Genomic DNA, 71,512 nt, shown 5'->3' on the forward strand with positions numbered 1-71,512 from the left:
GTAATGTTTAACACGTAAATATAAAAGATCTTATTGAAAATTTGAAATTAATTAAACAAAATTGATAGATATGCAGTGTTCTAAGCTACATATTCCTTCATTTTTTTTTTTTTTTTTTTTTTAACTTTCCCATTTTCAAATTCTCTTTATAAATGCAAGGGATAATTTGGTTAAACAATCCAAAGGCCCAATCACGAGGATCTTTAATCAAACTAAATGAGTTATATCGAGTTCAACAATACATTAGATTATTTACGATGGTCAAATCATGACCCTCGTGATAATCTGACGATGATCCATGAATCATGTTGAATCCTACGCAACAAAATAACTGTAAGGAAATTTGACCTTTTTTTACAATGGTAGCATTTGGGTGCGATTCCAAACCTAAAAAAGGTCAATGACATCCGATAAAAGATTTGTTCTCAATCATGACTAAATTTCTCTCTCTTCTAAAATTTTTACCGACTTAAACGTAAAAGTCTTTACACGTACGTACACTATCCCTCATGGAGCACAACGATGTCCTTTGCCATATACAAACAACTCCATTGTTGTCTTCATGTCAACTCCCTAACATAATCCATATCACAATGTAATGACAAATTTCTATGTGGACAAATTTGTCAAGAGTTAAAATTGATAGTGGCTCATGTTGTTCCCCATTTGCATATTGTCCACGAGTGTGAGCGCACAAATCAAAATGAAATGAGGGACCCTAATTCCCGATTTTGTGATATATGTAATTGCAAATGGACAATATATTTTTGTTACGAATTATTAAGCACTGATGATTTTTTTTATATTATTTTAAAAGAAAAAGAGGGCCATTTTGTTCATGTACGAGTACAAATTAAGTCGAAGTTTCTCTGTTAAAGCAAAATGTCACTCGTATACAAAATAATCGAGAAAAACATATGGGCCATCGTCTCCAAAGACCAATGCATGATGCATCAATCATTAATTAAAAAAGTAACTAATCATGCATTTCACGATATTCATAAAAAATCTCAAATTAATTGATTAATCAATTAAACTTACTGGTGCCATGTTTGACTTCCAATTAAGAGATGTTGCTCTCACTTTTCTGACAGGTTGGCAAGCTAATGTCAATCCTTTAAATTGACATTTCTATCGGATTAATTTTTTAATGTATTTTTTTGAATTGGTCTTTAATTTATGTTATACTCCATCCGTCCCATATTACTTGACCTAGTTGACTCCGTCACGTATGCCAATGCACAATTTTAAACTTAAATTTCTTTAATAATCTAGTAGAAAAAATTACGAAAATTTGATATTTTGAAAATATTAATCGAGACGAATCTAACAACATCTTATATGCATATTTTGTTTTTATATATTAGTAGAAAAATAGAGTCAAAACATGTTACATGAATAGTGCAAATATTTTAAATAGGTCAAGTAATATGGGACGGAGGGAGTATATATTTTTGTTAAAATTATTGTATGTTATATTTAGTTTGCTATGTAAACTTTCTAATAAAGAACTTTAGAAGTTAGGCAAACATTGAGTCAAAAATTAGTTAGGCAAAAGACAAATGAATCATACAAATACATAATCCAAATGAAATCCACTTAAGTAGAAAATGTCAACGGTTGGAAAAATTGAAGAGAAAAGTCAAACTAGTCCTCTTATTCAAGATAAATACTCCATCCGTTCCTTTTTAAGTGTCTCTTTTGGAGAAAACATTTGTTCCTATTTAACTGTCACTTTCAAAGTTCAATGCAACATTAAATGTTGTTTTACCAATATTATCATTAGTTATTTATTGCGGAGAGAGAAATACATGAAATGAGATGTTAAATGAATAAGATCATTATAGTAAAAATATAACTTATTGTATCAAAAGTAGTACAGTAACAATTATTGATTGTCTTGGTTTATGTAAAATGTTGAAAAATGACAATTAAAAAGGAACGGAGGTAGTACTTGTCAAAGAGTGGTTGGTCATTATAAATAAAAGTATTTAGCAAAATTCAATTTGTATACAATGTGAATAAAGTAAATTACCAAATTATTTAAAATTTAACATCATAACTGTTTTAAAAATTACATATAAAATAATACTCCCTCCGGTCCTTATTATAAGAAAAAGTTGACTTTTTAGGTTCATAAAATAATTAATGTATCTTATTGAAAATACAGGCTAGATACATCATTTACACAATGAACCAAAAAATTTAATTGTTTCTTATAATAAGGACCGGAGGGAGTATTTAATTAGATAATAATGTGTGGAATTTTTACTTTTATTAATTAGACATTTATTGTGGGTAAAACTAATATTTTCCTCTTAAATGATATAAATACACATATTTCTAAAATTAATTAGACGTTTCTGGATAAAAACTATAATAATTAAGATGTCCATTTACTTCACGAAATGGAGAAGTCCTCTACTCATTTTATTCAGATACATTTTTGAATAATTTTTAGTAAATAAAAAATAAACTATTTAACAATCAATAACAAAATAAATAATTTAGAGGCAGGATGCAATTAACTAATATGTTATCAAAAGAAAATGACAAGAAAAACAATTTGACTAACTAATATGTTGCCTAACTACTCCATATGAGAGGAGTCAGACAACAAAGTAAGAACTAAATTAGAAGGAGGAGAAATCCACGTCTTTAAGGTGGCCTCAAACTTAATTACTCAATCAGCACATTCATTGTTTTTACTCAAAATAGGAGTTATGGAAATCTTACAAGAAATAAAAGAGAGTTACCTAATGATGAGAGAAATAATAATCACATGAGAATGAAATTCAAAGTCATGAACGCACAATCAAATATATAGCCGTCTTGAAGTTATATTCCAAAATAATAGACATGTTGAGAGTTTGACTAACTAATTAGAAGCTCTTCCACATACTCCATACGAACTTAAAAATTGACTTTTTATATTCATTATGTAATTAATGTATTTGTCTATAATATAAATCAAATACATCATTTTTTCTCAAAAAAAAATCAAATACATCATTTATGCAATAAATAAAAAAAATCAAACATTTCTTATAAATAGGACCGGAGGGAGTATGTTGCACCATAAAAATTATGAATATGTATACCATTAATGTCTCTTAAGAGGCCACCAACACCCACATTTTTTGGGTTTTTAAAGGAGAAATCATCTACATTGACTTTAATACAGCAACCAACAAGGGGGCCACTGAACATGGCGAAAGACATGATAGTCACCGGAACAACCAAGAGTATGAACCATAGAATTTGACATTGTTTAAATGAGTGTTGTTATCACTGTCCATTTGAATTTGACATTAGTTTCTTTCAAATTGGTTTGTCCAGAGTCATTGAGTCTAAAAAAATCTTAAACCGAGTGTAAATAATTTTGATTTATATACTTTGATGAAACTTGTTTATTTATTTATTTTTTGTATGGTGAAATGTTGGATTTTTGTTGTTGTTGAAATGAGATATTGGATGTTGTTGATGATGATGGTGAGTGATGGGGATGGGAATAGGCCAGACCGGCCTATAGGGGCTTATAGCCTAGCCTACGACAGGCCAGGTCAGACTATACTTTTTTCTTAATTAGAGAAGGTCTATGCTTTTTTTAAGCCTACTTAGCTTAAAAGGCCAGGCCACAGGCCTCTCAAAAGCCTCTTAAACCTATTAGGCCGGCCTATTTAAGCAATATGAATAATATTATTTATTATTACATTATATTTTGAACTTTGAATTAAAATATAAATTTGTAAACTTTTTCAATAATTTAAGCTTTATTAGTATACAATAATTTTTTTCATATATAATTGTATTACTGTAAACTAGAATACAAATATGATACAATATATAGTCGAATTTCCAAAAACCTCGTGTTGATTATCAAAAGAGAGTTTAATATAATTGAACTATTAGTTCGTTAGTCCATTTAAACTTAAATCTCATTGCTTATTTAGATGTTCATAAGATATAGGCTTTTAAACAGGCTAGTAGGCCGTATCAGGCTTTCAGAAGGCCAGACTCAGACTTTAAAAAAAAGAATTTTGCTCTCCACCCTGTACATTTTGCTCGCGCCCTGCAGCCGTTCCAAATTTACCCTTGCGCAAGTTAACTAACGCAAGTGTAAAACTATGCGTTAGTTAAGTAACGCTGCGTCAATTAAGATGCGCAAGTGTAAAACACTGCGTGAGTTAACTAACGTATAGTCACATATAGTATAAAACACTACGTGAGTTAACTCACGCAATGTTTTACACTTGCGCGAGTTAACTCACGCACTACAATTTTGTAGAGTCTGTGCATCCATTTTGTATAGGCTAATACGCCTAATGTTGTCAACAATGACATTAAATTCATCAAACCTTCTCTATTAGCACACACAACATCTATAAGAACCTACGAGTCACTTAGAAACTTCACACGTAGCAATCCCATTTTTTGCACCCAATTCATGGCATTCAACAACGTAACAACTCCTCCCTCATGCACCAACATGTTATGTTGAGACCATCTTGTAAATGCATGAATAAACTGACCTTTTATGCCTCAAATACAACAACCAACGCATGTGCGATTATGTCCACGAAAAAAGCTTGCATCGACACACAGCGTGAGTTAACTTGCGCGGCGTCACTTAACTTGCGCAGCGTGAGTTAACGTACGATGTGTTACTTAACATGCGCAAGGGCAATTTTGGCATGGCTGCAGGGCGCGAGCAAAATGTGCTGGGTGGAGAGCAAAATTCTTAAAAAAAATATGGCAGGCCAGGCTTAGGCCTTGCAAAGCCTAGCTCGGCCTAGCCTATTCCCATCCCTAGTGAGTGATGGTGTTGATGATAGAGTGAGTTCATAATTTTTTTTATTTCTTTTAATAATAATAATTATTAATTAATCCGCTTGGGTTAGCATGATAACATTGACCTGAGACCTGTTAGTGTGTTTCTTCTCAAGGTCAGGTTCGATTCTTCCCGATACTAATTTGGATGAGATAATTTAGCTTCTTAAAAAAATAACAATTATTAACTTATTTATTTAAAATTGTAAGTTATAAAAAATAAATTATTCATATATTTAATTCAAATGATGTGATTTCTATATGAACAATCTACATCATATTAAAAAAATTCACGTTTAATTATTTATACAAAAGGGTATACAAACTTTTGGTGCGACTTTTTCCTTTTCAATCTTATTCTTTATGTAAACTATTTTTTAGGAGATATAAAACTATTTTATTTATATTTTTTTTATTATTTAGTTAAATAATCAGTTATAAACACACTTTTTTCTTTCAGTTTTACCCGTCATTTCTTTTTTGTTTTTCAATTCAATTCTAGTTTACAAATCAAATAACTTAATTTTTAAAAAATTAGATAAATTTATAACTTTTATTAATTTTATTGATAAAAGCAGAAAGACATACTAGATGCTACCAATAAAAATTAAAAATAATAATAGATTATATCAGAATTTAACTTTGTAAGAGAGAAATCATTGATGAAAAAAGTTAATATAACGTTTTCTTATAAGTAAAATAATTCATTGGAAATAAATATAAAATTTAAGTACATGAAATACAATACCAATCAGTAGTAAATTTGACAAACCCCATACCCAATATATGGACAACATGTAAATGTATTGAATGTCTTGTCTATCCCAGACGAAAACCATAAGGTTGTAGGAAGTGCAATGGATACCATTTTTAATATTTTTTTATTCAATGAAACTAATAAGATGGTGGTATCTATATTGATTTTATCTGATAAAAGATTTACTGTTATGGTGAATGTTGAAAAAACAATGTTCCTAATTAACAAAAATCACAACTGATTAACAGATTGACTACTGGAGGAAATCTGATCAACACACTACAGTTCATTTGTATATATTTTAGTGATGGTTTTCTACTCAAGTAGTTACTGATAAATATTTTGAAGCTTAGATTAGATAGTCAGATTTGAAGGAAACAAATGCATCCTAATAGTGTAGACTAGCTGCAACATTATGATTCATGCAATATATTTTCGACAAATGTATTAGATATCTGAATTATGACGGATGATGTAAAAATAAGAATAAATTAAAAGGGGAGTTGTTAGAAAAATTAAAATAGAGATGTACCAACAAAAAAAGAAAATAAATTATAACATAAGAATTTGAGAAAAATTCTCTCTCTAAAAAAAAAAAATTTGAGAAAAATATTCATGGCTTCTGTCTACGTACGTGTAGACATTCAGGTGAAGATATATAGTATTGCTAGCTTCATTCATGTTGTTTATTACCAAAAAAAAAAATTAATTCAATTTGTTAATTTAGATTTGTTATGTGTGGAAGAGATATACTGTATTTAGGAATATGTGACATATGCTATTCATATACATATAAAGATAGAGTAGGCGTTGGTTGGTTGGTCAATATATATAGAAGAAATGAAAGAGTTAAGATCACTTGGAGCAGAGAAAATAATAAATATAGTAGATGAGATTCAGAAAGCGTGGTGGCTATGTATTCCCTCTGGTCATGGTCTAAGAAATAGGGGATGGTAAAATGACCAATTTCCAATCAATCACTCACCTCATTTTAAAACTATAGCTTTGTGTCACATATTTTTTTCCTTCTTTTACTTATCTAGCTTATCTAGGGTTATTGTTGGTGATAGATTATTAAATTAACAAAGAAACCATGATTTTTACTGCTTGATTTTTAACCTGTTTACATCAGTTTGATTAGGTTGGTAAAGGTTGGTTAATTTGCGACTTTGAAATATTTTGAAGCCAGCTAGCTACCTACCTACAGTACTACTTATGCAAGTTGCAACGGATGACCTAGTATTATATATAACGGCTCCTCCCTAACAAACATATGATCAAAGTAAGAGTAACAAACATATGATCAAAGTAAGAGGAAATTTTCCATGATCTAAAGTATTTGGAAACATAATTTGAAGGCACACATAAAATACAAAATAATAAATTATTTTAACATATATATTTTTTCAATATCTATTATAAATGATGTATCATGTCTCTAATTATATTATGAACTAAATACATCATTTATTAAATGAACTTAATTTTTTTTTCTCTTCCATAGAGACCGGAGGGAGGATATTCTTTCTACCTTTCCTAAGCCCCGTGTATAATACATGTGGTCAACCAAGTATTTTTCTCAAAGAAAGGAATAATAATAATCGCTATGTGTTATTTACATTTTCCAGCATTTTGCGGTATTGCAATTTAGAAGAGCATAGAGCTCTAAAAACATGACAACTAAAAAGAAATGGATAGAGTAATTCATGAGTAATTTAGTTGTGTTTGGAAGTTGTTTTATGATTGTTATTAAGTTTTTGAGTAATTAATTAAGTTTTTGAACAAATCAACAAATCAACAAAGTTTTTGAGTAATTAATTTATGATTATTTTTCAACAAATCAACAAAGATGAAAAATATTTTTGAGAAATTGATAAATTCATGAGTAATTTAGTTGTGTTTGGAAGTTGTTTTTCAACAAATCAACAAAGATGAAAATCAATTCATCTGTTAAATAAGCACAGTTTTTACTTTTGTTCTTCTGTTGACTTATTGACCATTCAAAATTGTTATTATTGATTTTTGGGTTAATTATGTTTCTAGTCCCTATAAAATAGCGACCTTGTAAGTTTAGTTCCTACTTAATTTTAATAGCATTTTTAGTCCCTAATTTTGTTTTTCTGCACTGAGTATTAGTCCCTACTCAATTCAAATTTGTTTAATTTATGCTTAAACTCTTAAATTTTTGAACAATTTTTTGCAGACATGTTTAGAACATTACTAAAAGTTCGTCCGCAAAAAATTATCGCAAAATTTGATTTCTACATCCAGATTTTATTACTTTTTATCTTTAACTTTTGTCGTTTTAAAAAATTCATATTTAATTCATTTCATGTTAGAAAATTCTAAATTTTAGTAAACGAACCTTTCATAGTGTTCTAATCTTGTCTCAAAAAAATCGTTCAAAAATTTAAGAGTTTAAGGATAATTAATCAAACTTTGTTTTAGCAGGGACTAAAATTATAAGTAAATTTTTTTTATAGGGACTAAAAATGCTATTAAAATTAAGTAGGGACTAAACTTACAAGATCGCTATTTTATAGGGACTAGAAACATAATTAACCCTTGATTTTTTGTGTTATGAAGATGATGAAACTCAGGTATTTCTCATAATTTTGATTATCAACATCATCATCACAATCATGTCTTTCCTAATCATTTGATGGAAGTAACAAAACAGAGTTGAAGAGGTTCACACACAAAAAATATAAATATTGAATTTAGGAATAAAAAAGTATACAAACATGGGAATTCAATTGCAGTTGCAGGGATGGTTATCTAATATGCAGATTCAAACAAAACAAAAAATGCACCAAGCAATGGTATGATAAAGGCATGCGGATGAGAGAGGGAAGAACATTAATTATTATTAATTAATTAAAAAGTTGTAGTTGGTGGCTCAACAAGGGACCATGCGTGAATTGCAAACTGAACAACAATTTTCTAGCGGTAGTTAACTGCCGCTGGAAGCCAACGGTTGTTAACTACCGGCGCTTTATCCAACGGTTGTTAACTGCCGCTGGGAGCATTTTAGTATTTTACTTGTGTCAATAGAAAGTATTCTATGTCAAAAAAGCAATTTTCCTTGTGAAAAAAGAGGGGAAAACACATCTTCCACCCAAAAAAAAAACGGGGGAAAACACATCCCATGTGATTTTTTATTTTATTTTTTTACTTAAAATTCCACGTGAATTTAGAGTTATATGTATATATCACAAAAAAAATAAAAAAAAGTTTGAAATTTTTGTTTCAATATTATTTAATCAACTTTGCTATTTGGTGCGACAACCATTTGCATGAGGCTGCACGAGCGCTTTTTTCTTATACATACTTGTATGGGTTCCACTTTCATAGTGTTTATTCTTCGGGAAATGTTAACCTGTGCCCATTAAGGAATTATAAAAGGAAATTCTGTTCCCTCAAAAAAAGAAAAATATAAAAGGAAATTTTGTCTTGGAAACTGTGAATTCTACTTTTTAAAAGTTAAAAAAATGTTCTTCTTCAATGCAAAATTTGACTTTTCTTTCTACGTTTGGTTCCTTAACTAATGCCCCGGGAGCACTAGTTAACAAGACCCTTATTCTTATTATTATTTTCAAATCATCTCAAACAAAAAATATTATTTTTTCAAATAGAAATAAAGGAAGACAAAAATAAATATGTTAACCAAAAAAAGGTTAAATATACTATCTTATTTATAGAACCACATACACTTCTATAATTTCTTTTTATAGAACAACATAAAAAAAATACTTTAATTCATTTTAATTTTTAAGTTACAAATATTGGACACGGCTCATTTAACTTTTTTTTTTTCTTCTTTTTTTGTCTCTTGATTTATAAACGGTAAAAAATTTTGATCATTTAAGTTACAAACATTAAGGACCAAATCGTATAAAATTTTGTAACTTAAAAGAGACTAAAATGAAAAGAAAAAAAAAGACTTAAAAGATCAAAGCAAAACATAAAGATAACATAAAAGACAAAAAGTATATAATGACTAAAAATGAAAGTTAGTAACCTCTTTGTTTTATTCATTATTAAAAAAAGTTAGTAATTTTATAGGTACTAAAAATATTTTTATATGAGAACAATATAAGGTGGGAATGTTGCTCAGTCTAAGGTAGAGAAAACTTTATGACTCAAAGATCATTAACAAACGTATTTACATTTATATCGTTTCAATTTCAAAGACATGCATGCGGAGCTTGAACTCGATACATCCAGATATAAGACATGTTTTTTTACTATTAGACTAAACACTTGAATAATTTTTTTTGTGGGGTCATTAACCAAGAAGAATTATTTGCATGACTGCTCTATACCACAGTCCGCAAGTAACTACTAGTATAACACAATGGAAAAAAAAAAAGTAACACTGAAGCAGGAATGGGCGAAGATCTAAATTAAGAGGCAGGAAAATGGACGGTTAGCAGTGTTCGTGGGATTTCAACGAATTTATAATTCGCACACTTCAGCATTTTCCTTATTTAATAGCGGGGAATTAGTCACTTTAGTCCCTGAATGGGAGAGGATTCGTCACTTTAGTCCCTGAATGAAGAGAAATTGTAAAACAGTCCCTGCAAGGTCAATTTCAGGGACTAAAGTGACTAACAGAGTCTACATTCAAGGACTAAATTGACTAACGAAGTTTGCATTCAGGGACTAAATTGACTAACAAAGTCTACATTCACGAACTATTTTGCAATTTATCTGCATTCAGGGACTAAAGTGACGAATCCTTTCCGATTCAGGGACTGAAGTGACTAATTCCCCTTTAATAGCCATGACATTAATGTGAAGTACCAATTGGCTTGTCAATGACCACCGGAAAGTTTGACTAACCATCTTTAGTAATTTGTCTCCTCATTTGCATTTTTTTTAACATGTTAAACAAATTTTGAAAAACATTCTTGAGAAATATATATATTTTTTTCCAAACACATGAGTAAAAATGTTATTTCTAGGAATCATATCAAGAGAATATCATCTCAATGAATGTAATTTCAAGCAATGAAAAAATAGCACAAACCAAAATGTAGAAATCTCTTGTAGGAAAACTATGTCAATTCAAGAAATTAATTATGGTTGCACATACACCGTGGTTCCCACAAAAATGTAGAAAAGTCACCGCAATGAAAGTTTAGGTTAAGGAAAGTCAAACTTAATCTCAAACTCACTCAAACTCAAGAAGCACGAACATGAACAAAAACATGAAAACAAGATTAAGCTTCTCCATCAAAACTCACAATCCCAATCACAAAATCCAAACTTCCACTTTACTCCTTTCCCCAATCCAAACACTCCTTATACAACTTCTCTGTTCATCTCTAACCCCAGTCTCATCAAACCAAACCCCACCACCACTTCCAATCCTCCCTCTCCCAACAGCATTCCAGCTCCAATGGCAAAATTCCAACATGGCCCTTTTCTTCCACTTCGGCACAAACACCTTCACAGACTCCGAATGGGGTACAGGTCAAGCTGACCCAACAATCTTCAACCCAACAAAACTCAACGCTTCTCAATGGATTCATGTTGCTAAAGATTCTGGTTTTTCAAGAGTTTTGTTAACTGCTAAGCATCATGATGGGTTTTGTTTGTGGCCTTCTGAGTATACTGATTATTCGATTCGGTCGAGTGGTTGGAGAAATGGGAATGGTGATGTTGTTGCTGATGCTGCTGCTGCTGCTAGAGATGCTGGTGTTGGGTTTGGGGTTTATCTTTCGCCGTGGGATCGGCATGAAGAGTGTTATGGTGATACCTTGCGGTATAATCAACATTACTTGGCTCAAATGACTGAGTTGCTCACTAGGTATTTGTTGTTTTGACTTGGTTGATCATTTTGGGCTTGTTTGAATAAACAACTTATTTGCAGCTTATATCACACACGTTTATGTATAAGCTTACATAAGGTGTTTTTATAGAAAAAAGATATTGTTTTTGTATGTGCTATAAGCTATATTGGAGAACTTATGAAAATAAGCCAAAAAAAACTTGTGAAAATTGTCATTAGCTATTTTCATAAGTTATCCCAAACAGTCTCCAAACTGGCCCTTAATCTTTAAATTTTGTGCTTAAGGAGTAGAAGTTCCTTGGCTGAGTTTATTTTATGTCTTCATTATTGCCCAATTGTTTGATGAGTTATTAGCTTCCATCTCATTATTATCACTAGGATCTAGCATGAGTGGTTAGTGCGCACAAAAGCGTGTTGTTAGTATTTTAAACATCTCGGGGTATTGAGTTCGATTCCTAACAATCATAAAAAGCTTCCACCTGACCTTGTTATTACAACAATTAGTTTTTTTTAGCTTTTTTTTGAAAGAAATTAGTCTTTGTAGTTATCAAGCTAGTTATTATGACTGTTATATGTATGTTCATGTGATCAGTTAGCGTTTTTTTTTTTCCTTCACCTTTAACCCTGTGGTTTCCAAGGAAAAAGGGTCGTTATAATCCAGGGTCATTGTAATCCAGAGTTTGACTGGTAGGTAAGAAAAGTCTAGCAAAACATGGTTTCAACTAGGGATTGAACTTGGTTGTTCCCACGGAAGCTTATTAACCACTTTAGCGCAACCACTTGGTTGGTTAGTATTTTTATCCTTTTCAACTGGTATTAATATATTTAATAAATGTAATTGTTTTACAAACTTGTAATTAACATGTGACTTATTGGAAGTAACTCTTGGAACAAACACTACTGTAAAGTAAGCTTGTAACTGAATTCTGAAGTAATAAATTTAGGGTGTGTGCTCAGTATATTTAAGCTAAAAGTTATGAAGTAAGCCTGTACAATTAACTTGAGAATAAGTACATCCTTTCTATTTTAGAACCATGCTAGTTTAAAGGAACTTTTTTCTTTTAAACTATACTTGATTTTTATTTTTATATTGAGGAAGTTGATATTTGTGATTGGTTTGGATTGACCGATTTGGTTTCTTTCCGTTTGACAATGTATTGCTAATACAATGTGCATTCACTTTTGCATTTAAACCAGGTATGGAGAGATAAAGGACGTTTTTCTGGATGGTGCCAAAGGAGAAGGGGAGAAGAGCATGAAATATTTCTTTGAGAGTTGGTTTTCTCTCATTCACCAGCTCCAACCAGGTGCCGCCATTTTTTCTGATTCTGGTCCTGACACAAGGTGGGTTGGCAATGAACAAGGGGTTGCTGGATCCACTTGTTGGTCTCTTTTCAACCAGTCCGTCATTGAAATTGGTGGCGTTGACAATGATCCACAGTGAGTTCTCTTTCATACTAACATTCCTAATATAGTTTCCTTTGCTTTCGCATTGGTTGGTTCATTATGTCCTTGTTTGAAATTATCTCGGATTCAAAAATCTGTTATCTTGTCAGTCATCATCATATAATTAATGCATTTTTCGTAAAACAATTTAAATAGTCTTGGAGTTGAATCGTTGCATTATTCGTCCATCGGGATTGAAAGGATTTAACTTACCCTGATTAAGAGGATTTATTGATTTCAAATGAAGTTGAAGCATGCAAGTTTCAATCATTTGTTCTTTGCTGCAAATATTAATGGCAAGGTTTCACACTCAGGATGTAGATGGGTAGAAATGGGATATGAATTTCCTGTTGTCAAGGGATTTACAGCATTAGATTAATTACTTTTATCTTTCTCTTGTAACTAAAGACTGCATGAAATCCAATGCTGTGTAAATTCACTGACTGTTTGACAGTGTGTTCTCTTGACATTGACAACATGGAATCCAAACCCTAAAAATGCTTTAGTGTCATGGTTGCATAGCGTGAGAGGTCCATTTGTTGCAACTCAGATTAGGCTTGTTTGATTGGCTTATTTGAGCTTATCTACTGACATAAACACGAGACTGTTTGGGAGAGTTTATGAAAACATCTTATGACATATTGTCCATAGCTATTTCCAGCTTATTTCCATAGGCTCTACATGATAGCTTCTTAAAACAACATATATGAAAACAATTTGACTTTAATTTATCTTTTGTTATAGAAATCGCTTATACATCATAAGTGTTATGTGATAAGTGCTTATAATTTAGCTGTTTATCCAAATAGGACTTAAGATAGCTACTTATTAATGTTTTGGGGGATCTAACAGATACCAAAAGCAGGGAGATCCATTTGGTCTTGATTGGGTGCCTGCACTTTGTGATGTCTCTATCAGACCTGGTTGGTTTTGGCATGCTTCTGAGCATCCAAAGTCTGCAAGGAAACTACTTGAAATATACTATAAATCTGTTGGTCGAAACTGTAAGCTATTATTGAACGTCCCCCCAAACTCATCAGGCCTTATTTCAGCTGAGGATATCCAAGTTCTTCGAGAGTTCAGTGAACTCCGCCATTCCATATTTTCCCACAATTTTGCTGCAAGTGCTTCCATTAATGCCAGCAGCACAAGAGGAGGAATCCAAGATACTCGCTTTAGTCCCTACAAAGTTCTTGAAGAAGGTATACACACTTATTGGGCTCCTGAGGAGAACCAATCTAAATGGATATTGTACATAAATCTCAAAAAACTAGTATCCTTTAATGTTCTGCAAGTTCAAGAACCTATTCATATGGGACAAAGGGTGATTAAGTTTCATCTGGAGGCATTGAACCAAGACGGTTTATGGAAGAGTGTTGTAAATGGCACCACAATTGGATATCAGAGGCTGTTGCTGTTTCCGAAACTAAAATCTCAGTATTTGAAGCTAGTTGTTGACAAGTCAAGGGCAGAACCTTTGATATCTTACTTAGGAATCTATTTGGACCCAGTTACAGTTTTGAGTGAGGACTTGCCTGATAAAAAATCAGGTACATATTTCAATGGAACCCAAGTTCTTCGCAGTGCCATGAAAAATGATTATCGAAGTGCCACAATGTAAACTTTGATGTCGTCGATTTGTTTGTAATTGTAAAATTTGAAAATATTTTAAAAGGTGTGTCCACATTCGATTTTCCTATTGTTTATAATTCTTCAAGTGTGGAGTCAACCATGAATAGCATGACCTAATGAATTGTTGAGAATTTAAGAGACAGTAGAAGCAAAAATGCCAAGAATTTGAGAGTGGCTTAGGGAAAAACAAATGTGTTTTATTCGTTATTCCAATGTTCACAAGGAAATGACATTGATGTTTATTCAACAAGAATGTGATTTTGGTTTTGTGCTGAGTGCATCATATCAGTTTCCCTTGCATCCAATCTTGTAACATCTGAAGTGCAACTTTTGGTTGATCCATAGGAACCATGTGACCAGCCTCTTTCACCTATTGTTCCAAAAAACAAAATAATTAAATACAAGTGAATCAATAGCTACAAAGCACCAACAGACACACACATACAATAGACACAACACCAATGTTGACATGTAGACATCCGCGAAATAAAAGTGATCAGATGTAAATACTTCTGTCGGTGTGGGATACGACATATGTCGAACACCAGACAAACTTTTAATTTGAAGTGTCTGTACTTTGTAGACGAATAGCCGCTTATGCTCATGAATACATCCTTAAACTACCGTGAGGAAAGCCAAAGGTCCATGACTTTTCAGAATTCCTGCTTCTTCACTATCAACCAAAAATGGAGTTGTAGGAGACTCCTTATATGCTGTCTGACCTGACCACTTCATGGCATCAACCCACCTTGAATTCCCTACCAAATGAGAAGCACATTTAGAATTCTAACTAACTAAATTGCATCAAATTTTTTGACACAAACAATTTTGGTTCCAAATTAATTCAGCTTAATTAATGAGCTTTAGTTAATGACAAATAGTTTAGGGGAATCTTAGTTCGGATTCTGCCTAAAAGAATAATTGGCCAGCCATTACCAACCTCTCGACGGAATTTCAAATTAATAGGGGCCCTTTCCCTAAAAACCAAAGAATTAAGACTAGAGAAATAAACTAAGCTTACGAAGCCAATTGCATATTAGATCTTTTTCTCCGGCATACACAAGTAACTTGATTCCATCCTCAAGAAGAGCAGGAATACCCACTTCAAGATTTTTCATCCAAGCCTGCAACTTGGCATTGTATACTGTGCTACTGCAAGAAACAAACTCCAAGTCCCCAACACCTAAAGCTTCCTTTACTATCTTCATGTTCAAGAATGTCTCTATGCTGGAGAAGTAAAAACAATGATCTCCCTCACATTTCTTTCTGATGTCGTAGTACTGCAGTTTGAATAACATAATGCATTAGTGTATTCAAACTTCATTATTTTCATACAATCTTTACATTATACTTTTAGTGGTAATTTTCTTTTTTGACAGCATACATTAATGTTGTCGGTGTTGTTTATGATCGGAATAAATATGTTCATACAAATACTTAATGAAGTCACGCATGCATCTCCACCTTCAGTGCCTGACAGATAAATTAAGAGTGTCATTGAGGAAAAATAACACGCGACTTGCACAATAAGTTGGTAAAATTCTCTCTTCGTGCTAAGTGATTTATGACTGAGAAAAGGCAAAGAGATCAATGTTCTACCACATGTTTCTGTCGCCTCTTGACATGGTGGGATCAACTTGTTGATTCTTTCATATTCATCCTTATTAATCAGTCCATTGTCTAATGCATAATCTGTATATGACATGTACTGAATTTTAGGATTGGTTAATCCATTACCAATAGCAAAGCCCTGTTGATTATAAAAGATGAAAGGAAGGAGTTAATACAATTAAAGTGATTATTTTACATTACATTGATATAATTTTTTGAGAAAAGTTTACCTTTTCATAAATATAAAGTTACATTATATGACAATGTAATAATACCTTTAGATTTATATGAATTCCTTCTTTTGCTTTGTTTCCTCGGTGAACTCTGGATGCAAAAGCTGGAACGTAATGTCCAGCGTATGACTCTCCAGTAATATAAAAGTCATTCTCAGCGAACTGAGGGTGTTCCTTAAAAAATGTCTGTTATTGTAAAAATTTAAATTGAGCTTATGTTTGGACAACATCATAGTGTAACATACAATTTCAAAATTAAATATAAGTACTAACTAACTATGAATCATATTGTCAAAAAAAAAAAAAACTATGAATCAAGTTTAACCACTTAATACAAGTGATTAATTCAATAAATAAAGTAATCATTTCATATGTTATTTTGATATTATTTTCTTTAATCACTTAACAAATCAAGTTACCTGCAAGAAATCATATAGATCATTGCTAACACCGTCTTCATCATGTCGATAGTCACTATCATCAGTGGTATAGCTGAAACCCGATCCAATGGGTTGGTCTACAAATATAATATTTGATGCCTACAAAGGAGAAAGAAAAAAGTATATATTGCAAGATGATTATGTATCAGTGAGAACTAAGGTGGAATAAAGAAAAGGGAAGAATGAATAGCTGTTACCTTGTCCCATCCATATTCATTCCAAACAAGGGACAAGTTCTTGTCCTTTGAGAACTGAAATGGTCCATTTTCAATAAACAAGGCAATTTCACTGCCGCATCCAGGACCTCCAGATAACCATATGACGACAGGGTCATCCTTACTGTTTCGAGATTCAAAGAAAAAATAGAACATCCTGCAATTGACATAACAAATTGTTCAATGGAAATATGTTCATGCACACATTATTATTATGTGGGGATAAAGTGATAAAACATTTACCTAGCAGCTTTGGAATGAGGAAGACTATAATACCCTGCATGATGACCAAGTTCTTCAACAGAATAACCAGAGTCATCAAAACCAGGGAAAGTGAACTTCTTCTCCACAATGTTTCCATGGAGGACATGAGGATCATTCTCTGGTATGTTTATGGAACTTTTAGGAAAAAGGTTAAGTCCTCTTATGAGAGTTTAAGGGGATGCAGTTGAAGAAAGGAGTATGTCATTGTTTTTGGGATGCAGTTGAAGAAAGGAGAATGAAGGTGAAATGAAGAAGAGGAAGTGCAACAGCATTGTAAAAGACAGACACATTTGGAGGAACCTTAAAGATGATGCCATGTTGTTTTGTTTTTGTTGAAAGAATGGAAGAAATGGATGTGAATTTATAGTGCTTGCTCAGTTGCTCTACGTATGCAAAGTTGCTTTAGTTTCATGATTAACGGAAAAGTTGAGTTGAGTATCAAAGGCTCAACTCTTTAAACTTTTTTGAGACTTTTGAAAAAAAATATATTTGAGACTAAAAATAGAAAAGTTACTTTCTTTTTTCAATAATGAAAATTTTCGTAAACTACTAAACTTCAATTCAGCTAAAAATAAAGTGTCATTCAACTAAAAATAATCTTAAACGTAAAGCTTTTGATCAATATCCCGAAATTCCTACGTGAAAGCCACTTTAATTAGACTATGTGGGCCATTATTACGTAACAAGTGTATATGATACAAGTACTCAAAAGTTCAAGATGCATTGCAATAAAGTAGCAATAAAACACATTGATGATATCCCCGTGAGCTTAGCTCAGTTGGCAGGGATATTGCATATTATATGCAGGGGCTGGGGTTCGAACCTCGGATACACCACTTGTATATGATCGAGATTGTAATTGTAGAAATGTCTCCTTGACCCCTTCCGCCGTTTCCCCCACCTCGATCTTGGCAATTATTTCTGCTAGTTGTTGCTAGCTTGAAGGAAAAGTGTTGACCAAGTTTTGACATTTTAGTTGGTCTAGATTTATGATGGATTGGACTTAGAGCATGCAGCAGGAAGTGCAACCATTGCAGATCTTTTAATAACATGACAAGTAGCCTAATCTGAATCTGGGAAACCAGAAAAGTGAAGTATGGAATCCTATGAATTAAATAAACCTTTACTTGGTGAAGATTTTAAATAATGCAAGACTTCTAAGGCAGTCTTATGATTAATAAGTTTAGGTTTACACACAAATTGGCTAAGTTGCTGCACAACAAAACAATATCAGGTCTAGTTGTTGTCAAATAAATTAACCTTCCTATTAATCTTCTAAATTGTGATTCATCTCATGAGTATTCCTATTAATACTGATTATGAGTATTCCTAAAATAACATTATATTTGCTAAAAGTTTATACTAATTTTTTTGAAATTTAGAATGATATCTGTTTTTTTATCTTTAAATTTTTGAGCTGTAATTCAATAAGAATGGTTATATGTATTTTGTTTGGTAACAGATTAACAAACATGTTGATTCGTTGAATATTGGTGGATTTTGCAGGTGAATAATGATCCTCAGATGCTTATAAGGAAAGCACATGCTGCTACATTCTCTACAGGCTCAGCAACTGTTTAAGTTTATCCTCTTTTATTTAGGTTGCCAATTTGGGGTAAAAAGATCAAACATTGATATGCATTTTAATTTTTAAACTATTCTACCACAATATATATGCCTCAACCATTTCTTGTCTGTGATTCTGTGAAGCATCATTGCTATTCTGGAAAAGAATGGTAATATCTCATGTTATGAAAAGAGTTATTTAATCTCCCTATATATTTTTTTCCTCGTCGAAAACACTTTGAATGTTGAGAACTTGAATTTCTCGGTGTTCCCTTTTCAGGTCAAGTAATCTTTTCCACTTCTCCACAAGAACATTACTTTGACTGCCCATACCAACTGAGCTCTGAGAGGGTTGGCCAAACATACCTCGATGCAATGGTAACATTTAGCAATTGTAACTACTATTATATCATTAACTTAATTTCCTTTTCCTACCCCTCTATCTGTCTTCACTTCACTCTTCAAAATAAGCAAGATTTCTAAACCGGCCATATATATAAATTTGTGTATGTTAAATAGTAATTGAAGAGAAAAGGGAAAATATACACAGAAAGCAACCGCCTAAACTTTCAGAATAACTAAATAGGTAATACTAATACTCCCAGAATAATCCGATGCTACACAACAATGCTCCCTCCGTCTGATAATTTGGGGAATTGAAATCATGTAGTTTTAAGGAAGGTTCAGAAGGAGTGGATTATGGTTTACAAGAAAATGTTTCAGTTGATATGATAAGAGCTTATACATCATAACTGTTTATATGATAAGTGCTTGTATTTTAGTTGTTTACCCAAACAGGACTTAAAATAGCTACATATTAATGTTTTGGTCGAAACTATAAGCTATTATTGAATGTCCCCCCAAACTCATCAGGCCTTATTTATGCCGAGGATATTCAGGTTCTTCGAGAGTTCAGCCAACTCCGTTGCTCCATATTTTCCCACAATTTGGCTGCAAATGCGTCCCATAATTCCAGCAGCGCAAGAGGAGGATTCCGAGATACTCGCTTTAGTCCCTACAAAGTTCTTGAAGAAGGTATACACACTTATTGGGCTCATGAGGAGAACCAATCTAAATGGATACTATACACAAATCTCAAAGAAATAGTATCCTTTATTGTTCTGCAAGCTCAAGAGCATGTTCATATGTGACAAAGGGTGGTTAAGTTTCATCTTGAGGCGCTGAACCGAGACGGTTTATGGAAGAGTGTTGTAAATGGCACCACAATTGGATATCAGAGGTTGTCGATGTTTCCGAAACCAAAATCTCAGTATTTGAAGCTAATTGTTAACAAGTCAAGGGCAGAACCTTTGATATCAAACTTAGGAATCTACATGGATCCAATTACAGTTTTGACTAAGGACATGCATGATAAAAAATCAGGTACATATTTCAATGGAACCCAAGTTCTTCGCAGCACCATGAAAAATAATTCTCGAAGTGCTATAATGTAAACTTTGATGTCGTTGATTTGTTTGTAATTATAATATCTGAATTTTTTTTAAAAGGTGTGTCCACGTCTGATTTTCCTATCGTTTATAATTCTTCAAGTGTGGAGTCAACCATGAATAGCATGACCTAATGAATTGTTAGAATTTAAGAGACAGTAGAGGCAAAAATGCCAAGAATTTGAGAGTCACTTAGGGAAAAACAAATGAGTTTTATTCATCATTCCAATGTTTACAAGGAAATGCCATTAATGTTTATACAACAAGAAAGTGATTTTGGTTTTGTGCTGAGTGCAGTTTCCCTTGCATCCAATCTTGTAACATCTGAAGTGCAACTTTTGGTTGATCCATAGGAACCATGTGACCAGCCTCTTTCACCTATTATTCCAAAAAAAAAAATATATAGTTAAATACAAGCGAATCAATAGCTACAAAGCACCAATCGACACACACACATACACCAGACACACATATGTCAAACACCAGACACACATTTAATTTGAAGTGTCTGTAGTCTGTACTGTGTAGATCAATAGCCTCTTATGCTCATGAATACATCCTTAAACACAAACCTTAAGGAAGGCCAAAGGTCCATGGCTTTTCAGAATTCCTGCTTCTTCACTATCAACCAAAAATGAAGTTGTAGGAGACTCCTTAAATGTTGTCTGACCTGACCACTTCATGGCATCAACCCACCTTGAATTCCCTACCAAATGAGAAGCACATTTAGAGTTCTATAACTAACTAATTTGTATCTTGTTTAAGATTGGAAAAATTAATTGAGCTTACCAAGCCAATTGCATATTAGATCTTTTTCTCCGGCGTACACAAGTAACTTGATTCCATCCTCAAGAAGAGCAGGAATACCCACTTCAAGATTTTTCATCCAATCTTCCGTCAAGGCAGCGTGTACTAAGAAACTGCAAGAATCAAATATCAAGTCCCCAACACCTAAAGCTTCCTTTACTGTCTTCATGTTCAAGAATGTCTCCATGTCAGAGAAGTCCTGACAATCACCGAAAGCTCCCTCACATTTCTTTCTAATGTCGTAGTACTGCAGTTCGAATAACATAATGCATTAGTGTATTCAAACTTCATTATTTTCATACAATCTTTACCTTATACTTTTAGTGCTACTTTTCTTTTTTGACAGCATACATTAGTGTTGCCGGTGATGTTTGTGATCTGATAGAATATTTTCATACAAGTAGTTAATGCAGTCCCACATGCTTGTCCACCTTCAGTGCCTAACAGATAAATTAAGAGTGTCAATAAGGAAAAATAACACATGACTTGCATAATAAATTGGTAAAATTCTCTCTTGGTGCTAAGTGATTTGTGACTGAGAAAGAGAAAAAAGCTCAATGTTATACCACATTTTTCTGCCGCCTTTAGACACGGTGGGATCAACTTGTTGATTCTTTCATATTCATTCTTATTAATCAGTCCATTGCCTAATGCAAAATCTGGATATGCCTTGTACTGAATTTCCGGATTGGTTAATCCATTACCAATAGCAAAGCCCTGTTTATTATAAAAGATGAAAGGAGTTAATACAATCAATGTGATTAGTTTGCATTACTTTGATATAAAGTTTACCTTTGTAGGAATATACAGTTATATTATATGACAATGTAATAATAATACCTTTAGATTTATATGAATTCCTTCGTTTGCTTTGTTTCCTTGGTGAACCCTAGATGCAAAAGCTGGAATGTAATGTCCAGCGTATGACTCTCCGGTAATATAAAAATCATTCTTTGTGAACTGAGGGTGTTCCTTGAAAAATGCCTGTCATTGTAAAAATTTAAGTTGAACTTATGTTTGCACAACATCATAGTTTAACATAATATTTGTAGTTTAGAACCATAGATAGTATGTAATGTCGTCTTTGAATTTTAAAATTAAATATAAGTACTAACTAACGATGAATCAAGTTTAACCACTTAATTTCTCGTAAAAAAAAAAGTCATTTAACCACTTAATTCAAGTGATTAATCAATTAATAAAGTACTGAACAAATCAAGTTACCTGCAAGAAGTCATACAAATCGTTGCCAATACTGTCTTCATCACGGCGAATATCACTGTGAACATCGGTGGTATAGCTGAAACCTGATCCAATGGGTTGGTCTACAAATATAATATTTGATGCCTACAAAAGAGAAAGAAAAAAGTATATGATGCAATATGATTATGTATCAGTTAGAACTAAAGTGGAAAAAAGAAAAGGGAAGAATGAATAGCTGTTACCTTGTCCCATCCATATTCATTCCAAACAAGGGACAAGTTCTTGTCCTTTGAGAACTGAAATGGTCCATTTTCATAAAACAAGGCAATTTCACTGCCGCATCCTGGACCTCCAGTTAACCATATGACGACAGGGTCATCCTTACTGTTTCGAGATTCAAAGAAAAAATAGAACATCCTGCAATTGACATAACAAATTGTTCAATGGAAATATGTTCATGCACACATTATTATTATGTGGGGATAAAGTGATAAAACATTTACCTAGCAGCTTTGGAATGAGGAAGACTATAATACCCTGCATGATGACCAAGTTCTTCAACAGAATAACCAGAGTCATCAAAACCAGGGAAAGTGAACTTCTTCTCCACAATGTTTCCATGGAGGACATGAGGATCATTCTCTGGTATGTTTATGGAACTTTTAGGAAAAAGGTTAAGTCCTCTTATGAGAGTTGAAGGGGATGCAGTTGAAGAAAGGAGTATGTCATTGTTTTTGGGATGCAGTTGAAGAAAGGAGAATGAAGGTGAAATGAAGAAGAGGAAGTGCAACAACATTTTAAAAGACAGACACACTTTGAGGAACCTTAAAGATGATGCCATGTTGTTTTGTTTTTGTTGAAAAAATGGAAGAAATGGATGTGAATTTATAGTGCTAGCTCTACGTATGCAAAGTTGCTTTAGTTTCATGATTAACGGAAAAGTTGAGTTGAGTATGAAAGGCTTAACTCTTTAAACTTTCAATAAAATTTTTTTTCGTAAATTACTAAACTTCAATTCAACTAAAAATAAAAGTGTCATTCAGCTAAAAAAAACTTAAACGTTAAGCTTTTGATCAATATCCTGAAATTCCTATAGGAAAGCCACTTTAATTAGACTATGTGGGCCATTATTACGTAACAAGTGTATATGATACAATATTCAAAAGTTCAAGATGTATTGCAATAAGACTATTACTTTTCTCACCCTATGTCATTCTCATGCTCCATGCAAAAATGACGAAAATACCCCTGATTCGGATTATATAATCTGAACTAGGTTGTTAGCATTTTTCGGAAAATAAAATCCGAAATGTTACGAACTGTGATTTTTTTTTTGTGTGTGTTTGCTTTGATGTCAAAGGTCTCCGTTGACCGTCGTATAATCCCCGCACAAGCTGCAAAGTAATTGCAGGGATTGTATGTACGGTCAACAATGACCATGAAACCATAAACACTCCTAAAAAACTAAAAAATGTTGATGAAAAAGTAAGAAAAAAGATGAAGTGAAGAATGAAGAGATTTATTTAAGATGCAAACCTATTTATAGCCTAAAACAAGTTCTAGATCATAACTACAGTCAAATAAAACGTGTTCCGATGTCCAAAAATTCATTAAACACTCCACTAACCGTCCAAACCTTTGGTAAAACGCCACCATCCAAAAAAAAATCGGATTATGTAATCCAAAGTGCACCAGATTGTGTTTTTGGAGGGTTTTAATGGAAGATAACTTAGAAAAAAATTAAAAAAACAAGTAAACAACTAAAAACAACATAATATTCTAGGATGGTGTTCGTTAAGGCGTTTTTGAACTCAATCTTGCAGACCTGCCAACTGACATATTTCGATCGGCAGACCAACTGTATCGAGTTCATAATAACCTCTTCGGAATCAGATCTGCAACATAACGATGAAAGTAAATGTGTTTCAAGAGGATTGTTTTGAGTTAAATGCTGCTGCCTTGCCAACTGAGATATTTATATTGTCAAGGCAGCAAGATCGAGCTCATAGCAACCTCTTGGTATTCAAAGTTTATTTTTTTTTTGTTGTTGTATTTTGCAGTAAATAAACCAAGGCAGCAAGATCTATCTATATATTTTTGACAGCATGCTGAAGATCTTCATCATGCTGCCAAATAGAGAGCTATTTATATGCGACAACATGAGAAAGATTCTCAACACAATGACAAAAAATTTCATGGTTTCTTTGGTGTGCTTGTGTGTTTTGCTGGAAATGATAATGAAAACCGAAAACACTTATACATAGAGGTATATGGATGTTGTGGACCACAGTAACAGTCGGTGCAATGTGGACTAAACAAAAGAATCCTATGTTGAATGAATTCAGATTATATAATCCGAATTGCACTTACACCCTAGTTGAATTTGGATTATATAATCTGAAATGTACTTACACCCTATAAAATTGAGTTGAATTCATATCATTTTAGCGTTTAAATGAACATCTATGGCATATATTAAAACATAATGAAAATTTAAATAATATATATATATATATATATATATATATATATATATATTATTTAAAACATAATTAAACAACTTAATTCAACAACATTTAACTAACCATAGATAAAACATAATTCGACAACATAAAACATGTAATAAAAATAACATAAAACACGTAATTAAATAAAACATAGCACATCATCACAGATCAACTAAATTAATGTCCTCATATGGTGCGTCTAGGAGTGCCCTGATCTCTTCGTAGTTCATGGGCCGAATCAAACTTTTCTAAATTTGTTCAACAGATCTGACCAATGAAACGTTCAACTCGATCGGCCCTATAGTATTGTACTGACCAAATATTTAGAACATGATTCTCACATCGTCATCGTTCATGAGCTTCGTCCGGCTGAACCGCACATTTCAGCTGAGTCGGTCGATGGACGTCGATACTCAACACCATCTACCCTCCGTGTGTCTCTGTAGTTGAGTTCGGGGTAGATTTGATCCAGCTGACCCTTAAAAAAAATTGAGACTAAAAATAGAAAAGTTTGTTTTTTTTTCAATAAAGAAAATTTTCATAAACTACTAAACTTCAATTCAGCTAAAAATAAAAGTGTCATTCAGCTAAAAATAATCTTAAACGTAAAGCTTTTGATCAATATCCTGAAATTCCTATGGGAAAGCCACTTTAATTAGACTATGTGGCCCATTATTACGTAACAAGTGTATATGATACAAGTACTCAAAAGTTCAAGATGCATTGCAATAAGACTGTTACTTTTCCTACCCTATGCAATTCTTACGCGCCCTGCAAAAATGACAAAAATACCCTTGATTCGGATAATATAATCCAAACCAGATTGTTAACATTTTTCGAAAAATAAAATCCAAAATGTTACGAACTGTGATTTTTTTTGTGTTTGATTTGATGTTAAAGATCTTTGTTGACCGTCATATAATCCCTGCATAAGTTGCAAAGCAATTGCAGGGATTATATGTACGGTCAACAATGACCATGACACTGTAAACACTCCCAAAAAACAAAAAAAATGTTGAAGAAAAAGTAAGAAAAGAGGTGAAGTGAAGAATGAAGAGATTTGTTTAAGATGCAAGCCTATTTAAAGCCTAAAACAAGTCCTAGACATTACTACAGTAAAAAAAAAACATGTTCCACCATCCAACCGTCCAAAAATGCATTAAACACTCCACTAACCGTCCAAGCCTTTGGTGAAACACCACCATAAAAAATAAATCGGATTATATAATCCAAAGTGCACCATACTGTGTTTTTGAAGGGTTTTAATGGAAGATAACTTAGAAAAAAATTAAAAAATGCATTAAAAAAACAAGTAAACAGCTAAAAACAACATAAACAACATAATATTCTAGGATGGTGTTCGAAGAGGCGTTGTTGAACTCGATCTAGGAGGCCTGCCAACTGACATATTTCGATCGGCAGGCCAACTAGACCGAGTTCATAAGAACCTTTTCGAAATATGATCTGCAACATAACCGTGAAAGAAAAGGTGTTTCAAAAGGATTGTTTTGAGTTAAATCATGCTGCTTTGCCAACTGAGATATTTATATCGCCAAGGCAGCAAGATCTAGCTCATAGCAACCTCTTGGTATTCAAAGTTTTTTTGTGTGTGTTTTGCAGCAAATAAACCAAGGCAGCAAGATCTATCTATATATTTTTGACAGCATGCTGAAGATCTTCATCATGCTGCTAAATAAAGAACTATCTATTTGCGACAAAAATTTCCATGGTTTCTTTGGTGTGTTTGTGTGTTGTTGGAAATGATAATGAAAACTGAAAATACTTATTTATAGAGGTATCTGGACGTTGTGGACCATACAAACGGTCGGTGCAATGTGGACCATACAAAAGAATCTTATGCTGAATAAATTGGGATTATATAATCTGAATTGCACTTACACCCTAGTTGAATTTGGATTATATAATCTGAATTATACTTACACCCTATAAAATTGAGTTGAATTCGGATTATTTTAGCGTTTAAATGAACATCTTTGGTGTATAGTAAAACACCATATGGTTCGTCCAGGAGTGCCCTGATCTCTTCGGATTTCTTGGGCCGGATCAAACTTTTCTGAATTTGTTCAACAGATATGACCAATGAAGCGTCCAACTCGATCGTCCCTCTAGTACTGTACTGACCAAAGATCGAGAACATGGTTCTCACATCGTCGTTGTTCATGAGCTTCATCTGGATGAACCGCACACTTTCGGTTGAGTCGGTCGATGGACACCGGTACTCAACACCATCTACCCTCAGTATGTCTCTGTAGTTGAGTTTGCGGTTGATTTGATCCAACTGACCCTTCAACCCGGAGAGGGTGACATCAATGCGAATCCTGAACAGATGGGTTGCTTTCCCCCCGTTGTAGTAAATTGCAGCTAGCTTGGTGTTTGAATTAAAGACAGAGTTTTCCATGGTTTTTTTTCTTCTTTGTGTGGTTTACTGGTGATGAAAACAGGGACACCTATTTATAGAGGTTTACGGGCATCCTGGACCACAGAAATTGTCGGTGCAATGTGGACAACATGAAAAAAATTCATATTTTGGATTATATAATCCAAAATGTCCCTTACCCTACTTAAGGTACGCAGTTTCTCTCATTTTTCACCGAGTATCGAATAAATTCGGATCATATAATCTGAAACCATGAGTAGGATTCGGATTATATAATCCGGAGTAAGTCGGTGTTTTTTGGCTGGTGGCCAGTACGACATACAACACGTTTTCAAATTTTTTTTTTGGACGGTGGTCAGTTGTTCAAACTTGATTATACACGTTTTTTTACTGCATTTAGTGTAGTTATAACCTATGTAACCATTTCCCCTATAAATAGGCTTCAAACATTCATCATTTCTCACACCATCTCCTCCTCTTCCTTATGTAACAATGTGTTTCCATCGGTGGCCTTTCATAAAAATAGGCTGCTTTGGAAACTCAGGGATTGTATGAACGGTCAATGGAGATGGCAACACGCTGCAAAGAAATACGGTTTGTCTGGGTGTCAGGTTGATATGCCTGGGTGCAAAGTTGACCAATCATGCCTCTTTCACTCTAGAGAGGAAACAAACCTTACCCCAATATCTTCTCCCCCACCATGTATTTCTATCCTTCCCCTTCCCTCCCCCTTTCCTCCCCATCGTATGAATTGATGGAAATTGCACATGTAAATACTCTCATGTTCAAGTATATAAGCAAGAAAAGTAAAATAATAGGTAAGTAATATGAGAATAGTGTACATTTGCCTCTATCATAAGAGGATTAAGAGATTCTTGAGGAGCTAGGATGTTTATGACCACAATTGTAATTGTAGAAATGTCTCTTTGCTAGCTTGAAGGAGAAGTATTGACCAAGTTTTGACATTTTAGTTGGTCTAGATTTATGATGGATTGGACTTAGGCCAAGTCCAAAAGAGTTGTCCCCCAAGTCAACAATCAGTGGGGATAACGAGGTGACTTTGCATACTAAAGATGACATAAAAAAATGACGTCTTTGCCGAAACATTGAATTTTGTTGAGTCGCAACGGAAAATCTGAAGAACGACATCTTAGCTGAAATGTTGGATTCTGTTGAGTCTAGCGGACAATCTAAAGAAGATTCTATTAAAAAGATGACTTGTTATTTTGTCGAAGATGTATGAGAACAATTCAATGATGATTCTATTAGAGAAGATATTTGATATTACATAGTTGTAGACATTTGAGGTTATCCCGAAGAGGATTCCTTTGAAGAAAATAAAAACTTCAATATATTATGTGTCAAGGAGAATAGTCATCATCCAATAGGATGGTTCAAAAATATACTCTTTTTTCACGGTAACGTATATAATTAGTTGAATTGTTTCGTAACTTTTCATTTGTATTCGTTGATTTGCTAGGTATAAATAAATGATCTTTTTTGTTTTGTTTTGGATGGACATTTGAATCATTCTCATTATTTTTAGAGTAAATTACCCTCCCCTCCCCTCAAAGATGCTTGAATTACACACCTCATCCCTCTTATGTTAAAATATACACTCCCATCCCTTGAAAAGAAAAATTTATACTCCCCTCCCCTATAAGATGCTTGAATTACAACCCTCTCCCTTAATAAATATATTTTAACTTGAATAAATATTTTTATGATATATACAAATTTTTAACCACCATTTTAAAATAATAAATTAATTTCTTTATAATTTAAATGTCAATGATAATTAAATTTAAATATTTTGCTATTAATTTATATTTTAGAGTATAAAATTAACTTTTAAATAACCATACTTTATTGTCTTTCGTAATTTTTCACATATTTTAATTTTATTTTGGGTTGTTTCATATTTAGTATTAGAGTTTAAAAATATATGTTAATGAAATTGTCAATAAAAAATAACGAAAAATATGTATTCAAATTCCGATTGTATTAAAATAGACCTACAATGCTATTTTTTTCAAAAATATGTTAGATTATTAGAAATAAAATAAAAAAATTATTGAGGGATTAAAGTGTAGATTTTATCATAAGAGGGGAGGGGAGTGTATATTTTAACATAAGAGGGGAGTAGAGTGTAATTCAAGCATCTTTGAGGAGAGGAGAGTGTAATTTATTCTCATTTTTCCGTTTTCTTCTAATAAAACTCTCTATAGCCCATTTGGTGCTTTCCCCTTTTCTTATGTCTATTAAATAATAAACTGTGTGCAAAAATGATTGTAAAATGATTACAACTTAATTGAAGGAGGATGATACTCCTTTTATATAAGAAAAGACTAATAGAAAACTAATCTCAAAACAAACAAACAGTAAATTAGTTATTGAACCTAAATCTAAGGAGAACTAATAGGTGTAAAATAGAAATATAGCTAGGAAAAAGGGAAGGCAATAATTGATATTCCCCCTCAAGCTGAGCTATGAACATCCAATGGTCCTAGCTCTGACACTAGCTTGCCAAAAGACGGACCGGACCATACAAAACGAAACTGGAAACAATTTGATGAACCCTTGATTGATCTTTTCCCGTATGATGTGACAATCTATCTCAATATATTTGCTCCTTTCTTCTTCAAAACAATAAAAATATATTTGCTCCTTTGATGAAAGATTGAGTTGTGAGCAAGATATATAGTTGGACTTGGCTTGTTGTCGCAATAAATGGATCTAATGGATACCAAAAGTAGGGAGATCCATTTGTTCTTGATTAGGTGCCTGCACTTTGTGATGTCTCTGATGACAGTACGTCATTACTAGTTTTTTAGTCATATTTGTGTCCTTTTTGTAATGTTTAGAGAGTCAACTGCTTGTAATTCATTGTGAAATCAGATTAAAACAGGAACAAGAGCCCAAGAGAAGAAATTGTTGAAAAGATAGAAATTTGCCTAAAACAAGAAGAATCGTGCCACGTTGAGCAAGGATCGTGGCACGTTGCAAGGATGTGGAATCCACTGGCACGATGAACCACGAAACGTGCCACGATGATTAAATAAAGTTGCTGCCACGTATGAATTGGATGACACATGAACAAATGTTTTGCTTTTGGGTGGTGTGAATAAATGGAGGTGCAAGAATTAAAAGCAATTGGGCTTTTTGATGATGTTGAACTAGAAGGAAAGAAACAAAGAAAAGGTAACGTGTTGCACAGTATCAAGTGGGAAGGCAAAATAGGTTTTGGAAACTAGATAACAAAAACTTATAAAAAGGAAAGAAACACGCACAGAATAGAGGACATCACTTTGTGGGGAGCTAGCCTTCACGGTTGGTGGAAGGAGCCGCAAAAAGGTATCACGCACAACAGTATGTGCGATTGAAGGAAGCGGCTACGGCATGCACATCAACAACACCTATTGAAAATAAATTCAAGAGCAACGTTGGCAACTACGAAACTCTCGGTTTTGTTTTCTTTTTATGTTGTTTATTTCTATGAACATGAGTAGCTAATTCTTTTTTGATTGAGCATGATGAACCTATTGTAATATATGAATTAGTAGTTGAACTCTCTTTGTTATCAATGTTATTCAGTTTTTATTCAGAATTACTTGTGTTCATTGCTTTTCTTATAATTGTTTGTATGACTATTAACCCTAGCTTCTTGCAATCACATAAATTGATCTTGCGAATTGAATGACTACTAGCCCTAGCTTTTAACCTTGAAATAGTAATTTTGTTTAACTCAACACTAGGAACCTAGAGATAAGAAATTGAGAGTTATGACATATAAATTAACGTTCTAACTTTGCTTCCACGGTTATTCAATCTAGTTAAGAGATTAATAGGGTTATAACTTAGGAAAGGGTTTTGAGTCAAGAGATTGATCAAAACCACTTAGTTAATTTGTCGTCGTAAAGAATGAATAGCAATTGAGAGTAAAGAGAGGTAAACTAGTCATATAAAGCAATAGCGGATTCACCGGCTTAATCATTTGTTTTCTATATAACTTCCAACCATTTTTATTTACTTGCAATTTATTATTTTTAGCACTTAATCCAACTGCCTAGGGCAACCCTATAAATTTAATACATCTTAAATTTTAACGTCTTTGCTGAGTAGAAATTGAAACAGTCCCTGTGGATACGAAGTTATAAATTTTATTACTTCGATATATTTTTGGTACACTTGCCAAATATTTATCAGTCCCTAACAAACTGTTTGTATAATGGCATTCAAGTGTCTTTCATTCTCATTCAAGGGAGGAGACCGATCCATTACTTTTTTTCTTTCCTTTTTTCCTTTTAATAATTTTGGACATTGTTTGTGAAGCTCCATCGTGTTTAGGTCTCGAGTGCACGAGTTCAAACATACAATTGTGTAAACTTTGGAGAGCAAAATTGAATATTTGGTTGCACTGGAGATTTGCTTTCAGTAGTTTTGGCACGGTACAACAAAACTTTCTCCTAATTTTCTCTGCTATCCAAAATCTATTCTATTTTCTATTAATATTTCAAACACAAACCTGGTTAGGTTTTGGCATTGCTTCAGAGCATCCAAAGTCTGCAAGCAAACTACTCAAAATATACTATAAATCTGTTGGTCGAAACTGTAAGCTGTTATTGAACGTCATCATGATCCCAATTTATCATGCCTTATTATATCCGAGGATATCCATGTTCCTTGAGAGTTCAGCGAATTCCGTTGCTCCATATTTTCCCACAATTTTGCTGCAAGTGCGTCCCTTAATTCCAGCAGAACAAGAGGAGGATTCCGAGATACTCGCTTTAGTTCCTACAAAGTTCTTGAAGAAGGTATCCACACCTATTGGGCTCCTAAGGAGAACCAATCTAAATGGATACTATACATAAATGCTTATTGTTCTCCAAGCTCAAGAGCGTGTTCATATGGGACAAAGGGTGATTAAGTTTCATCTTGAGGCGCAGAACCGAGACGGTTTACGGAAGAGTATTGTAAATGGCACCACAGTTCGATATCAGAGGCTGTTGATGTTTCCGAAACTAAAATCTCAGTATTTTTTAAGCTAATTGTTGACAAGTCAAGGGAAGAACCTTTGATATCTTACTTAGGAATCTACATGGATCCAATTACTGTTTTAACTAAGGACATGCCGGATAAAAAATCAGGTCCCTATTTCAATGGAACCCAAGTTCTTTGCAGTACCATGGAAAATGATTCTTGAAGTGCTACAATGTGAACTTTTATGCCGTTGATTTGTTTGTAATTATAAAATTTAAAAATATTTTAAAAGGAGTGTCACATCCAATTTTCCTACTGCGTTTATAATTCTTCAAGTGTGGAGTCAACCATGAATAGCATGGCCTAGTGAATTGGTTGAGAATTTAAGAGATGGTAGAGGCAAAAATGCCAAGAATTTGGAGTGACTTAGGGAAAAACAAATATGTTTTATTCATCATTCCAATGTTTACAAGGAAATTCCATTAATGTTTATAGAACAAGAATGTGATTGTGCTGAGTGCATCGTATCAGCTTCCCTTGCATCCAATCTTGTAACATCTGAAGTGCAACTTTTGGTTGATCCATAGGAACCATGTGACCAGCCTCTTTCACCTATTATTCCAAAAAAAAAATATATATAGTTAAATACAAGCGAATCAATAGCTACAAAGCACCAATCGACACACACACATACACCAGACACACATATGTCAAACACCAGACACACATTTAATTTGAAGTGTCTGTAGTCTGTACTGTGTAGATCAATAGCCTCTTATGCTCATGAATACATCCTTAAACACAAACCTTAAGGAAGGCCAAAGGTCCATGGCTTTTCAGAATTCCTGCTTCTTCACTATCAACAAAAAATGAAGTTGTAGGAGACTCCTTAAATGTTGTCTGACCTGACCACTTCATGGCATCAACCCACCTTGAATTCCCTACCAAATGAGAAGCACATTTAGAGTTCTATTCTATAACTAACTAACTAACTTATATCTTGTTTTTTGACACAAACAATTTTGGTTCCAAATTAATTGCACTTAGTTAATGAGCTCCAGTTAAGAATGAATCATGTAAAAGAATCTAAGTTAATGAGCTTCCAAATTAATTGAAGGAGGAGGATACTCCTTTTATATATTTGCTATTTGAGCATAAAACGAAACTGGAAACAATTTGATGAACCCTTGATTGATCTTTTCCCGTATGATGTGACAATCTATTTCAATATGTTTGCTCCTTTAGTGAAAGGTTGGGTTGTGACAATAAATGGATGCTGATGTTTTGAGATTAACATCAAGATCATGCAGCAGGAAGTGCAACCATTGCAGATCTTCTAGTAACATGACAAGTAGCCTAATCTGAATCTGGGAAACCAGAAAAGTGAAGTTTAGAATCCTATGAATAAAATAAACCTTTACTTGGTGAAGATTTTGAATAATATAAGACTTTTAAGGCAGTCTTATGATGAATAAGTTTAGGTTTACACACAAATTGGCTAAGTGGTTGCACAACAAAACTAATATCAGGTCTAGTTTTTTTCAAATAAATTAACCTTCCTATTAATCTTCTAAATTGTGATTTATCAGGATAATTATTTGGGGAATCAGAATCATTTAGTTTTAAGGAAGGTTCACAAGGAGTAAATGATGGTTTACAAGAAAGTGTTTCAGTGTCATATCGTGATCCACTGCTGTCAAGCAAATCATGCAGTCATGCAGTCAGGTTAACATGACCCACCGGATTTAATTAACGGTTCAGATTTAGATTTTTTTTTTTTAATCTCAACTCCAAACACAGGTAATTAACCATACTCTTCCTTTCTTCTTCCATGCGGTCTCGTCAATTAAACAATTTCCACGGTTTCTAAATCCAGTCAATTGATTTTGTCTTTTATCCATTAAGTTCTGTCCTTTTCCATTGATTTCCAATTTTCAATTCATTCCTTATCTCCTTCATGCATTAAGCTCCTCTTGTGGCTGTTATTATCCCTCCCTTCTTATTATTTTTTTCTCTTTACAACTTTGAAATATCAAATATAAGTTGTAAGATCCAAATCAATTGACTTCTCTTAGGCTTTGTTTGCGAGTTGGGTTTTGGAGGGGAACGAAAGGCTTATGGAGAGGTAAATCCTTGTTTGCGAGTTTTTTAAAAAAAAAAGGAAAGGTTTTGGGGGGTTTAGAAGGGCTTCATTTGTTCAATTTTAAAGTTCCCCAAATTGGGGGGTTTTGGAGTTAAACATACAAATTGACAATTTTGCCCTCATAATAATTCAAATTGACAATTTTACATATAGCCCAATTATTACGATCTCTTTTCAAAACAACTTTTTCAAAACAACTTATTTATCCAAAACAACTTCTTACAACCTCTTTTCAAAAACAGCTTATTCAAAACAGCTTATTTATGCAAATCAGCTTTTAACGACCTCTTTTTCAAAATCAGCTTATTCAAAACAGCTTATTCATCAAAAACAGCTTATTACGACCTCTTTTTCAAAAACAACTTATTGAAAACAGCTTATTCATCCAAAACAGCTAATTACAATCTCTTTTTCAAAAACAACTTATTCAAAACAGCTTATTTATCCAAAACAGCTTATTACGACCTCTTTTCAAAAAAACATCTTATTCAAAACAGTCTATTTATGCAAAACAACTTATTACGATCTCTTTTTCAAAAACAACTTATTCAATCAAAAACAACTTATTTATACAAAACAACTTATTACCACGTCTTTTTCAAAATCAGCTTATTTATCCAAAACAGCTTATTACGACCTCTTTTCAAAAAACAGCTTATTCAAAACAGCTTATTACCACATCTTTTTCAAAAACAGCTTATTCAAAACAACTTATTTATGCAAAACAACTTATTGGATTAATAAGCTGTTTTTTGAAAAAGAGATTGTAATATGCTGTTTTGGATGAATAACCTGTTTTCAATAAGTTGTTTTGGATGAATAAGCTGTTTTCAATAAGCTGTTTTTTAAAAAAGAGATTGTAATAAGCTGTTTTGGATGAATAAGCTGTTTTGAATAAGCTGATTTTGAAAAAAGATGTGGTAATAAGTTGTTTTGTATAAATAAGTTGTTTTGAATAAGTTGTTTTTGAAAAAGAGATCGTAATAAGTTGTTTTGCATAAATAAGTTGTTTTGAATAAGCTGTTTTTTGAAAAGAGGTCATAATAAGTTGTTTGGATAAATAAGTTGTTTTGAATAAGTTGATTTTGAAAAAGAGATTGTAATAAGCTGTTTTGGATGAATAAGATGTTTTCGATAAGTTGTTTTTGAAAAAGAGGTCGTTAAAAGCTGATTTGCATAAATAAGTTGTTTTGAATAAGATGATTTTGATAAAGAGGTCGTTAAAAGCTGATTTGCATAAATAAGTTGTTTTGAATAAGTTGTTTTTTGAAAAGAGGTTGTAATAAGCTGTTTTGGATAAATAAGTTGTTTTGAATAAGCTGTTTTTGAAAAAGACGTGGTAATAAGCTGTTTTATATAAATAAGCTGTTTTGAATAAGCTGTTTTTTGAAAAGAGGTTGTAATAAGCTGTTTTGGATAAATAAGCTGTTTTGAATAAGTTGTTTTTGAAAAAGAGATCGTATTAAGCAGTTTTGTATAAATAAGCTGTTTTGAATAAGTTGTTTTTGAAAAAGATATCGTATTAAGCTGTTTTGTATAAATAAGCTGTTTTGAATAAGTTGTTTTTAAAAAAGAGATTGTAATAAGCTGTTTTGGATAAATAAGTTGTTTTGAATAAGTTATTTTTGAAAAAGAGGTCGTAATAAGTTGTTTTGCATAAATAAGCTGTATTGAATATCGTAATAAGTTCTTTTGTATAAATAAGTTGTTTTGAATAAGCTAGTTTTTAAAAAAGAGATCGTAATAAGATTTTTTTTATTTATAAATAAGCTGTTTTTTAAAAATTGATCGTAATAATTTATTTATTATGAGATAAGTTGTTTTCAAAAAATTTCAAGATAAATTACAAAGTATAACACAATGTATTGTTTTTAAGAGAAAAAAAGAGTAAAATAGTAAAATTATAACATAAGCCCTCCATTTCCTTTCCTTGTTGGTTTTTTAACTCACAAACAAGGGGAAGGTTTTCCCTTTGTTCTCCCTTCCCTCCCTTTCCTTCCTTTCCCCTCCTTAGCCTTTCCTTTCCTTTCCCTAAAAACTCGCAAACAAAGCCTTAGAAATGTTTTCCACCTCTTCATGTCAAAAAGCTTAAAAATCCAATCTGTTTTTCATGATATGTTCTTTTTCTTTGGCATAAATAGATTCACAACTAGGACGGAAATGGATGAAAACTGCCATATCTGATTGACAGATGAGAGATGAGGACGAAAACTCGTCGGAGGAAAATGAAGATGGATCGAAAGGAAAGGAAAGACTGGGTTTTACTGGGTTCTGAATTTCCTGTGTGTGGGGTTGAGATTAAAAAATTAAAAAAACTAAATCTAAACCGTTAATTAAACCCGGCAGTTCACATTAACTTGACTGCGTGACTGCATGATTTGCTTGACAGCAGTGAATCGTGATTCGCTAAAAGATCAAGGGTGAAAATTACTTTTTTAATGTTCTATTAATCTTATTAATTTCAAAAAACAACTGCATCTCACGCAAATATCTTGATAGACAAATTTTAAATAAAAAACAATTATTTTTAACTCTTTAACTTTTTGAGACTAAAAATAGAAAAGTTACTTTTTTCAATAAAGAAATTTTCCTTAAACTACTAAACTTCCATTCAGCTAAAAACAAAAGTGTCATTCAGCTAAAAATAATCTTAAACATGAAGCTTTTGATCAATGTTGGTTTTGAAGGGATATGAGAGAAAAAGTATTATGGAAATGATATATTGGAAAACAGAAATATGTTTATAACATCAAGCTCACCATTACAAACACTTTAGTGCTCTATAAATAGAGCTGAAACATAACTTAAAACAAAAAGAAACTTCATAAAATTATTGCCTTTAAAACAAAACATAACTGAAAAACAACTCACTAATGTCTCATAAAAAACTTATCAATATCATAACTGAAAATACTAAGGAATACTAAGACAATAATTTCAACAATCAATATCCCGAAATTCGTATGTGAAAGCCACTTTAATTAGACTATGTGGGCCATTATTACTAATCAAGTGTATATAATACAAGTACTCAAAAGTTCAACATCCATTGCAATAAAGTAGCGATAAAACACGTTGATGATTGATCCAAATAGGATCTAGAGATTTCATCCCTGGGAAAGGGTCGAACATCCATTTTTATGAATTGATGGAAATTGCACATGGAAATACTCTGATGTTCACGTGTATAAGCAAGAAAAATAAAATAATAGGTAAGTAATGTGAGAATCGGGTACACTTGCTTCTATCATAAGAGGATTGAGAGATGAGTTGGGACGTTTTTGGCTGAGATTGTAATTGTAGAAACATCTCTATGACCCTCTGCCTTTGTCCCCACCTCGATCTTGGCGATTATTTATACTAGAATATGAGAATTATTAGTGTAAGTAGAATTGGGGGTTAGAATAGAAAGAAGAATAAGTTGTTGGGCCCAAATAGATTTAGAAAGAATAGAAAGGTTATAAATAGAGGAAGCTAGGTTGAGGGAATAGTTTACAACGTACGTTCAAGTTTTGGAGAAAAGAGGAGAACAAGAGGGAGGCCATCGATTTTCATCTATAACCAGGTAAGGGTGGGACTAACTTTCAATATTATTAAGGGTATGATTCTAAGAATTGAATTTAACAAGATTATGTTGAGTTTTGGTGAGAATTGGGATTAGGGTTAGATGAGGTATGATAAATGATGAATTATGTTGTTGAATTGCATGATTATATGTTGTTTTGCTTCCCATGTTGTCTACTGAACCTATAAACATGGTTGTGAAACCAATTGGGTGATTAAGGGATCAAAGATGGGATTTTTGGGTGAAACCATGTTGAAATCGCAACAATTTTTCTGAAATCTGAAGCAGGACGCGAAAGCGTCCAAAAAGCGTCCACACCTTGTAGCTGCCCAGAAATTTTTGTAGAGGACGCGAAAGCGTCCCAAAAGCGTCCACATCCAGAGTTACGACATTTAGGACGCGAAAGCGTGCTCCGCTCGTGAAAGCGTCCTACCCCTTTTTGTTGAGGACGCGAAAGCGTCCCAAAAGCGTCCCGTTAGCGTCCCTGGTCCTGTACTGCCATTTTTTGAATTTTGTTTCATGCATTAGGAGTCTATTCTAATTATTTTAATAGGTTCCCTTGATTTATTAAGCCATGTTTATGAAGTGAACATTATTATTAAAGGTTGTACTATATGAAATATATGTGTAAACACTTTTGTATAATAAAAGTTGTTGTTCCATTGTTGATAATTATTGTGTCGTTGAGTCGTCCAAGTTGGGGAGTGAGTCATAGTAAATTATGCACATTGTTGTTGTCGTAGATGCTGTAGCTGTTATGATGATTATAAGATGATAATTGATTATGAGTAATATTATGATGTTTTATGACAATTATGTTGATGTAATTCATTCCTTAAATGATGTTAATGCATTCTAGCACTATTATATGTTGTACCTTGCTGCTGTTTACTGCTGTTAACTGTTAATGTCTTGAAGTTGCATGAGTCGGTCTAAGTTGTCATGATTTAAGAAGTTGTCCATTTTAATGGAGTTGTATAAGATGTTCACGTTGTTGTCCAAGTTGCATTTAGAGTTGTGTTGTTGCATAGTCAGCGATGGGGGCTTAATGTCTGACAGGTCCTTTATGACCTTAGCGATGGGGGCTTAATGCCTGACAGGTCCAAATATGACCTTAGCGATGAGGGCTTAATGCCCGACAGGTCCAATTATGACCTTAGCGAAGGGGGCTTAATGCCCTGGTGGTACCACATGCATGATGAAGTTGTCTAAGTTGTTGTTGAAGTTGTCTAAGTTGTGGTTGAGTTGTCTAAGTTGTTGTTGAAGTTGTAGTTGCATTGTAGAGTCGTCATAACTTATATTTAATGATGATTTAATGATGATGTTTTATGATGTTTTGATGATGATGTTTGATTTTGATTTGATGATGATGTTTTGATGATGATGTTTGATTTTGATTTGATGATGATGTCTGTTTATGATTGATGATGATAATAATATGATACTAAATGATTATTAATGTTGATGTTTATGATGTCTTAAGTTGTTAAATATATGATGATACTTGATTATGATTTAGAGATGATTTTGCTTATGAATTAAGAATGATATCTGTTTACGAACTAAGGATGATATCTGATGATAATAATTAATTATGAATTGATATGATGCTAAGTGATAAATGTTTAATATGTTAGAGATGTTTTATGTTGTTAAATGCATTTTGATGAATTATATGCTTAATTTGTTAACTGTGAAATCTCACCCCTTCTGCTGGAAATGTTGCCCTTCGTATGGGTAACTGCAGGTACTGATGGCTTGTAGGTTGGTTGGCTCAAGTGTCTAGGTGCTCTGATACGTAACGGGATGGGAACCTGTTTTTACTTCTATTCCTTACATGTCCTTTTGATGAACTTTTATGAACTTGAACTAAATTTATGAGATTTTTTGATAAGGCCTGCGTGCCAAGACTTTGATCATGTTGAACTATTTTCGCTGCGTAGTTTCAGATTTTATGTTGTTGAATTTTGAAGGATAATTATTATTATCTATTTTACGACTTTCAAGTAGTATGTGACATTCCGTTTATGAAGTAAATACTCTGATTTTATAAATGAAATTTTCAAGTTGGGAAAACGGGGTGTTACACCCGCAGGTGCCACTGCACCCCCCGAGAAATAAACTCAAGATCCGCCACTATTTGGACTTAAGCCTAATCTAGAAGAATTTCCCCCAAGTTAACAATCGGTGGGGTTGGCGTGGTCACTTTTCATATCTAATGATGACGTGAGAAAATGACGTCTTAGTTGAAACGTTGGATTATGTTGAGTCACACAGCTGACAATCCGAAGAATGACGTCTTAGCCGAAACGTTCGATTCTGCTGAGTCGGACAATCCGAAGAAGATTCTATCTAAAAGGATGACTTATTATTTTGTCGAGGATGTATGTGAACAACCCAATGAAGATTTTATTAGAGAATATATTTGGTATTATATTATCGAAGACATTTGAGGTTATCCCCAAGAGGATTTTGTTGAGAAAAAAACTTTATTACATTATGTGTCAAGGAGAATAGTCGTCCTCCAACACGATGGTTCAAAAATATACTCTACTTTCACGGTAACATTTCTAATTAGTTGAATTTTTTCGTGACTTTTCATTTGCATTCGTTGATTTGTTTGGTATAAATAAATGATTTTCTTGTTCTGGAGGGACATTTGAATCATTCTCATTATTTTCTTTCGTTTTCTTCTAAAACTCTCTATAGCTCATTTGGTGCTTTCCCCTTTTTCCATTGTTATGTCTATTAAATCATAAACTGAGTGCACCACATTCATTTATTGAATCAATGTAAAATAGAAAAATGATTACAACTTAATTGAAGGAGGAGGATACTCCTTTTATATAAAAAAAGTCTAAGGCTTTGTTTGCGAGTTTGGAGGGGAAGGGAGGGGAAGGCTTGGAAAAGAAGGAATGAACAAGTGGAAGAAATAGAGGAAAATGGGAGGGGAGGACTTTGGGGGTTAACTTTTCTTCATAATACTAAACCCTCCTCATTTAGGGGAACTAAAAAATTGCATTGGAGGAGGGTTTTGGGGGGTTTTGGAGGGTTTATATGAATTCTTCAAATTTAATCTATGTTGTTATCTTATTTTAAAAATTAAAAATATAGTAATCATATGCATTAATTTATCATTCTCTAAAAAACTACTCTTTTAAATTTTTTGAAAGATTTCTCCATTTTCCCTCATATTTTCCACCCTTCAAAGCCTTCCCTTCCCCTCCCCTCCAAACTCGCAAACAAAGCCTAAGAGAAAACTAATCTCAAAACTCAAAACAAACAAAACAGTAAATTAGTTACTGAACCTTAGATACTAAAACAGAATTAGAGCTTGGAAAAAGGGAAGGCGATATTTTATATTGGCAAAAGGTTACTTCGTTTTTTTCGACTCAGGAGTTCAACGTCTTCTTCATTGCCAATAGTTTATCTCGATGATTTGTTTGTAATAGTAAAATTTGAAAACATCTGTAATGGAGTTTACACATTCGATTTTCGTATCACGTTTATTACTCTACAAGTGTAGAGAAAATCATGAAGAGTACGGTCTAATGAATTGGTATTGAGAATTTAAGAAATAGTAGGAGCAAAAATGCCAAAAGTTTGAGAGTGACTTGGGGAAAAAGAAATGTATTTTATTCATCCTTCTAATGTTCACAAGGAAATGCCATTAATGTGTATACAACAAGAATGTGATTTTGGTTTTAAGATGAGTGCATCATATAGATGAGACATTATCTCCTCCCTTTGTCCTTATCAGTTTCCCTTGCATCCAATTTTTTAACATCTGAAGTGCAGCTTTTGGTTGATCCATAGGAATCATGTGACCAGCTTCTTTCACATTTTGTTCCAAAAAAATTAAAGGTAAACACAAGTGAATCAAAAACTGCAAAGCACCAACTGACACACATACGCTAGTCACGACACCGGTGCTGACATGTAGACATCCGTAAAATAAAAGTGATCAAATGTAAATACTTGTGTTGGTGTGAGACACAACTTATATGTTGAACACCATACACATTTTTAATATGAAGTGTCAATGCTACACTCACGAATAGATCCTTCAACACAAACCTTGAGGAAAGCCAAAGGTCCGTGGCTTTTCAGAATTCCTGTTAATGTTTTTTTTTTCTTCTCATCAATATTTGCTTTAAAATTCATAAACTCAGTCTCGATTGAGAATTGTGCTCTTGCCTCGCTTATTTTAGTGGATTTAGTTGTTAAATTAAATACCTTTTATGTAAAAATAAATGTTAATTATTTTGGTTAAAGCAAAACAATATGTTAATTATAGAGACAACAAATTGCTAAATTAAACACACAAAAAATATATTTATACTACTGCTGGTGCAGAAATTGAATTTTATCTTGTTTTTAAGCCCTAATCGGCTTAGGATAAAACAACTTAGTATTTTAATTTTTTAAGACAGATTTCAAAACTGACTTAAGACAACAGGTTTTAATTCGTTTGATATAAATATATTTCTAAGTTAGGTGATGTTGAAAAGTCTTATACTTTCTTAGCTAAGATGATTAAAGAAGGGATTAGACCTAATAAGGTTACTTATACTGCAATAATGTCTGCATCTTGTAACAAGGGTAGGGTATAGGAAGCATTTTAAATTTTCGAAAGTCTGAAGGATATGGGAATTGAGTTGGATGGATTTGTGTTTGTAGTTTTGGTTCATGGGTTTGGAAAGGTAGGAGATTTTGATCGCGTGTTTCAGTTTCTTGTTGAAATGAAGAAGAGAGGGATTAGTCCCAGTGTGTTTACCTGTTGTAAATGGTTTGTCGAAGTATGGTAGGACACAGGAGGTGGACAAGTTCATGAAAAACGTGGCTGCAGATGTGATTACGCACAGCACGTTGTTGCATGGGTATATCAAAGAAGAGAACGTGTTGGGGATTTTGCAAACGAAGAAACGACTAGAAGCTGGTATCTGCATGGATGTTGTAATGTGTAATGTGCTTATCAGAGCACTGTTTATGATGGGGGCTTCTGAAGATGCTTATGCATTTGCAAAGGTGCCGGAAATGGATCTGGTTCCAAATTCTGTTACGTACTGCACAATGATAGATGGGTATTGTAAGGTTGGTAGAATTGATGAGGCACTGGAGGTATTTGATGACTTCAGAAAGACATCAATCTCTTCGTATACATGCTACAATACTATTATTAAAGGCCTTTGCAAGAAGGGTGTGATAGAAATGGCCATTGAAGCATTGCTTGAACTCGATGACAAAGGTCTCATGTTGGATACAGGTACATATTGGCTGTTAATGACGTCGATCTTATTACCTGTCACGTGCAAATCTTATTATTCACTTTTGAGAAGGCTTTTTTGTGTTATTAGGAATATGGAGAAAATTCTGCCCCTTCTGAAAGAGTACGGTCTAGTTGAACCAAAGGTTCAAAAGGTACTCGCATGATACCTTTATCTGAAAGATGTCAACAGTCCCCTTCGATTTCTTGGAAAAAGAACGTATAATTCTTCACCAGTCACTTTTCCTGTGTCCATTCTCAAGATTCTCATAAAGGAGGGAAGAACTTTAGATGCATATAAGATTCTCATGGGAGTTCAAGATAATTTACCGGTCATTTATGTTGATTACGCCATTGTGATTCATGGCTTATGCAACGAAGGATATCTTGATAAAGCTTTGGATCTTTGTGTGCCTTTGTCGAAAAGAAAGGGATGAATTTGAACATAGTCGTATATAATTCAGTAATAAATGGACTCTGCTACGAGGGTTGTCTTATTGAAGTGTTTCGTCTATTTGATTCTTTAGAGAAACTTAATTTGACGACATCTGAAATAACTTACGCTACATTAGTTTACACTCTATGCAGGGAGGGTTATTTGCAAGACGTAGTGCATGTTTTCGAAAAAATGGTCCTCCATGGATTTCAACCAAAAAGACAAGTTTACAATTCAGTACTTGATGCTATATCTATGCACGGACAGTTAGAGAAAGCATTTGAGCTTCTAAATGATATGGAGTACGGAGAACGCATCATGATGCTATATCAATCAGAGGATTCTGATTCAAAATATTCCAGCTCTCTACCTTCGTGTTGCGAAAGTGGTTTAGATTCTGGATCTTATGATACCAGGTATCTAAGGAATCATATGACAATATCTCGACTGCATAACTTTGACCTCTAATATTCTCGAATTGCAGAACTTTGTACCAAAGGGGAGGTGCAGGAAGCTAATCAATTAGCAAAGGAAATTCTATCTGACCTTAGAGAGGATATGAACTGAACATTTGTAATTAAAAAAATTAAATGATTTCATTGAACATGGTTACCTCTCTCTTGTAGTACCAGCACAGAGAGCACACAGACAAAATCTGCAGGTATATATTTTCCATATAATTATTAATTGCGAAGCATCATGATGGGTTTTTTCGCAAGTTTTTCTTGCAATGAATTCATGTTGCTAAAGACTCTGGTTTTTCGCGAGTTTTGTTAATTTTGAAGCATTATGATGGGTTTTGCTTGACCAGGAGTGCTCCCTGTTTTAGAAACCCGAGCGACTCTTGCTGCACAGCTTTCAAGTAGAGTTGATGATCTCTGTCACAGTGGCTCAACGTTGCACAGCAATGATACTGTCAAGGAAAACAACCAAGGTAAGTTCCTATGTTCTAGATTAGAGTACATAAGTGCGTGTGTGAGCGAGGGTGTGTATAATATACACCTATGATGAAACCAATGTCACTTGGTATTTTTTTACTCTAATCTCATATGTTCTTTATGCATGTGTTTTACACCAGGTACTGGCCACATGGTACCAATCTTGTGTCCCATAATCAACGGCTAACCAGTCTTCTTCGTTAGTTGAAGAGATGCATATAGATACTACTAATATTACAAGGGAAAACTCTGTTTGCAGCGTGTAACGCCCACTTTTTTTTAATTATTTGATTTATTCTTTGTTACTTGATTTATTTGGTTTATTTATTGAGCCTAGAAATATATTTATATATTTATGTGAATTATGTGATGAGATGTGAATATTGATATGACTTATATGTTTATATGAACTATGTGATGTGATGTGTATATTTATATGATTTTATATGATTTATATGATGTGGTGTGATTTTATGTGATTATATATGTGATGTGAATTTAGAATATATTTATATGATTTATGTGTTCTGAATAATTATGTAATGTGAGCCTGGAAATATATTTATATTTATGTGATGTATTTATGTGAATATATGTTATTCGGTGTATAATATACTTGTTATTTTGTGTGAAAATATATATATGTTATTTGGTTTATTATTTATTAGATTATATTTAGTAGGTAATTATAATTATTAGAAAGAGTAAATAGAATAGTTGGAGGGTTATAAATATGAGAGACTAGGTTGGAATAGCTATTACGTAGAAACTGTTTTGTGAGAAGAGTAGCCACCAAAAAGAAGAGAGAAAGCAATTTCCGTTTTTCTGAAACCTACCTCAGTAAAACAATGATATCTCACTCGTTAACCGTTGGATCGTGACGATTTTTGGACACAGCATTCACAACACCTGGGTCTACCTTTTCACCGTTCGGATCGTCGAAACAAGGTCTGAGTTGAGAGAAAACTATCGCGCACTGAAGCAGTATTTTTGGGTGTTTTCATCACTTTGTTTTTCGCAAGCTTTGTTCATCTGAATTAAGGTAAGGGTGAGACTAGCTTTCAATATAATTAAGGGTATGGTTCTGAGAATTGAATTTAACATGATTAGGTTGAGTTTTGGTGAGAATTGAGATTAGGGTTAAATGACCGATTTGATGATTAAACCATGAAAAGATGTTAGATTGATGCAAAATTAGTTTACAGACCTTAGATATTGTCTAGGGTGTTAATTAGATGCCATATGGATGAAAGAATCATGAAGATAGGTGAAAAGTTGTGATTTTTAGGTTTCTGGCCGTACTGACATTCATCGCTCGCAACTGCGAGTAGAAACACTCGCAACGGCGAGCTGCACCGCATCGCTCGCAACTGCGAGCAACGTTACTCGCAACTGCGAGTAGGACCTTCGAGCTCGCCATTGCGAGCAAATTACTCGCCACTGCGAGTTAGGCTGTTAGTTGCCCAAAATTGTCCCGATGCGATCCTTTCGCACGTGTAGTCATGAGTTGATCTTATAAGTAAGAAAAATGGTTGTTTAGGATACTTTCAGAAGTTCCAGAGGTCTGTTTAGGTGACTGAGATTAGTGGTGATGATGTATAAGAATTATTTAAGATGCGTTATGATTATAAGTTGTTATGATTCATTCCCTTTAATGTTGATATGTTATTTAGACGCTATTATATGTTGTATCTTGCTGCTGTTTTCTGTTGTCGACTGTTAGTGTCTTGAGGTTGCATGAGTCAGTCTATGTTGTTGGAATTTAAGAAGTTGTCCATGATTATGAGTCGCATGAGTTGTACACGTCGTTGTCTAAGTTGTTGGAAGTTGAGTCCATTGCATACTCATATAAGTTGGTTGAGGGCTTGATGCCCTGGAATGCTTAGTCATTCACATGATTGGTGAGGGCTTGATGCCCTGGAGCTTTTGCTCACTATGTTGGGGGCTTGATGCCCTGAAGAGCCTAATTACGCTCATATAAGTTGGTTGGGAGCTTGATGCTCTGTATTGGTACCACATGCATGATGAAGTTGTCTAAGTTGTTGATGAAGTTGTCTAAGTTGTTGATGAGGTTGTCTAAGTTGTTGTTGAGGTTGTCTGAGTTGTTGTTGAAGTTGTCTGAGTTGTTGTTGAAGATGTAGTTGCATTGTAGAGTCGTCATAACTTATATTTAATGATGATTTAACGATGATGTCTGACGATGATGCCTTTAATGATGATGTTTGATTATGTTTTGATGATGATGCTTTGATGATGACGTTTGATTATGATTTGATGGTGATATTTGATGATAATGTCTGTTTATGATTGATGATGATAATAATATGATACTAAATGATTATTAATGCTGATGTTTATGATGTCTTAAGTTGTTAAATATATGATGATACTTGATTATGACTTAATGATGATTTTTGCTTATGAATTAGAGATGATAATTGTTTACGAACTAATGATGATATTTGACAATGATAATTGAATATGATTTGATATAATGCTAAATGGTAAATGTTTTAAATGTAAATGATGATTTATGTTGTTAAATGCATTTTGACGAATTATATGTTTAATTTATTGACTGTGAAATCTCACCCCTTCTGCGTATATGTTGCCTCGACCGTGGGTAATGTGCAGGTAATAAAGATTAGAAGTGTTCGTGAGAGGACTCCTCACTTGTGTCTAGGTGCTCTGATATGTAACGGGATGGGGCTTGCTTTCATGAACTTTTTATGAATAAACATTAACTAAAACTTATGAGATTTCTGATAAGGCCTGTGTGCCAAGACTTTTATTATGTCGAATAATTTCCGCTGCATGATTATAGATTTTGACGTTGAATTTTGAAAGATAATTATTATTATCTATTTTGTGGTTTTAAGGAAGTATGTGACATTCCGTTTGTGATTTAAATACTCTGATTTATGATGAAATTTTCAAGTTGGGAAAACGGGGTGTTACAATTGGTATCAGAGCAGGTCGGTCCGTCCGGCCAAGTAGTAGAGTCGTGTCAAGCAACGTAGTGTTGTGTAATAATTTTACATTGTCTTTTGTTGTTCTGACTTGTTGTTTGATTGTATGTTGTTTAAAATTGTTGTTTGTGGTATAGACTAATCCAGAGTTGTTTGCAGGATGTTCAATTTTCGAGGACGAAAATTCTTTAAGTGGGGGAGAGTTGTAACGCCCACTTTTTTTTAATTATTTGATTTATTCTTTGTTACTTGATTTATTTGGTTTATTTATTGAGCCTAGAAATATATTTATATATTTATGTGAATTATGTGATGAGATGTGAATATTGATATGACTTATATGTTTATATGAACTATGTGATGTGATGTGTATATTTATATGATTTTATATGATTTATATGATGTGGTGTGATTTTATGTGATTATATATGTGATGTGAATTTAGAATATATTTATATGATTTATGTGTTCTGAATAATTATGTAATGTGAGCCTGGAAATATATTTATATTTATGTGATGTATTTATGTGAATATATGTTATTCGGTGTATAATATACTTGTTATTTTGTGTGAAAATATATATATGTTATTTGGTTTATTATTTATTAGATTATATTTAGTAGGTAATTATAATTATTAGAAAGAGTAAATAGAATAGTTGGAGGGTTATAAATATGAGAGACTAGGTTGGAATAGCTATTACGTAGAAACTGTTTTGTGAGAAGAGTAGCCACCAAAAAGAAGAGAGAAAGCAATTTCCGTTTTTCTGAAACCTATCTCAGTAAAACAATGATATCTCACTCGTTAACCGTTGGATCGTGACGATTTTTGGACACAGCATTCACAACACCTGGGTCTACCTTTTCACCGTTCGGATCGTCGAAACAAGGTCTGAGTTGAGAGAAAACTATCGCGCACTGAAGCAGTATTTTTGGGTGTTTTCATCACTTTGTTTTTCGCAAGCTTTGTTCATCTGAATTAAGGTAAGGGTGAGACTAGCTTTCAATATAATTAAGGGTATGGTTCTGAGAATTGAATTTAACATGATTAGGTTGAGTTTTGGTGAGAATTGAGATTAGGGTTAAATGACCGATTTGATGATTAAACCATGAAAAGATGTTAGATTGATGCAAAATTAGTTTACAGACCTTAGATATTGTCTAGGGTGTTAATTAGATGCCATATGGATGAAAGAATCATGAAGATAGGTGAAAAGTTGTGATTTTTAGGTTTCTGGCCGTACTGACATTCATCGCTCGCAACTGCGAGTAGAAACACTCGCAACGGCGAGCTGCACCGCATCGCTCGCAACTGCGAGCAACGTTACTCGCAACTGCGAGTAGGACCTTCGAGCTCGCCATTGCGAGCAAATTACTCGCCACTGCGAGTTAGGCTGTTAGTTGCCCAAAATTGTCCCGATGCGATCCTTTCGCACGTGTAGTCATGAGTTGATCTTATAAGTAAGAAAAATGGTTGTTTAGGATACTTTCAGAAGTTCCAGAGGTCTGTTTAGGTGACTGAGATTAGTGGTGATGATGTATAAGAATTATTTAAGATGCGTTATGATTATAAGTTGTTATGATTCATTCCCTTTAATGTTGATATGTTATTTAGACGCTATTATATGTTGTATCTTGCTGCTGTTTTCTGTTGTCGACTGTTAGTGTCTTGAGGTTGCATGAGTCAGTCTATGTTGTTGGAATTTAAGAAGTTGTCCATGATTATGAGTCGCATGAGTTGTACACGTCGTTGTCTAAGTTGTTGGAAGTTGAGTCCATTGCATACTCATATAAGTTGGTTGAGGGCTTGATGCCCTGGAATGCTTAGTCATTCACATGATTGGTGAGGGCTTGATGCCCTGGAGCTTTTGCTCACTATGTTGGGGGCTTGATGCCCTGAAGAGCCTAATTACGCTCATATAAGTTGGTTGGGAGCTTGATGCTCTGTATTGGTACCACATGCATGATGAAGTTGTCTAAGTTGTTGATGAAGTTGTCTAAGTTGTTGATGAGGTTGTCTAAGTTGTTGTTGAGGTTGTCTGAGTTGTTGTTGAAGTTGGCTGAGTTGTTGTTGAAGATGTAGTTGCATTGTAGAGTCGTCATAACTTATATTTAATGATGATTTAACGATGATGTCTGACGATGATGCCTTTAATGATGATGTTTGATTATGTTTTGATGATGATGCTTTGATGATGACGTTTGATTATGATTTGATGGTGATATTTGATGATAATGTCTGTTTATGATTGATGATGATAATAATATGATACTAAATGATTATTAATGCTGATGTTTATGATGTCTTAAGTTGTTAAATATATGATGATACTTGATTATGACTTAATGATGATTTTTGCTTATGAATTAGAGATGATAATTGTTTACGAACTAATGATGATATTTGACAATGATAATTGAATATGATTTGATATAATGCTAAATGGTAAATGTTTTAAATGTAAATGATGATTTATGTTGTTAAATGCATTTTGACGAATTATATGTTTAATTTATTGACTGTGAAATCTCACCCCTTCTGCGTATATGTTGCCTCGACCGTGGGTAATGTGCAGGTAATAAAGATTAGAAGTGTTCGTGAGAGGACTCCTCACTTGTGTCTAGGTGCTCTGATATGTAACGGGATGGGGCTTGCTTTCATGAACTTTTTATGAATAAACATTAACTAAAACTTATGAGATTTCTGATAAGGCCTGTGTGCCAAGACTTTTATTATGTCGAATAATTTCCGCTGCATGATTATAGATTTTGACGTTGAATTTTGAAAGATAATTATTATTATCTATTTTGTGGTTTTAAGGAAGTATGTGACATTCCGTTTGTGATTTAAATACTCTGATTTATGATGAAATTTTCAAGTTGGGAAAACGGGGTGTTACACAGCGGCTCTTATCACAATATGAAGATTTATATGTAGAATAAGAACATAACACACATGTTTGGCACAAAGAACTTTAGACAACATCATAGCAAAATATTGTCATTTTGATGCATCTTAGTTTATGTAATCTCCATTTTTAATAATATAAATGCTATTTGATTCGAGTATAAGAAAAGAACAACCTACAAGCTTCAAGAACTTTGCTGAAATCATCATTGATCCAACAACCATTTAAACTAAATATTAATAACAACAAATCAAAAATATACTTGACTAGTAACAAGTAAAGCCATATATGCGAAGAACCCAAAAGAAACTGGTCAAATAATTAACTATTGTGTCTACAGAACATATGAGAAGATACTTAAAAGCCATAATTGTGTACTGATCATCTGGTTCAGGCGTTTCTTGCTACTCCTCAATATCTTGCCCGACCTCGTGCCCATTCCTTTCAGCTATTCTTCCATTTTATGAAATTTCCACTCAACTGTATGCCCTTCTTGATTCACGTTTCCTTGTTCTTGACTAATTTATGCGGCGTGGCTTTATCCGACATAGGCGGTAATTGTCGAATTTAAAGAAAGTAAAGAAGGTCTCTATGATCAAAGGTTGATGCAACAACTATGAAAAGCATACAAACAAATAGGGAACTTAGTAGAATGTTGTAAATGGCACCACAATTGGATATCAGAGGTTGTTGATGTTTCAAAAATAAAAATCTCAGTATTTGAAGCTAGTTGTTGACAAGGGAAGAACCTTTGATATCTTACTTAGGAATCTACATGGATCCATTTATAGTTTTCACTAAGGACATGCATGATGAAAAATCAGGTACACATTTCAATGGAGCCCAAGTTCTTTGCAGTACCATGAAAAATGATTCTCGAAGTGCTGCAATGTAAACTTTTATGTCGTTGATTTGTTTGTAATTGTAAAATTTGAAAATATTTTAAAAGGTGTGTCCAAGTTCGATTTCCCTATCGTGTTTATAATTCTTCAAGTGTGGAGTCAACCATGAATAGCATGACCTAATGAATTGTTTGAGAATTTAAGAGATAGTAGAGGCAAAAATGCCAAGAATTTGAGAGTGACTTAGGGAAAAAGAAATGTGTTTTATTCATTATTCCAATGTTCAAAAGGAAATGCCATTAATGTTTATACAACAAGAATGTGATTTTGGTTTTGTGCTGAGTGCAGTTTCCCTTGCATCCAATCTTGTAACATTTGAAGTGCAACTTTTGGTTGATCCATAGGAACCATGTGACCAGCCTCTTTCACCTATTGTTCCAAAAAATATATATAGTTAAATACATGTCGAACACCAGACACACTTTTAATTTGAAGCGTCTGTACTATGTAGATCAATAGACTCTTATACTCATGAATACATCCTTAAACACAAACCTTAAGGAAAGCCAAAGGTCCATGATTTTTCAGAATTCCTGCTTCTTCACTATCAACCAAAAATGAAGTTGTAGGAGACTCCTTAAATGTTGTCTGACCTGACCACTTCATGGCATCAACCCACCTTGAATTCCCTACCAAATGAGAAGCACATTTAGAGTTCTATAACTAACTAATTTGTATCTTGTTTAAGATTGGAAAAATTAATTGAGCTTACCAAGCCAATTGCATATTAGATCTTTTTCTCCGGCGTACACAAGTAACTTGATTCCATTCTCAAGAAGAGCAGGAATACCCACTTCAAGATTTTTCATCCAATCCTCCGTCAAGGCAGAGTGTACTAAGAAACTGCAAGAATCAAATATCAAGTCCCCAACACCTAAAGCTTCCTTTACTGTCTTCATGTTCAAGAATGTCTCCATGTCAGAGAAGTCATGACAAGCACCGAAAGCTCCCTCACATTTCTTTCTAATGTCGTGGTACTGCAGGTCGAATAACATAATGCATCAGTGCATTCAAACTTCATTATTTTCATACAATCTTTACCTTATACTTTTAGTGCTACTTTTCTTTTTTGACAGCATACATTAGTGTTGCCGGTGATGTTTCTGATCTGATAGAATATTTTCATACAAGTAGTTAATGCAGTCCCGCTTGCTTGTCCACCTTCAGTGCCTAACAGATAAATTAAGAGTGTCAATAAGGAAAAATAACACATGACTTGCACAATAGATTGGTAAAATTCTCTCTTGGTGCTAAGTGATTTGTGACTGAGAAAGAGAAAAGAGCTCAATGTTATACCACATTTTTCTGCCGCCTTTTGACATGGTGGGATCAACTTGTTGATTCTTTCATATTCATCCTTATTAATCAGTCCATTGTCTAATGCATAATCTGTATATGCCATGTACTGAATTTCAGGATTGGTTAATCCATTACCAATAGCAAAGCCCTGTTTATTATAAAAGATGAAATGAGTTAATACAATCAAGGTGATTAATTTGCATTACATTAATATAAAGTTTACCTTTGCATGATTTTTTTTTTTGAGTGAACCTTTGCATGAATATAAAGTTACATTATGTGACTATGTAATAATAATAATACCTTTAGATTTATATGGATTCCTTCTTTTGCTTTGTTTCCTTGGTGAACCCTAGATGCAAAAGCTGGAATGTAATGTCCAGCGTATGACTCTCCGGTAATATAAAAATCATTCTTTGTGAACTGAGGGTGTTCCTTGAAAAATGCCTGTCATTGTAAAAATTTAAGTTGATCTTATGTTTGCACAACATCATAGTTTAACATTAAATTTGTAGTTTAAAACAATAGATAGTATGTAACGTCGTGGGATAGGGTCGAACATCCATTCTTATTAATTGATGGGAATTGCATATGTAAATACTCTGATGTTCAAGTATTTAAGAAAGAAAAATCAAATAATAGGTAAGTAATATGAGAATCATGTACACTTGTCTCTATCATAAGAGGATTGAGAGGTAAGCTGGGACGTTTTTGGTCGAGATTGTAATTGTAGAAACATCTCTATGACCCTCTGCCTTTGTCCCCGCCTCGATCTTGGCAGTTATTTATACTAGTTGTTGCTTGCTTGAAGGAGAAGTGTCGACAAGTTTTGACATTTTAGTTGGTCTAGACTTATGATGTATTTGACTTAATCCTAATCTAGAAGAATTGCCCCCAAGTCAACAATCGGTGGGGATGGCATGGTCGCTTTGTATATCTAATGATGACATAAGAAAATGACGTTTTAGCCGAAATGTTGGATTATGTTAAGTTGCAGCTGACAATATGAAGAATGACGTCTTAGCAGAAACGTTCGATTTTGCTGAATCGGACAATCCGCCGAAGAAGATTCTATCTTTTTTGAAAGGATGACTTATTATTTTGTCGAGGATGTATGCGAACAACCCAATGAAGATTTTATAGAGAATATATTTGGTATTATATTATCACAGACATTTGAGGTTATCCCGAAGAGGATTTTGTTGGGAAATAAACTTTATTACATTATGTGTCAAGGAGAATAGTCGTCCTCCAACAGGATGGTTCAAAAATATACTCTACTTTTTTCTTTTCTGGTGGCCGGGATTTGAACTCCGGCCTTGCATATATTATGCACTGTCCCTACCAACTGAGCTAAGCTCACGAGGACAATATACTCTACGTTTACGCTAACATATCTAATTAGTTGAATTGTTTCGTGACTTTTCATTTGCATACGTTGATTTGCTCGGTATAAATAAATGATTTTCTAGTTTTGGAGGGACATTTGAAATTTTGAATCATTCTCATTATTTTCTTCCGTTTTCTTCTAAAACTCTCTATAGCTCATTTGGTGCTTTCCCCTTTTCCCAGTGTTATGTCTATTAATTCATAAACTGAGTGCACCTCATTTATTGAATCATTGTAAAATAGAAAAATGATTAGAACCTTTAAGAAAAGACTAATAGAAAACTAAATCAAACTAAAATCAAACAAAACCGTAAATTGGTTAGTGAACCTAAATCTAAGGATAAATAATAGGACTAAAACAGAATTAGAGCTTGGAAAAAGGGAAGGCAATATTTTATATTGCCAAAGTTACTTCGTTTTTTTTCGACTCAGGAGTTCAACGGCTTCTTCATTGCCAAGAGTGTATCTCGGTTGATTTGTTTTGTAATAGTAAAATTTGAAAACATTTGTAATGAAGTTTACACATTCGATTTTCCTATCACGTTTATAACTCTACAAGAGTAGAGAAAACCATGAAGAGCATGGTCTATGAATTGGTATTGTGAATTTAAGAAATAGTAGGATCAAAAATGCCAAAAATGTGAGTGACTTGGGGAAAAAGAAATGTATTTTATTCATTCTTTTAATGTTCACAAGGAAATGCCATTAATGTGTATACAATATGAATGTGATTTTGGTTTTAAGATGAGTGCATCATATAGACGAGACATTATCTCCTCCCCTTGTCCTTATTAGTTTCCCTTGCATCCAATCTTTTAACATCTGAAGTGCAGCTTTTGGTTGATCCATAGGAACCATGTGACCAGCCTCTTTCACCTATTAAAAAAACGGAAGTTAAACACACGCGTATCAATAGCTACAAAGCACCGACAGACACTTGTCCCAGACACAACACCGATAGTGACATGTAAACATCAGTAATAATTTGAGAAAATAAAAATGATCGAATGCAAATACTTGTCTCGATGTCGAACACAGCATGCGTCGAAAACCAAACACACTTTTAGTTTGAAGTGTCAGTGCTATATAGATCAATCGTCTAATACTCTAATGAATACACCCTTAAACACAAACCTTGAGGAAAGCAAGAGGTCCGTGGCTTTTCAGATCTCCTGCCTCTTCACTATCAACCAAATATGGGGTTGTAGGAGACGCCTTAAATTCTTTTTGACCTGACCACGTCATGGCATCAACCCACCTTGAATTCCCTGCCAAATGAGAAACACATTTAGAAATCTAACCAGCATATTTGTGTATTCTATTTTGACAAAAGCAATTCTGGTTCCAAATTAATCCAACTTATAATTAACGTGCTTCAGTTAAAGACAAATTATTTGAGCGAGTCGTACTTCAAATCTTGATTAGCCAGTTCCCCTTCTTCTGGGAACCGGTGGACTAACACCAAAAAAGTAATCGAACTTACCAAGCCAATTGCATATGAGATCTTCTTCTCCAGCATACACAAGCACCTTGATTCCATCCTCAAGAAGAGCAGGAATACCCACTTCTAGATTTTTCATCCAATCCTGCAACATGGCACTGTATACTGTGCTACTGCAAGAAACAAATTCCAAGTCCCCAACACCTAAAGCTTCCCTTACTGTCTTCATGTTCAAGAATGTTTCCGCATTGGAGAAGTCATAACAAAGACTTCCCACACATTGCTTTCTAATGTCATAGTACTGCATTAGGAATAAACATAATGCATTAGTGAACTCAAACAGCATTATTTTCATACTATCTTTGTCAAATACTTTTAGTTCTTTTCTTTTTTGATATCATACATTAATGTTGCCAGCTATGTCCATGATCTGATCAAATATTTCACTGCAAATGTTTCTTGAAGTCATGCATGCGTCTCCACCTTTAGTGCCTAACAAATCAAATACAAACTATTAGTGCCAATAAGAAAAAATAACAAGTAAATGGCACAACAAATTGGTGTAAAATTTTCAGTTTATGACCGAGAAGGGAACAAACTTAAAATGTCATACCACAAGATTCTATAGCCTTTTGGCATCGTGGGAACAACTTGTTGATGTTGGCATGTTCATCCTTATTAATTAGTCCATTGTCTAATGCAAAATCTGGATATGCCTTGTACTGAATTTCCGGATTGGTTAATCCATTACCAATAGCAAAACCCTGTTTATTATAAAGGTTTACAAATTAGTTTACATTACATTGATATTGTTTTGAGAAAAGTTTACCTTTACATAAATATAATGTACATTATATGACAATGTAATAATACCTTTAGATTTATATGAATTCCTTCTTTTGCCTTGTTTCCTTGATGAACCCTAGATGCAAAAGCTGGAATGTAATGTCCAGCGTATGATTCTCCGGTAATATAAAAATCATTCTTAGTGAACTGAGGGTGTTCCTTGAAAAATGCCTGTCATTGTGAAATTTAGAGAATCTTATGTATGCACAACATTAGAGTTTAACATAGAATTTGCAATTTAGATTGATTGTAATGTGAATCATGTTTAACCACTTAATACAAGTGAATAATTCAATAAATAAAGCAATCATTTCAAATGTTATTTTGATATTATTTTCTTTAATCACTGAATAAATCAAATAACCTGCAAGAAGTCATATAGATCGTTGCTAACACCGTCTTCATCATGTCGAACGTCGCTATCATCAGTGGTATAGCTGAAACCTGTTCCAGTGGGTTGGTCTACAAATATAATATTTGATGCCTACAAACAAGAAAAAATGCATTGGCACTATTAAAAAAACAACTTCAGTGCTAATAAATAATAACTTGATTGTTTGAGTTTGTGTGGACTGGTATATGCATAAATATCATTACTTTTGCTATTGTTGTTGACACTATACATTGATTGAACATAGCACAACAGGGAAAATCTAGGGGGTTTAGGCCATATTTGGATAAACAACTTAATTAATCACTTATATCATAAGCCCTTGTCATATAAATGCTTATGTATTAGCTATTTTTACAATAAAAGGTAAATAAAGTCAAACAGTTTCATAAGCTATATTAGTTTGGAGCTTATGAAAATAAACTGAAAACAACTTATAGATATGACCTCTCAAAAAAACCTACAAATATGACGTAAGTTGTTTCCAAAAAAATTTTCAAACAGTCTCACAATTGTTTATGTCAGCAAATAAGCGCAAATAAGTCAATCCAAACATGTCATTATTGCAAGATGATCATATATGAGTAAGAACTAAAGTGGAAAAAGAAAAAGAAAAGAGAATAATTTAATAGGTACCATGTCCCATCCATATTCATTCCAAACAAGGGACAAGTTCTTATCCTTGGAGAATTTAAAAGGACCATTTTCATAAAACATAGCAATTTCACTGCTGCATCCTGGCCCTCCAGTTAACCATATAACAACAGGGTCATCCTTAGTGTTTCGAGATTCAAAGAAAAAATAGAACATCCTGCAATCGACATAACAAATTGTTCAATGGAAACATGTCTTCGCACACATTATTATGATGTGAGTTGACAAAAAACCAATTAATATAAATCAATAGAGTTGTCATCAAATTCTTATTTTGGTTAAGTAATAATTTGAAAAAGTGTTTTTCTTAAAATTCGGTCTATTTTGGAGTTTAATTTTAGAAGTGGAGATGTTGTAACAGATATTTCAAATTATGATACTTTGATATATATTTTGATTAAGTTGATACACGAGTAATGACAACATCAAAGACATGATAAAAATACATGATCAAACAAATATCCAATAAATTAAACTAGATCAAATGAACATAAGAAATCCAAACTATTCCATTTTTTATAAATTCTTTGCTTGTTCACTTTCACTTTTATTATTCTGACTTTATGCTTTCCAAGAACTATATTTTTATTCTGTCTAAAGCTTTTCTTACTTTATTATGCTTAGATCATTTTTTACCACAAAAAACTTCCCTCATATTTCATTCTATTCTATTTTATCTTATTTTGGCCTAAAATTCAAAGATAGTCATGATCTATTTTACCTTGCAGCTTGGGAATGAGGAAGACTATAATAGCCTGCATGATGACCAAGTTCTTCAACAGAAGCACCAGAGTCAACAAAACCAGGGAAAGTGAACTTCTTCTCCACAATATTTCCATGAACAAAATGAGGATCATTCTCTGGTGTGTTTATGGAATCTTTTGGAAAAAGATTAAGTCCTCTTATGAGATTTTCTGCTTGTAATTTTGGGTAAGATGATGCAGTTGAAGAGAGGAGAATGTCATTGTTTGTGGGATAAGCTGGAGATGAGAATGAATGTGAAATGAAGAGGAAGAACATTACAAAAGACAGACACATTTGGAGGAACCTTAAAGATGATGCCATGTTGTTTTGTTTTTGTTGAAAGAATGGAAGAAATGGATGTGAATTTATAGTGCTTGTTCTACGTATGCAAAAGTTGAGTTGAGTATGAGAGGGTTAATAGTTTCCAACACTTTTCAGGTTGCTTTGTCTTTTGAAATTAGCATACATGCAATTATATTGAATTGCATTTCAACCTTAAGAATTAAGTTATTTGGTTTTAACTCTAATTTCAAAATCTTATCCTGTCAAAATAATAATAATAATTATATGCTTTGTCGAAGATTTAGATTATTTAAACATACTAGTCGTTTGATTTTGAATCCCACCTTATATTCAAGATAAGCGAATGATTTTTTTTTTTAATAAAAAATTTAGGATATGAGGGAATGATATCAGAGAGAAAATCTTAGAGTTTAAAGAACACATATATAAAATAAAATATTTTACATTTATCTTCCTCTGAGTACACTAGTGGGGACGAAACTCGAACATCCAAGTCTAAGCCATGTCATTTTACCACCAGATAAGTGAATGATTTATGAAAAAAGAAAATTATTTTTCACTAACTGTGTTAGAATGTGAGTTTAAGATTAAAATAAATTCAATAATCAAAAGATTTTCAAATAAATAAAAAGTTTCCGTCTAATCACTGCGAGCTTTTTGGTTGTGAGTTGACGTTTCATTTTTTAAATAAAAAATAAGTCTTGCTTTAGTTCTTTAAACTTTTTTGGACACTAAAAAAAGAAATGTTTCTTTTATTTTCTCAATAAAGAAATTTTTCCTTAAACTACTAAAATTACATGGCAATGTTTTTTCTCATGCCAAATTTATCATGTCACTACGTAAAATTCCGTCGAAAATAATGTGAAAAAGTGTCATATAACTAAAGAAAATCTTGAACATGAAGCTTTTGAGATCAATATCCAAAACTCATGTGAATGCCAATTTAATTAGTATAGTTACCTCAAATAGTTTTCTCGAGATCATAGACTTGTAAGTGAGAAATTAATTATTACGTGATTAATTGTATATTAGACAAATTTGCAAAGAAGAAGTGTATGTATATTAGACAATTAGTCAAAAGTTTAAGATACCTTATAGTAAACAGTCAAAAAAACATCACAGTAAAGTAATATTAAAATACATTAGTGATTATGTTGAAATTATTTTAAAACTATCTTGTGACTACACTAAAAAAAACAAAGTTTAAACCCCAAATCATTGTATCAAATAAAATAAAAATCTTACAAAGATGCAATTTGCATCTCATGTTCTGTATTTGTGAAGCTACTGGTAAATGTAAAGTGTAGCGTGTACGATATGATAGTTGTGCCTTAAGTGAGCAATTCCCATTTTATTATTATTGATTATATTCTTCATTCACTCATATTGTTTGAGACTGAGTGACGTACAAGATCATCAACCCTTGTAACGTATAGGACCAACACTAACATCCTTGTCAAATTACCAAAATGTGCTGCAAACTTTTGTGTAAAACAAAAAATGAAAGAATAATGTCTTAAAAATGAAAGAATAACCTTTTCTACTTTTGAATATGACAAAAAAGAAAGAATTTTCTTTTTAATACTTTAAAACAAAGACACATTTCTAAGTCACCCCACTTTCTTATCACATTTCCTCTCTTATGATCAACCTATCTACCTCATTTTAGTTTTTCCTCATCTTTAAGCAGTAATATCTGCAAGAACCATCGTATCTAATACACATCAATATAATGCAATTAAACAACAAGTTGTGTCGCTAATTCATTATGGATGATAAAGCATTCCTTTTTAAAACAACAATCATAAGCTTTACAATATTGATATGCATAGGGGCGGATCTGGAATGAAATTATTAGTGTGGTTAAGAATAACAAACATCATTCATATTTTAGTATAATTTAACCTTTTTAAATTGTAACTTAAATAATATTATAAGAAAGATAAAATATTTTAAATGAATGGTCAATTCAAAATAAAAAATCTCACCCAAAAGAGGTATCCTTATATATTTATTGATTGCGTATTTAATATATACTAATGTTGCAACTAATAAAACAAATCAAGTACTATAATCCAGTGGTTGATGAGTAAAAAAATTATGACAAAAACAAAAGCCAAGACTTGAACCCAAGACAATGAGTTAGAAAAATGCACACCTAGCAGAATAACACATTATATGTGATTATATTTTCAAATTGAACATATATGATATCAATTTAGGCTTGAATATATATATAATTGGGCTGGGCTGGTGTGGCAATAGCCACACCCAGCCTCAAAGGGATCCGCCCCTGTATGCATGACTCTTTAAACTCTTTATAGAAAGTCCACAACCTCTGGTGCAAGGAAGTCAGAAGTATCCAACACAAATAGGATAGAAAACATGTTGATTATTAGAACATTTTTTCTTGTGTCTGGCCACTTTATTTGAAGCGTTTTTAGAGTTGTATGTCCTAGAGTAAAAAAAAAACCAAACCCCAATCCCAAAAGTGGAGAAGCTCCTTACACCAGAATATCTATTGGCATAAATGTCAATCTTCCCTCATGTAGGTCGATCAAGAAGTTCATATGCGCCTCTTTCTTTATAGAGACTTCCACTGGCCTTAATATATCAAAAAGAACATCCCTAACAAAGTCATGCATTGAAGTCGGGAAGCTCCTTACAATGAATTGTGTGCTCCCCAAAGTATATAAGCACGCCTTACGGAAAACATGCCATACCTCATCAATAAGAAATAAGGGAACCATGAGACAATATCTAATGATAGTACGGTATTGTACTTGTGGCATTTTTTGACCTAACTCATCAATAGGGATAGCTAAAATAAAATCATGAGCATGTCTGCTTGCAAACACGCAAAAACTGTTTTCTGTCTTGTGGTCATGTCAAACTTTACTTTCATATCCTAAACACTTTTACTAAAAAGGGCATGTGTCAAAACATATTGGACTTTAGTAAGGACGATGTTCTTGCTAGTAAAACTGCTAAAAACAAAATCTAAAATCGTACCACGAAGACCATCCAAAACACAGTCAAAATGAGAGTCCATACACTTATCACATTGTCTCTCACTATATATGATCTTGTAGCACCCAATATTCCATCTTGGAAGCCATAGAAGTGCATGAGGAGACTTGTTATACCGTCGAGTACAAACCAAATTTCAACTCTAATAAACAGAGAAGCCATCCTCATTGAAGGTCCTCAAAGAAAGGACCTCCATCAACCACAATATCTTCAATCACCCTCCTAATGATAAAAAAAATAACCACAGAAAATTTCAGCTAGCTAAATTTATACGCTATTTAATATTGATAACATAATGCCATGGTCTCGCCAATTTTGGACAAATGTACTCCTGCAGTAAAAGTGCCACATTAGCAACCACAGTCGTGAATTTCAGAAGTAAAAAGGTCCTAGTAACACAAATATGTCAAGATGATTCAATGACGAAAAATCCACATCCAAAAAAACAAGATATGATGACTATCACATTATTACACTAAATCATAATTATATTCTTATTACATTGAGTCTTTTAAGCCACCCTTTATATTCTTATTATCCTTTGTGAAACCACTTTGAGTCTCCAGCAATAATTTCTTTTCTAGTTACTAAGCGACGAATCTTGTCACAAAACTTGGTATGATTTGAAACTAAGTTTGGGGCTGCTCTTTGGAACTATCAACATTTTAAGTTTGGGGTGGGTACCAGGAGAACTTATTTATGAAAAAGAAAAAAAAAATTGATGATTACCATGGGTCTACACACAAAAAAAAATCAAGATCCAAAAACATAAAAATAAAATTGGTCTCTTCAAAAAAAAATGTATCTATCTTGAAAAAGAAAAGATAAATAATTCTACTTAGTATCCATCTTGTTTGATTCAAGGAAGGAAGGTTGGTAATACTTCAATGTTTAGTAGGAATCCTTATGTTGATAATCTAAATCCAAGTTCTTTTGTTAGCTTACTTTTTCAAATATATCTCAATTTACCCTAAGTCATGTTACAACCCTGAAAGACCTAAGAGTCTATATGTATGTGCTTCATAGAAATTAAACAACATATAAACATACATAATATAATATTTATTGATGCATCATATCATATATCATTCATACATACCTCGAATATGGTTAGAAGCTTAACATTATAAACTGATCTGAACGGAACCTTAAATGAGCGTACTTCGGCATTGATCAAGATGGATACGGGTTTAAAGTACCCTCCTGTTGTAACACCGCATTTGCTTGAACAAATGTAGTTTTCAACATCCTCCAATATAGGACACCCGGAGAGAAGTTTCATAAAATCTTCCATATCTTCGAAATGATTAACATACATATCAAGTGTTTTCAGCGAAGGAAGATCAACATGACAACGAAACATGGTGAGCACACGTATTTTGATCAATTTGAGAGTGATGAGTGTTTTGCACGAGAAAAGAACGGAAGGAGCCAAAGGAACTTGTAACAAGTATAGATCGAGGGATGGGAAATGGTGAAAATATTTTTATGTAAATTCAGTTTGCACAATAACTTTATTTTCAATGCCACTTGGATTTTCGACATCCTCACGAAAGTGTGGATGCAATACATTTACAGGACCACATTATTAGCCCTTAAAACCACATATTTCAAAGCAATTCAAGTATCTTCATTAACTAATTACTTAAAACAATTTATAAATAATTACTTTCATTAATGTAATACAAATTTAGAATTTTAATGGTTTATATGTACATATAAACAAATAGGATATCGTGGTTGATTGAGCTAATGTTTCAACTTCCAAGTTAATATACTTAAAAGACATTTTTTATTTTAAAGAATACTTAAAAGATTGTATGACCATGCAAATTGCACTAATCATATATTTATTAAACAAGCAAAATTATGAAATAGTGCAATTTGCATGGTCATACAATCAAAACACTTTCAATATATTAGTTATTTATTATTGTCGTCATTAATAATAAAAAGTCCTTTTTAGCTAATTAAATTGTCAATTTAATACGTAACAATAAATTACAATTTTGGTAAGTATTTGATGTGTAGGCAAAATCATTTCAGCCTCCAATTAAATTAATGAAAATAAGACACAACTGACAAGTTATACGTGGGTAGATATCAAATTATGCCCTGAGTTCAGGTTTGTAACACCCTATTAATTAAACACTCAATCATAAAATAGGTTAATAGAGAACAACTGAATAAATATACATTTAATGGAAAACAATCCTCACACACACACAAATACACACACACACACTGTGTGTGCGTGTGTGTGTGTGTGTGTGTGTGTGTCTATAAGGGCTTAAGATCTCGTATGAAATCCATTATGAAAAGAAAAAAAATCAGTTGCGACAGTTGATACAACCCTACTTCCTCTTAGTTATCTTCAGAGTATCTCCGAAATCATTATCACAAGACACAATAACCGTATTTGATTTTGGCAGATTAGTTCTTTATCATAATTCCACCGTATCTACCATGATGTGTGAATCACACTGCTCACCTACACCTAAAAAGAAGAAAAATCAAACTATAAGTAAATAAAATCATGGATAAATAAAAATTGTGTCTAATTAAAATGATTGGTCATAAAACTCTTAAAACGCCACAAAACGATACATGTTGTCGGGGTTGGTGATTATTGTTATGGTTGGTCTAATTTACTGGGATTACGAAAATGTCAGGGTATCCATTAATTTTAAAATGAAGATCTTGTTTAGATACCAATAGACATAGAAAATATTGTGAGAAAAACTAAATTTGGAGGGACCTTTTCCATTTGCGGTGAATGTATTTGTCAAAGAAGATGTTATACAATCCATGTTTAAAATATGAAAGATAGTACATTATCAATTCGCTAATAAACGAAGCATAAAAAAATTAGTTTAATTGTATATTTTTGTGTTTTATATTAGAGAAAGAGAAGAACAGTCAGAAGTAAAGATGCAACAATGGAAATTTGACTTTTATTTAATATTTTGTTGACCATCTTGTTGATCATATTTTCATAATAAAATTTTTAAAACTAATCATCATTTTTAAAATATCAACCTTTTGGTTTTTCTATATAATATATTGTTATTTTATAAATACTGACGGAAGGTTACTACCATTTGGTTTTTGAAATTATGCCTATTAATGATTTTTGGGTTTTGTTTGTTCAAGTTATTTGACCATGGTTTCTATTTGACATGGTAGATGAAACTATTTCAAAACCTATGGTAATTGTTGAGGTTTTCTCGTATAAACTAGTGTATTTAATTTTTTTTGTTCTTATCAAAGTTCAAGATTCAAATGCAAACTTGATTTCATCATCGACACTGAATTCACTTTAGATCAAGGATTTATATTTTCCTTTAATGTTTTTTATTCACACAACAACTATGTATGTTTGGTATTGATTACAAATCGATTACTGACAAGTTATAAATTAGATTTATTTTAATATAAGTGTTTATGTAAATTTTATCAATCGATCAGGCTAGTCATTAATAAGCTATTTGTTTCAATTATTTTATCAATAACATAAGTCATTCGTGTTTTGACAGCTATTAAAGGATCGACTACAATACAAATAACACTAATTCAATTTTTTTACATGTTCTAGTTATACATGTAACATAGTAAAAACAACTTTACACTACAAAACAAGCTTATAGATGACAACACATACATAACACATTCCAATTCAATTTAATTACATTTACCCCAAAACATAATCATAGAACAAATAACACCAATTTAATTTATTTACATTTACACCAAAACACAACCACACTCCAAACAAAGTTTACAAATTACAACACACACATAACACATTTAAATATAATATAATTTCTTTACATTTACCCCCCAAAATATAATCACATTACAAATAACACCAATTCAATTTCTTTACATTTACACTAAAACATAACCAAACTACAACCCAAGTTTACTTATTACAACACACACAGCACATTACAGTTCAATTTCTTTACATTTACATCAAAATTTAATCGCAATACAAATAATATGAATTCAATTTTTTTACATTACACCAAAACATAATCACATTACAACCCAATTTTACAAATTACAACACACACTTAACACATTTCAATTCAATTTCTTTACAATTACACCAAAACATAATCACAATATAAATAATACCAAATCAATATCTTTACATATTCTAACTACATATGATAAACACATATCACACTATAATCAAACAATTGACACTATTATTATTTATCCATAATTTTACACCATATTGAAGAGTTAAATGCTATAATATTTTTTATCCTCTCCTACAGTCTGACTATGTATCATAGGAGGAATTATAGGGTCTACGGTTTTGACCTTCAACAGTAGAGATTTTATAGGATATGTATTTATTAGTTTTATTAGTCTTTTATTAGCCTTCCTTAGTTAGCCTCCTCTGGTTACTATATATCCATGTATAGATCCTTTGTTCATCAATACACAGAAATATATGCCTTTTCAATACACCATAATCATATTTTTACAATAAACACCATAATCGTATTTTTACAATAAAATTTTGAAAATTAATCATTATATATATGAGATCTATATCCCAGAGCTTTAGTTTTCAAGCATCGGCAGAGACAATCAAATTATACATGGGATGAAAACATGTCCAATATGCACAGAATGATGATGACCTTGCAACTCATGCTTAACTTCAAAAATGGGGGCAATCTTCCTTGAGAAAGGAGAAAGATCACAAATGCAGACAATTGTGTTCGTAGAAGCAGAGAGTACGAAGTCTTTATTTGGGCGAAAATTTGCCAATGTTACGCAGGTAGTTTGGGCGGGTAAAGTGGACATGCAAGTGTCTTCCTTATGGTTTCAGATGCTGATAGTTTTGTCGGAGCTTGCACTCAAAAACCGTGGACAATTCTTGTGAAATTCAAGAGTGTTCATTGATCCTTAATTTGTGTCCTAGAAAAGTTAGAGAACAACTGCCAGTATTGACTTCTCATACCTTAATCTTGCAATCATCTCCTGCAATTATTAACATACAAAAAATAGACAAGTATTAGTATAGTTTGACTTAAAAGCATTACTCAAGTAACACATTGCAAACATCTATAGTTATTGCAATCACTGTTGCAACTTACAGACAAATCGAAATTGAATAATACTGACTTCTCTTTGGTTGTTAAATTATCAAAACAAAAAAGAAAAGTGTCTTGCATTGCATTGACTCTAATTCCATTTCTACTCAATCAACTTCCACCAATGAGGTATTCTCAGGACAATCACAATCATGTTAACCTCGTATCATAAAAAACAGAGAAGGTAATAAAATTATAAAAGGAAATGTAATAAAATCATCACATGGAAGGTAGAAAAAGTTTATTAAAACCTATTAAAATTACAAACAATAAACATAAAAAAAGAGGGATAACAATTAGATCAGAATCATCACAGTTAAGGAAATCCATAGCACGAACAACGTCATGTTCGCTTCAAACTAATCAATGAGGTATCTCGTTGTATAATTCCACACCTGAATCATTCCAATTTCCAAACCAACCAAGATCTACTCCCTTTTCGGATGGATTAATAGCATGTTCCAACAATTTTACATATGACCTTCCACATTATTTCAGCCGTAATTGTAGATGAAGGTTGCACAATTCAATCCACTTAGAATAGTTTATGACAACAACAATAAATTTCAGTGCACTTATACTTGTGGAAATGGCTCAAAAATGTCGAGCCCCAAATACTAGAAGGTCAAGTTGTAATGATCAGAAGAACCTCATGTGGACGATATGATTGGTTGATGAACCTCTAACATTTGTCACACTTTTAAACAATAACTTTACGGTCTTCATACAAGCTATTGTTGTTCGCAGATGATCGAAAGATCACAACCTATAAAAACAATAAAGTGTAAAGTAAAACATGAGGCGTGACATAGTCATTGAACTAAGTAATTATCCGTAGGATTGCTCAATTCCTTCAAAATACAACAGGTTTTTCCTTACAATAATCGTACCGAGATTATCAAAACACGAGAAAAATACAGACAAAGAAACTCTGACACTTGGTATTTTTGTGTAGAACGGAGGAAGAGAGGAAGAACAATTTTTCTAGCTGATGGGAGTAAAATTAGTCAGTTTTTAAAAGGAAACTTTTTTTCACTTGGTGGATAACAACCTCTCCCTAAGTAAAAGGTAATTTTATTTATATTAATCTATACTATATATGAAGAAAATAACCTCTTTCAACTTTTTTGGGTTGACTTTTTCTCTTCCTAAAAATGTCCTCAATTTTCAATATAAATAACACATGTAACAAATAGATAAGAATAAACTTAAATATTAAAATAAAAGTGTAACAAACACAAATGTTTAGTTTTTTACTTAATCATTTAAAAAATTAAAAAATGTAACAAACTAGATGAGTATATATATACTTACTCTTTCATTATCCTAACTAGAGAAAAGACGGGCACTCACGTGCCCGTCTTTCCGCTCTTTTTATTGCGATAACGTTTGAGAATTATGAACGGTATTACAAATGTTCAGTTTTTTACTTTATCATTTAAAAAATGTAACAAACTAGATGAGTATATATATATTTACTCTTTCGTTATGCTAATTAGCGAAAAGACGGGCACTCACGCACTCGTCTTTCCGCTCTTTTTATTGCAATAACGTTTGAAAATTATGAACGGTATTTTTTTATGAAATTTTGATTTTGATTAAAACTAAAAATAAAAATGTAAGTTGTTATAACAAACCAAACTAACCATGATTATCTATTTCAATGACACCAACAATATAACAAAAAATATAATCTAAATTCTTTTTTTTAATGACACCAACAACAATTTTTATTATAGAAAAAGTTGTTTCAGGGCATAATTAGGATAATAAAAAAGTAACTATAAAAGTACTCATCTAGTTTGTTACACTTTTTAAATGATGAAGGAAAAAAAAGTATATATATATATATATATATCATGTTTGTTACATTTTTTAATATTTAAATTTATTCTTATTTTTTTTTTGTCAAAAAAAAAATTTATTCTTTTTTTTTTGTAGAAATCAAAATGGGATATTAAATTTATTCTTATCTATTTGTTACATTTGTTATTTGTATTGAAAATTGAGTGTATTTTCGAAAAGAGAAAAAAAAAACCATCCCAAAAGAGTTGAAAGAAGTTTTTTTTTTTATGTATAGTATAAATTATACCCTTAAACAACAACTTTTTCTATAATATTGTTGTTGGTGTCATTAAAAAAATAAAAATTTAGATTATATATTTTTGTTATATTGTTGGTTTCATTGAAATATATAATTATGATTAGTTTGATTTGTTATAAGCTGAAAGCAAAAAACATTTATATTTTTTCTTTTAATCAAAATTAAAACTTCATAAATAAACACCGTTCATAATTTTTAAACGCTAGCGTGATAAAAAAACGAAAAGACGGACACGTTAGTGCTCGTCTTTTCGCTGGTTAATAACGTGCCATTTTTCACTAGTTAATAATAATGATAAATAAGAATACTAACGAATGAGAAGTTTATGAAAAAAAAAAAAAAAAGTAACGTACACTATCAGCAAAATTACTGAGAAAAAATCCCAAGTCAAATTCATTTGGCACATTAAAGGCATATGACTGTTTCCTTAATTATAATAAATATCGTGTAGGTCAATATTATTTATAAATAGAATAGGAAATAAATGACTTTTGCAAATATATATCTTCGATATACAATAGGTAGTTTAATAATATCCTAACCTAAAGAATTTTTCAGCCAAAGTTCTTGCCACAAATTCCTTCATGATTTCATGCATCACATACTGTGTTTCATGTTCTTTATGGCACAATAGTAAAGTTTGGGAAAATCTCCTCCTGTATAACCTACCAGTAATGATCATGTATGTCATGCATCACGTCACGTATTGTGCTTCATGTTCTTTAAGGTAGGATTTGAGCATTATTTTGAAGAAAAAATGTGTTACTTCACTCGTCAATAGGAGTATAGCGCACTCTGCTGTTTGTACCCGTTGTGGCCTTACGAGATGTTCCTTCATTTTGTTCGTGATTGTAATTTCTCTAGAACCATTCGGCATCACATCGGGTTCTCTAGCCCGGATTTTTTCTATGTTATGGATGCTCATGATTGGCTCAAGGGGGGTTCTAAGGGTTATCTAGCTTACTTGTTCTCAGCAGGTGTTTGATGGTCTTGGAGACACCGTAATTTGATGTGTTTAAACAATGAAACAACTTGGTCTTTAAACCGCATCTCCTTTAACATTCAGAATACGGTGGAAGTCCTCAAGTCAAGCTTCTTTCCCCATGCTAATGTTGCTCCTACCAAGCTCTTCATCAAATGGAACAACAACAATTATTCTTGTGTCATCCTGAATGTAGATGGTAGTTGTCTCGGGTCTCCAATTCAGGCTGGTTTTGGGAGAGTCATAAGAAATAATGATGGCTTCTTTTTATCTGGTTTTTCAGGTGTCATTCTAGATTCTTCTGATATTTTGCTCGCTGAGTTGTTAGCAATTTACCACGGTCTGATATTGGCCAAGAATTTGGGTATCACTAAGTTTGTTTGTTACTCTGATTCACTTCACTGCATCAACCTCATCAATGGTCCCATCGCGAAGTACCATGTCTATGTTGTGCTTATTCAAGACATAAAAGAACTGCTTCTTCAAAAAAATATCACTATTTATTACACCTTTAAAGAAGGGAATCAATGTGCAGATTTTTTGGCGAAACTTGAGCTTACTCAAACAACAATCTCTTAATCCATGCTTCTCTTCTGGAAGGCTTGCTTAATCTTCTTTAGAACGATGCTTTAGGAACTTTCTTCCGTAGGGAGTAGGTTCCTTTTCCTGCTTTTGTTTTTGTTTTGTTTGTTGTTTTAACCTTGTAACCAAAGAAAATGGTAGAGAAAAAAACGACTTTAAAGTACTTTTACCACGGTCAAAGGAATAAAGGATGATTATCTTTTCCTAACAATGTAGTATAAACAAACCAATAAAGTATTTAGAGCCACGGGTCTTTGAATTTGATTATTTGGGCAATTAATTTCAAATTATTGCATTTTACTTCAGCTATTGAAGATTATCAATAATAACAAATTTCACCATATGGAGAAGGCTCATGTGGGAGTCAATTCTAAACCTCTACGTTGTTTGCGGGTTGGGAGATTTGAAAAGTATAGACCACATGGTCCCTAAAATTATTTACACAAAATGTTCCCGTAGATTTTGAAGTCTCACTTTGTGGTTGTAAATTTTGATTGTATAAAGTAACATGGTGCATAAACTTTGCTAGAGCTTCTTGTGTTTCCTATACCGAGTTAAATCCCAAAGGCTCCGTCCAACAATCATCTAATAAACACTAAGACACACTACGTACGTGTGAGATTTGCATCATAGTCCAAGACAGATCTATAAATTTCGATTGGTGTAAGCAAAAACATATACTACAAATATTTATATAAAAAAAGACTTTATGCATAAGCAATAAAATAATGACATCGTTATTATTAAGAAAAAGTTTGGAGATTAAAAAGTATACCATTATATATCAAAAGAAATAAAGAATTGAAGATAATTAAACATCTACGAATTATAATTCATATGTACTTCCTCTCTCAAATTTCGTCAAAAAAAATGTACTTCCTCTCAAAAAAAAAAAAAATCATATGTACTTGACATCATAGGTTCCATAACTCCTATGTTATGTAGTGTACATATGAGTTTAATTTGTCTGCCTGATAGAGATTTTTCCCGCACAACGTCCAATTAGATCTTATTATGGTAGTTTAACTTATTTGAGCTAATGGATATGGAGTTTAAGGTCTTAGGTTTAAATCCGGACGAATGAAAAAAAATTAATCTAACTACTAATATTTATCGTTATTTATCTAACTACTAATATTTATCGTTTGAAAAAAAATGAGGGATCAAATTATACCAACATAAATGTTACATCATTCAATATCATTTTACTTTGTATATATCTTTTCAAATTTGATAATTGTATTGTGAGTTTATATCATATAGATAATTCATGTAAAATTTTCTACAAATTTAAAATTATTTCATATGTTATTGATACTCGTCGAGATTGGGGGTGTATGCATTTTTATCAAACATCGTTAATTTTGATA

General features: G+C 32.7%; 6 protein-coding genes, 2 long non-coding RNA genes and 2 pseudogenes across 10 annotated transcripts; 4 read left to right on the forward strand and 6 right to left on the reverse strand.

Annotated features, from left to right (window-relative positions):
* Positions 1–10,759: 10,759 nt before the first annotated feature.
* Positions 10,760–14,547, forward strand: FUC1 (alpha-L-fucosidase 1). Its single transcript, XM_085746815.1, has 3 exons — positions 10,760–11,402; positions 12,582–12,824; positions 13,683–14,547. Exons 1-3 carry the CDS (start codon positions 10,789–10,791, stop codon positions 14,449–14,451), a joined length of 1,626 nt encoding a protein of 541 aa, XP_085602941.1. The 5' UTR covers positions 10,760–10,788; the 3' UTR covers positions 14,452–14,547.
* A 95-nt stretch (positions 14,548–14,642) lies between these two features.
* On the reverse strand, positions 14,643–17,553 carry LOC146950860 (serine carboxypeptidase-like; annotated as a pseudogene). The gene is made up of 8 exons (XR_015027720.1): positions 17,205–17,553; positions 16,944–17,118; positions 16,726–16,845; positions 16,349–16,492; positions 15,847–16,212; positions 15,484–15,742; positions 15,087–15,220; positions 14,643–14,832 (listed from the first exon to the last, which is right to left on the reverse strand). The product of XR_015027720.1 is annotated as a serine carboxypeptidase-like (transcript).
* Positions 17,554–18,731: 1,178 nt separating this feature from the next.
* On the forward strand, positions 18,732–20,333 carry LOC146950861 (uncharacterized). The gene is made up of 3 exons (XR_015027721.1): positions 18,732–18,961; positions 19,072–19,169; positions 19,691–20,333. It is a non-coding gene; the product is annotated as an uncharacterized LOC146950861 (long non-coding RNA).
* Positions 20,334–20,431: 98 nt separating this feature from the next.
* On the reverse strand, positions 20,432–23,107 carry LOC146950862 (serine carboxypeptidase-like). Of its 2 annotated transcripts, XM_085746817.1 has the most exons (9): positions 22,753–23,107; positions 22,492–22,666; positions 22,271–22,393; positions 21,887–22,030; positions 21,613–21,763; positions 21,398–21,486; positions 21,029–21,293; positions 20,812–20,945; positions 20,432–20,617 (listed from the first exon to the last, which is right to left on the reverse strand). In XM_085746817.1, the coding sequence occupies exons 1-9, from the start codon at positions 23,088–23,090 to the stop codon at positions 20,495–20,497; spliced, it is 1,542 nt and encodes a 513-aa protein (XP_085602943.1). In that variant the 5' UTR covers positions 23,091–23,107; the 3' UTR covers positions 20,432–20,494. The 2 variants fall into 2 exon arrangements, with proteins under 2 accessions (XP_085602943.1, XP_085602942.1); XM_085746816.1 differs by having other exon boundaries at positions 21,398–21,763.
* A 3,504-nt stretch (positions 23,108–26,611) lies between these two features.
* Positions 26,612–27,175, reverse strand: LOC146950863 (uncharacterized). Its single transcript, XM_085748683.1, has one exon. The coding sequence runs from the start codon at positions 27,173–27,175 to the stop codon at positions 26,612–26,614; it is 564 nt and encodes a 187-aa protein (XP_085604809.1).
* A 5,385-nt stretch (positions 27,176–32,560) lies between these two features.
* Positions 32,561–33,075, reverse strand: LOC146950864 (uncharacterized). The gene is made up of 2 exons (XR_015027722.1): positions 32,942–33,075; positions 32,561–32,746 (listed from the first exon to the last, which is right to left on the reverse strand). It is a non-coding gene; the product is annotated as an uncharacterized LOC146950864 (long non-coding RNA).
* An 8,809-nt stretch (positions 33,076–41,884) lies between these two features.
* On the forward strand, positions 41,885–44,144 carry LOC146950865 (uncharacterized; annotated as a pseudogene).
* Positions 44,145–51,446: 7,302 nt separating this feature from the next.
* Positions 51,447–53,128, reverse strand: LOC146950866 (serine carboxypeptidase-like 48). The gene is made up of 7 exons (XM_085748684.1): positions 53,123–53,128; positions 52,866–53,009; positions 52,560–52,710; positions 52,345–52,433; positions 51,976–52,240; positions 51,759–51,892; positions 51,447–51,632 (listed from the first exon to the last, which is right to left on the reverse strand). Exons 1-7 carry the CDS (start codon positions 53,126–53,128, stop codon positions 51,510–51,512), a joined length of 912 nt encoding a protein of 303 aa, XP_085604810.1. The 3' UTR covers positions 51,447–51,509.
* Positions 53,129–54,596: 1,468 nt separating this feature from the next.
* LOC146950867 (serine carboxypeptidase-like) lies at positions 54,597–58,365 on the reverse strand. The gene is made up of 9 exons (XM_085746818.1): positions 58,005–58,365; positions 57,266–57,440; positions 56,603–56,722; positions 56,266–56,409; positions 56,006–56,156; positions 55,796–55,884; positions 55,435–55,693; positions 55,086–55,219; positions 54,597–54,827 (listed from the first exon to the last, which is right to left on the reverse strand). The coding sequence occupies exons 1-9, from the start codon at positions 58,346–58,348 to the stop codon at positions 54,705–54,707; spliced, it is 1,539 nt and encodes a 512-aa protein (XP_085602944.1). The 5' UTR covers positions 58,349–58,365; the 3' UTR covers positions 54,597–54,704.
* Positions 58,366–66,044: 7,679 nt separating this feature from the next.
* LOC146950868 (uncharacterized) lies at positions 66,045–70,139 on the forward strand. The gene is made up of 2 exons (XM_085748685.1): positions 66,045–66,158; positions 69,645–70,139. Exons 1-2 carry the CDS (start codon positions 66,045–66,047, stop codon positions 70,137–70,139), a joined length of 609 nt encoding a protein of 202 aa, XP_085604811.1.
* The last annotated feature ends 1,373 nt before the right edge of the window (positions 70,140–71,512 follow it).

The sequence above is a fragment of the Medicago sativa genome, chromosome 2 (assembly GCF_051527215.1).
Source record: "Medicago sativa cultivar Bolivia chromosome 2, Bolivia_mono, whole genome shotgun sequence".
Lineage (NCBI taxonomy): Eukaryota > Viridiplantae > Streptophyta > Magnoliopsida > Fabales > Fabaceae > Medicago > Medicago sativa.

Excerpts from the sequence above, each read along its gene's own strand:
- FUC1 (XM_085746815.1), top strand. The coding sequence starts at position 10,789 with ATGAACAAAAACATGAAAACAAGATTAAGCTTCTCCATCAAAACTCAC. Across the intron at positions 11,403-12,581 it reads ATGACTGAGTTGCTCACTAG|GTATGGAGAGATAAAGGACG; the intron begins GTATTTGTTGTT and ends CATTTAAACCAG. Across the intron at positions 12,825-13,682 it reads GGCGTTGACAATGATCCACA|ATACCAAAAGCAGGGAGATC; the intron begins GTGAGTTCTCTT and ends GGGATCTAACAG.
- LOC146950868 (XM_085748685.1), top strand. The coding sequence starts at position 66,045 with ATGGGGGCAATCTTCCTTGAGAAAGGAGAAAGATCACAAATGCAGACA. Across the intron at positions 66,159-69,644 it reads AATTTGCCAATGTTACGCAG|AATACGGTGGAAGTCCTCAA; the intron begins GTAGTTTGGGCG and ends TTTAACATTCAG.
- LOC146950863 (XM_085748683.1), bottom strand. The coding sequence starts at position 27,175 with ATGGAAAACTCTGTCTTTAATTCAAACACCAAGCTAGCTGCAATTTAC.
- LOC146950867 (XM_085746818.1), bottom strand. The coding sequence starts at position 58,348 with ATGGCATCATCTTTAAGGTTCCTCCAAATGTGTCTGTCTTTTGTAATG. Across the intron at positions 56,410-56,602 it reads ATCTATATGACTTCTTGCAG|GCATTTTTCAAGGAACACCC; the intron begins GTTATTTGATTT and ends TCACAATGACAG. Across the intron at positions 55,220-55,434 it reads TCTCATATGCAATTGGCTTG|GGAATTCAAGGTGGGTTGAT; the intron begins GTAAGTTCGATT and ends CTCATTTGGCAG.
- LOC146950866 (XM_085748684.1), bottom strand. Across the intron at positions 52,711-52,865 it reads GAATCCATATAAATCTAAAG|GGCTTTGCTATTGGTAATGG; the intron begins GTATTATTATTA and ends TATAATAAACAG. Across the intron at positions 51,633-51,758 it reads GACCTTTGGCTTTCCTTAAG|GTGAAAGAGGCTGGTCACAT; the intron begins GTTTGTGTTTAA and ends TTGGAACAATAG.
- LOC146950862 (XM_085746816.1), bottom strand. The coding sequence starts at position 23,090 with ATGGCATCATCTTTAAGGTTCCTCAAAGTGTGTCTGTCTTTTAAAATG. Across the intron at positions 22,394-22,491 it reads ATGAATATGGATGGGACAAG|GCATCAAATATTATATTTGT; the intron begins GTAACAGCTATT and ends TCTCTTTTGTAG. Across the intron at positions 21,294-21,397 it reads ACATCACCGGCAACACTAAT|TACTACGACATTAGAAAGAA; the intron begins GTATGCTGTCAA and ends TTCGAACTGCAG.